A 70,585-nucleotide genomic window follows, 5' to 3' on the forward strand; every position below is an offset into this window, starting at 1 on the left:
TCTTGATAAATTGTGTAAGAATTTTTTTATTTGTTGCAGGAATGCGTCATGTCGCGTCCAGTCGATAAAAATATATGAAAAACATATGTAATTCCTGAAATAAAATACAAAACTCTTGATATTTTGTTTAAGAATTTTGTAAATTGTTGCAGGTATACGTCATGTCGCGTCTAGTCCATAAAAATACATGAAAACAAATACCTACATTTTGCCAAAGTATTTCGTTTGTATTTTTCTACGCATCGTGTACAGTCACATAGCGTGGAAACATTTCAATAATTACGTAGGTATTAGAGAAATGCAAAAAAAGAAAAATATGTTGTTGTCTTATTTGATAGTAAAAGTATTTTCTATGAAAGATATTTATTGTTGAAGGCATCGCATCGCGTCCAATCACAAAAAAGTAGAAAATAAACAGTACAGTCTCGCCCATACATATCGCATCGTACCTAGTAGCTGTAGTTAGAAAATAGGCGCAAAAATATATATTATTTATTTGTATTGATATTTCCTTTCTTTCTGCCCAATGAGAAATACATATGAATACAAATAAATTAAGTTTGCTTTTGAATACCTATTTCATAAAAAAACTATTTTCTGTAGAACAAAAAAAGGACGAAAATAAATGCAAAACTAAATACGTTTTCGGTTGTTCAGTCTCGCCCAGACAAATCGCATCGTGCCTAGCAGCTGTAGTAAGAAAATAGGCGCAAAAATATATTATTTATTTGTATTGATATTTCCTTTCTTTCTGCCCAATGAGAAAAACATATGAATACAAATAAATGAAGTTTGCATTTGCAATACCTATTTCATTAAAAAAAGTATTTTCTGTAGAACAAAAAAGCGCGAAAATAAATGCAAAACAAAATACGTTTCCGTTTGTTCAGTAGTGGTAGTCCCGTAGCGGCGACAGCGCGCGCCGGCCGCGCGGCGACGTCGCATCGCATCCAGCCACTTCACCACTTATCCCGTCGCCGTTGCTCCACCAGCCCATCGCATCTCAACGCTATCATCGAGATAGTCCAAAAATTCTCCCTCCTTTTTAATAAAAAATTAAAAAAAAAAAGTTTTTATATCTCATTTTAGTATATTTTTTGTAGCCCTGAAAAGGACTGTGGATTTTTGTTTTGATTTCAACTTTGTTTTTCATTGAAATGGAAATTTTACTTCTTTGCCTTTTTAACAGCGACTGCCTTTTTTGGCTTGGCTGCTGCTGTGGCTGATTTTGCTTTTGGCACTTTAGGTTTAGGCGCGGCTGCCTTTGCTTTTGTTGGCTTTGCCTTAACTGCACTCGTTTTTTTAACACTTTTCACTTTTGGTTTTTCCACCTTCTTTTTATCTGCACTGGCACTTTTTTTTGTTGTGGCGGCTACTTTTTTTACTTTCTTTTCACCAGACACTTTTTTTAATTTTTTGTCACCAGCAGCGGCAGCTTTTGGTTTGGCGGCAGATTTTTTCTTCTCAGCAGACTTGGCCTTTGGTTCCTTGTTGGCACTAGGCGATAATTTAAAAGAACCCGCAGCTCCTTTTCCTTTGGTTTGCACTAATTTACCACTTATTACAGCACCTTTTAAATATTTTTTTATAAACGGAGCAAGTTTTTGTACATCAACTTTGTAAGTAGCAGCAATATATTTTTTGATTGCCAAAAGGGAAGAACCACCGCGATCTTTCAATGTTTTAATTGCCGCATCCACCATTTGCTGAGTCGGAGGATGAGTTGGTGCCGATTTTGGTTTTTTTGACCCACTTGCGGCGGCAGCTTTTTTTGGTTTTTTTTCCGCAACGATTGCAGGAGACGTAGCTACAGTATCTGCCATTTTGAATTCACTATTATTAATCACTTTAGAGCACAATTTTAAGAAATAGAAACACGTTTTTGTTAAAATTGCGCCAAATCCGCACCTACAGAAACGGCTAAATGAGAATCAAAGAGAGCGAAGGTATACAAAAAATTCATTTTGTACATAATTTGTACACTTTTGCAACTTAGTTTCCTCTTAAAACTTCAAAAATTTACGTCTTTTCGACCTAAATATTATAAAACAATTGACAAAATTTATTCTTACAATAATAATAGATAATTTAATAAATAATTTGATTGAAAAAACACTATCTATCAATGCATTAATAACAATTAAAGTAAATGTTTGGTGGTATTTTTTTAATACTTACCAACAAGAATGTTTATATTTAATAAATTAAACATATTTTCAGCTTGAAATTATTTTTAACATAAAGCTGATAGTTTATTTAAACTAAATAACTAAAAATTTCATCAAATTCTTACTTAATTTCTTTTTAATAAAATTAAAACAATATGGGTAATGAAACGCGTAGCATTTTTTCCCTAGGCTGTGACTTTTTCTTAGAAAATTTGTTAAACATTATCCCAAGCAAGAAAACAAATGAAAAACTATATTTATATTATTTTGTTCATAAATATTAAATATTTAATCCATAACAAACATTAAAATACCAAAAATTTAAACAAATAATCAAGCAATCAAAACTCATAAACTATCGAATATTCGCTTGCCAAGGTTTACAAATTCACATTTGTATTACAAAAATCTGTACATTGAAAAAAAAACTTTCTTGCTTCAAAATTTGCCTTCAGATATATAAAAAAAAAACAAAGCATAGACTTATAAAATACATCATTGAAATATTAAAAATTAAAACACACAAAACTCAAACATTTTCGAGTATTGACTTGCTTAGTAGACAAATTCACATTTTTACGAGTATTACAAAAAACTGTACATAGAAAAAAATTCTTACTTGAAAATTTGCCTTCAGACATAAAAAAAAGAAGCAATGCCTTATAAAATAACTATAATTAAAAAAGAAAAACAAAATTCATAAATTTTCGAGCATTGGCTTGCGTAGGTATAAATATTTTCATTTGTATGATAAAAACTATGCATAGAAAGCAAGCAATAACATTTTCAAAATTTGCCTTCAAAGTAAATTATCACATTATCTTTCTACCTAAAATAAAAAAAAAATCGTGGAAATCGATAGGTACGTAATTACTAGATTGAATTAAAATTCATTTATATCTCTTTTAAATATTTTGTGGTCCTGAAAAGGACCGTTGAATATTTTTTTTAACCTCGATGATTTAAGCACGTTCGCCACGGATGCGTCTGGCCAATTGAATGTCTTTTGGCATAATTGTGACACGTTTGGCATGGATGGCGCACAAATTTGTGTCTTCAAACAGGCCAACCAAATAAGCTTCACTTGCTTCTTGAAGCGCCATAACAGCTGAGCTCTGGAAACGCAAATCTGTTTTGAAATCTTGAGCAATTTCACGAACTAAACGTTGGAAAGGCAATTTACGAATTAACAATTCGGTGCTTTTCTGATAACGACGAATCTCACGAAGAGCCACTGTTCCAGGACGATAACGATGTGGTTTCTTTACACCTCCTGTTGCTGGAGCACTTTTACGAGCTGCCTTTGTTGCCAGTTGCTTACGTGGGGCTTTTCCACCAGTCGATTTACGGGCAGTTTGCTTTGTACGAGCCATGATTTCACTTTTTTTCACTTCACTAATAAACACAACACTTTTGTTCACAATTTTTTTAGAAAAATCGAATGTAGATTTCTGTTTAAGTCATTAAATTGGCTATTCATGTTTCCGTTCGACTGTTTTTTTCATTTTCGTTGTCGATTTATTTGGCCAATCAAAATTAAGAATTGTTATGAAAAATAAGTATAAATACTTGTGGTATTTCGAGCGAAGAGCCACAGTTTAACAGTGACTCTTGTGCAGTGCAGTTCTCTAGTTCAGTTTAAGTGTTTTTTTAATTAAATAAATAAAAATGACTGGTCGTGGTAAAGGAGGAAAAGGTTTGGGCAAAGGCGGAGCTAAGCGGCATCGTAAGGTATTGCGTGATAACATTCAAGGAATCACGAAACCAGCAATTCGTCGATTGGCTCGTCGTGGAGGTGTAAAACGTATTTCTGGTTTGATTTACGAAGAAACACGTGGAGTGTTGAAAGTTTTTCTGGAAAATGTTATCCGAGATGCCGTTACTTACACCGAACACGCTAAGCGTAAGACAGTTACAGCTATGGATGTAGTTTACGCTTTGAAGAGACAAGGGCGTACTCTTTACGGTTTCGGAGGTTAAGAATTTTATTCGAAACAAACAATCGGTCCTTTTCAGGACCACAATTAAATATAAAAGAGATTGAAAATAGAAATCATACACCGTTGACGAACAAAATACCTAATTTTTTTTCATTTGCCAATGAATATATGTATGTATATACCTGATGATTATCAAAAAAAATTATTTTGCTAATTTACTTACTTTTTTGTACCAAAATATTTTTTTTGAAATGGAAACATAAAATAAAATTCCTTTTTGTGAAAAATTTTTTTTTTTGCTTTAGTCGCAAAAACATATTTTATTCCTTGTATTATTCTTTTTTCGAAATGGAAACAAAAATTAAATAAAATTCCTTTTTCTGAAATTTTTTTTGTTGCTTTGCATATTTTATTCTTTTTTCCGTAGAAAAATTTTTTTTTTTTGCTGCTTTACGGATTGGATACGAACAAATATTTCTTTTTCCAAAGGAAGAAAAAACATTTGTTTGTTGCTTTCTTTTTCTTCGTACGAGAATATTTTAGAATATATACAAAAAATTGAAAAATAAACACATCTCTTAATAGAAATTATTGGATACGAACAAATATTTCTTTTTGCAGAGGAAGAAAAAAACATTTTTTGTTTGTTGGTTTCTTTTTCTTTGAAAAAAAATAAAAAATATTTTTTCCGAACTGAAAAAAAAATGTTTTGTTGCTTTACGGATTGGATACGAACAAATATTTCTTTTTCTTCGTACCAGAATATTTTAAAATTGCTATATACCTACAAGAAATTGAAAAATAACCACATCTTTTAACAGAAATTAGAATTGCATACGAACAAATATTTCTTTTTCCAAAGAAAGAAAAAAACATGTTTGTTGGTTTCTATTTCTTTGAAAAAAAAAAAAATAAAAAATATTTTTTCCGAACTGAAAAAAAAATGTTTTGTTGCTTTACGGATTGGATACGAACAAATATTTCTTTTTGCAAAGGAAGAAAAAACATTTGTTTGGTTTCTTCTTCTTTGAAAAAAAAATGTGTTGCTTTACGGATTGGATACAAACAAATATTTCTTTTTGCAAAGAAAGAAAAAACATTTGTTTGTTGGTTTCTTCTTCTTCGTATTTTAAAATATATAAAAAAAATGAAAAATATACACATCTCTTAATAGAAATTATTTGTCGTCCTGAAAAGGACGGTTTTTTTTTTGTTTGCTGTCACTACATAGATTTAAGCACTTTTCTCTGTCTTCTTTGGCAACAAAACAGCTTGAATATTTGGAAGAACACCTCCTTGTGCGATTGTGACTCCAGAAAGTAATTTATTCAATTCCTCGTCGTTCCGAATAGCCAATTGCAAATGGCGGGGAATAATTCTAGTTTTTTTGTTGTCACGAGCAGCATTTCCCGCCAATTCCAAGACTTCTGCCGCCAAATATTCCATCACAGCTGCCAAATACACAGGGGCACCGGCTCCGACGCGCTCAGCATAGTTTCCCTTTCGCAGCAGACGATGAATACGACCAACAGGGAATTGTAATCCAGCACGATTAGAGCGGGACTTTGCCTTTCCCTTCACTTTTCCACCTTTACCACGACCAGACATTTTATATTATTGTTTTTTAAATATTTTTTACAAAAGAAAAAACACAAGAGAGCTCACTATTTCACTGTTCACTGTATCACTGCACACTGTAGAATGACAAAATTTTCGAACTGTGCGCTGTCTTTTATCTAAATTTTCGTATGCTCGCACACAGAAAAAAGAGGGTTGTGGCCTTAGAAAGCCGTTGTGGAAAGAGACAATATAATTCGTGAGTTTTTCAGAAAAATTCACAGTTCTCGTTCAGTCGTCATTGTGTGCAGTTCGTTAATAGTGAAAGTGAAGTGAATTATAAAAATAAAATGCCGCCAAAAACTAGTGGTAAAGCAGCTAAAAAAGCCGGAAAGGCACAAAAAAATATCACCAAGACCGATAAGAAGAAGAAGCGCAAGAGGAAGGAAAGCTACGCAATCTACATTTACAAAGTTTTGAAGCAAGTTCATCCTGACACTGGAATTTCATCGAAGGCCATGAGCATCATGAATAGTTTTGTGAACGACATCTTCGAAAGAATTGCTGCTGAAGCCTCTCGCTTAGCTCACTACAACAAGCGTTCAACAATCACAAGTCGGGAAATCCAGACTGCCGTGCGATTGTTGTTGCCTGGTGAACTAGCCAAGCATGCTGTTAGTGAAGGAACAAAGGCGGTTACCAAATACACAAGCTCGAAGTAATTTTTTTTTTATTGAATTTCTTCAAAAATGGCCCTTTTCAGGGCCGCAAAAATATCAATAAGAGATTAGAGAATTGAAAAAAAAATATTTTTTCTACCTGCGGAAAAATTCGTTAAATAAATATTTTTATTTGTGATTGAAGTAATTTTTTTTTATTTAATTTCTTCAAAAATGGCCCTTTTCAGGGCCGCAAAAATATCAATAAGAGATTAGAGAATTGACAAAAAAATATATTTTTTTTTCTACCTGCGGAAAAATTCGTTAAATAAATATTTTTATTTGTGATTGTAAGAGTATTTTCTATGAAAAAAATAAATTTTGTAAATTGTTCCAGACGCCACGTGAATCATGTCGCGTCCAATAGAAACACAAACATTTTTTTTATTGTTCTACGCATCGTGTACAGTCTCGAAGCGTCGCAAAAGTTTTAATAAGAAACTAGAGATTTGAGAAGAAAGGTATATACATATATTTTTTTTGCCTGTGGAATGATTTTATGAATCTATTTTGTTTTTCTTTGTGATTTTTGATTAGAAAATATATTTTCTATCAAAAGAAATACAAAAGTTAGTTCTGTTAATTGTTCCAGACACCACGTGTATCGTGCCGAGTCAAGTAGAAACGAAAAACATACAAAAAATACATTTTATTAAATAATTTTGTTTGTTTTGTTCTACCCATCGTGTCCAGTTATGTCGCTATGTGTACAGTGTACAGTCACGTAGCGTCACAAAAATATCTATAAAATATTAGAGAATTAAATTTGTTTGTGTTTTTTGATGTCAGATGTATGTAATTTCTATGAAAAGAAATACAAAATTCTTGTTATTTTGTTTAAGATTTTTTTTATTGTTCTACGCATCGAGTACAGTCTCGAAGCGTCACAAAATTTTTAATAAGAAACTAGAGAATTTAAAGAAATGTATGTTTTCTTTGCCTGTGGAATACATATTGTTTTTTGTTTTAATTTTTGATTACAAAATATATTTTCTATGAAAAGAAATACAAAACTTACTTTTGTTGATTGTTCCAGACACGACGTGTATCATGCCGAGTCAACTAAAAACAAAAAAATATAAATTTTGTTTGTATTGTTCTACCCATCGTGTCCAGTTATGTCGCTATGTGTACAGTCACGTAGCGTCGCAAAAACATCTAGGTATAAAATATTAGAGAATTAAATTTGTTTGTGTTTTTTGATGTCAGATGTACGTATGTAATTTCTATGAAAAGAAATACAACACTCTTGATATTTTGTTTAAGAATTTTCTTAATTGTTGCGGATATACTTCATGTCGCGTCCAGTCGATAAAAATATATGAAAATATATGTAATTTCTATGAAAAGAAATACAAAACTCTTGATAAATTGTGTAAGAATTTTTTTATTTGTTGCAGGAATGCGTCATGTCGCGTCCAGTCGATAAAAATATATGAAAAACATATGTAATTCCTGAAATAAAATACAAAACTCTTGATATTTTGTTTAAGAATTTTGTAAATTGTTGCAGGTATACGTCATGTCGCGTCTAGTCCATAAAAATACATGAAAACAAATACCTACATTTTGCCAAAGTATTTCGTTTGTATTTTTCTACGCATCGTGTACAGTCACATAGCGTGGAAACATTTCAATAATTACGTAGGTATTAGAGAAATGCAAAAAAAGAAAAATATGTTGTTGTCTTATTTGATAGTAAAAGTATTTTCTATGAAAGATATTTATTGTTGAAGGCATCGCATCGCGTCCAATCACAAAAAAGTAGAAAATAAACAGTACAGTCTCGCCCATACATATCGCATCGTACCTAGTAGCTGTAGTTAGAAAATAGGCGCCAAAATATATATTATTTATTTGTATTGATATTTCCTTTCTTTCTGCCCAATGAGAAATACATATGAATACAAATAAATTAAGTTTGCTTTTGAATACCTATTTCATAAAAAAACTATTTTCTGTAGAACAAAAAAAGGACGAAAATAAATGCAAAACTAAATACGTTTTCGGTTGTTCAGTCTCGCCCAGACAAATCGCATCGTGCCTAGCAGCTGTAGTAAGAAAATAGGCGCAAAAATATATTATTTATTTGTATTGATATTTCCTTTCTTTCTGCCCAATGAGAAAAACATATGAATACAAATAAATGAAGTTTGCATTTGCAATACCTATTTCATTAAAAAAAGTATTTTCTGTAGAACAAAAAAGCGCGAAAATAAATGCAAAACAAAATACGTTTCCGTTTGTTCAGTAGTGGTAGTCCCGTAGCGGCGACAGCGCGCGCCGGCCGCGCGGCGACGTCGCATCGCATCCAGCCACTTCACCACTTATCCCGTCGCCGTTGCTCCACCAGCCCATCGCATCTCAACGCTATCATCGAGATAGTCCAAAAATTCTCCCTCCTTTTTAATAAAAAATTAAAAAAAAAAAGTTTTTATATCTCATTTTAGTATATTTTTTGTAGCCCTGAAAAGGACTGTGGATTTTTGTTTTGATTTCAACTTTGTTTTTCATTGAAATGGAAATTTTACTTCTTTGCCTTTTTAACAGCGACTGCCTTTTTTGGCTTGGCTGCTGCTGTGGCTGATTTTGCTTTTGGCACTTTAGGTTTAGGCGCGGCTGCCTTTGCTTTTGTTGGCTTTGCCTTAACTGCACTCGTTTTTTTAACACTTTTCACTTTTGGTTTTTCCACCTTCTTTTTATCTGCACTGGCACTTTTTTTTGTTGTGGCGGCTACTTTTTTTACTTTCTTTTCACCAGACACTTTTTTTAATTTTTTGTCACCAGCAGCGGCAGCTTTTGGTTTGGCGGCAGATTTTTTCTTCTCAGCAGACTTGGCCTTTGGTTCCTTGTTGGCACTAGGCGATAATTTAAAAGAACCCGCAGCTCCTTTTCCTTTGGTTTGCACTAATTTACCACTTATTACAGCACCTTTTAAATATTTTTTTATAAACGGAGCAAGTTTTTGTACATCAACTTTGTAAGTAGCAGCAATATATTTTTTGATTGCCAAAAGGGAAGAACCACCGCGATCTTTCAATGTTTTAATTGCCGCATCCACCATTTGCTGAGTCGGAGGATGAGTTGGTGCCGATTTTGGTTTTTTTGACCCACTTGCGGCGGCAGCTTTTTTTGGTTTTTTTTCCGCAACGATTGCAGGAGACGTAGCTACAGTATCTGCCATTTTGAATTCACTATTATTAATCACTTTAGAGCACAATTTTAAGAAATAGAAACACGTTTTTGTTAAAATTGCGCCAAATCCGCACCTACAGAAACGGCTAAATGAGAATCAAAGAGAGCGAAGGTATACAAAAAATTCATTTTGTACATAATTTGTACACTTTTGCAACTTAGTTTCCTCTTAAAACTTCAAAAATTTACGTCTTTTCGACCTAAATATTATAAAACAATTGACAAAATTTATTCTTACAATAATAATAGATAATTTAATAAATAATTTGATTGAAAAAACACTATCTATCAATGCATTAATAACAATTAAAGTAAATGTTTGGTGGTATTTTTTTAATACTTACCAACAAGAATGTTTATATTTAATAAATTAAACATATTTTCAGCTTGAAATTATTTTTAACATAAAGCTGATAGTTTATTTAAACTAAATAACTAAAAATTTCATCAAATTCTTACTTAATTTCTTTTTAATAAAATTAAAACAATATGGGTAATGAAACGCGTAGCATTTTTTCCCTAGGCTGTGACTTTTTCTTAGAAAATTTGTTAAACATTATCCCAAGCAAGAAAACAAATGAAAAACTATATTTATATTATTTTGTTCATAAATATTAAATATTTAATCCATAACAAACATTAAAATACCAAAAATTTAAACTAATAATCAAGCAATCAAAACTCATAAACTATCGAATATTCGCTTGCCAAGGTTTACAAATTCACATTTGTATTACAAAAATCTGTACATTGAAAAAAAAACTTTCTTGCTTCAAAATTTGCCTTCAGATATATAAAAAAAAAACAAAGCATAGACTTATAAAATACATCATTGAAATATTAAAAACTAAAACACACAAAACTCAAACATTTTCGAGTATTGACTTGCTTAGTAGACAAATTCACATTTTTACGAGTATTACAAAAAACTGTACATAGAAAAAAATTCTTACTTGAAAATTTGCCTTCAGACATAAAAAAAAGAAGCAATGCCTTATAAAATAACTATAATTAAAAAAGAAAAACAAAATTCATAAATTTTCGAGCATTGGCTTGCGTAGGTATAAATATTTTCATTTGTATGATAAAAACTATGCATAGAAAGCAAGCAATAACATTTTCAAAATTTGCCTTCAAAGTAAATTATCACATTATCTTTCTACCTAAAATAAAAAAAAAATCGTGGAAATCGATAGGTACGTAATTACTAGATTGAATTAAAATTCATTTATATCTCTTTTAAATATTTTGTGGTCCTGAAAAGGACCGTTGAATATTTTTTTTAACCTCGATGATTTAAGCACGTTCGCCACGGATGCGTCTGGCCAATTGAATGTCTTTTGGCATAATTGTGACACGTTTGGCATGGATGGCGCACAAATTTGTGTCTTCAAACAGGCCAACCAAATAAGCTTCACTTGCTTCTTGAAGCGCCATAACAGCTGAGCTCTGGAAACGCAAATCTGTTTTGAAATCTTGAGCAATTTCACGAACTAAACGTTGGAAAGGCAATTTACGAATTAACAATTCGGTGCTTTTCTGATAACGACGAATCTCACGAAGAGCCACTGTTCCAGGACGATAACGATGTGGTTTCTTTACACCTCCTGTTGCTGGAGCACTTTTACGAGCTGCCTTTGTTGCCAGTTGCTTACGTGGGGCTTTTCCACCAGTCGATTTACGGGCAGTTTGCTTTGTACGAGCCATGATTTCACTTTTTTTCACTTCACTAATAAACACAACACTTTTGTTCACAATTTTTTTAGAAAAATCGAATGTAGATTTCTGTTTAAGTCATTAAATTGGCTATTCATGTTTCCGTTCGACTGTTTTTTTCATTTTCGTTGTCGATTTATTTGGCCAATCAAAATTAAGAATTGTTATGAAAAATAAGTATAAATACTTGTGGTATTTCGAGCGAAGAGCCACAGTTTAACAGTGACTCTTGTGCAGTGCAGTTCTCTAGTTCAGTTTAAGTGTTTTTTTAATTAAATAAATAAAAATGACTGGTCGTGGTAAAGGAGGAAAAGGTTTGGGCAAAGGCGGAGCTAAGCGGCATCGTAAGGTATTGCGTGATAACATTCAAGGAATCACGAAACCAGCAATTCGTCGATTGGCTCGTCGTGGAGGTGTAAAACGTATTTCTGGTTTGATTTACGAAGAAACACGTGGAGTGTTGAAAGTTTTTCTGGAAAATGTTATCCGAGATGCCGTTACTTACACCGAACACGCTAAGCGTAAGACAGTTACAGCTATGGATGTAGTTTACGCTTTGAAGAGACAAGGGCGTACTCTTTACGGTTTCGGAGGTTAAGAATTTTATTCGAAACAAACAATCGGTCCTTTTCAGGACCACAATTAAATATAAAAGAGATTGAAAATAGAAATCATACACCGTTGACGAACAAAATACCTAATTTTTTTTCATTTGCCAATGAATATATGTATGTATATACTAAATACCTGATGATTATCAAAAAAAATTATTTTGCTAATTTACTTACTTTTTTGTACCAAAATATTTTTTTTGAAATGGAAACATAAAATAAAATTCCTTTTTGTGAAAAATTTTTTTTTTTGCTTTAGTCGCAAAAACATATTTTATTCCTTGTATTATTCTTTTTTCGAAATGGAAACAAAAATTAAATAAAATTCCTTTTTCTGAAATTTTTTTTGTTGCTTTGCATATTTTATTCTTTTTTCCGTAGAAAAATTTTTTTTTTTTGCTGCTTTACGGATTGGATACGAACAAATATTTCTTTTTCCAAAGGAAGAAAAAACATTTGTTTGTTGCTTTCTTTTTCTTCGTACGAGAATATTTTAGAATATATACAAAAAATTGAAAAATAAACACATCTCTTAATAGAAATTATTGGATACGAACAAATATTTCTTTTTGCAGAGGAAGAAAAAAACATTTTTTGTTTGTTGGTTTCTTTTTCTTTGAAAAAAAATAAAAAATATTTTTTCCGAACTGAAAAAAAAATGTTTTGTTGCTTTACGGATTGGATACGAACAAATATTTCTTTTTCTTCGTACCAGAATATTTTAAAATTGCTATATACCTACAAGAAATTGAAAAATAACCACATCTTTTAACAGAAATTAGAATTGCATACGAACAAATATTTCTTTTTCCAAAGAAAGAAAAAAACATGTTTGTTGGTTTCTATTTCTTTGAAAAAAAAAAAAATAAAAAATATTTTTTCCGAACTGAAAAAAAAATGTTTTGTTGCTTTACGGATTGGATACGAACAAATATTTCTTTTTGCAAAGGAAGAAAAAACATTTGTTTGGTTTCTTCTTCTTTGAAAAAAAAATGTGTTGCTTTACGGATTGGATACAAACAAATATTTCTTTTTGCAAAGAAAGAAAAAACATTTGTTTGTTGGTTTCTTCTTCTTCGTATTTTAAAATATATAAAAAAAATGAAAAATATACACATCTCTTAATAGAAATTATTTGTCGTCCTGAAAAGGACGGTTTTTTTTTTGTTTGCTGTCACTACATAGATTTAAGCACTTTTCTCTGTCTTCTTTGGCAACAAAACAGCTTGAATATTTGGAAGAACACCTCCTTGTGCGATTGTGACTCCAGAAAGTAATTTATTCAATTCCTCGTCGTTCCGAATAGCCAATTGCAAATGGCGGGGAATAATTCTAGTTTTTTTGTTGTCACGAGCAGCATTTCCCGCCAATTCCAAGACTTCTGCCGCCAAATATTCCATCACAGCTGCCAAATACACAGGGGCACCGGCTCCGACGCGCTCAGCATAGTTTCCCTTTCGCAGCAGACGATGAATACGACCAACAGGGAATTGTAATCCAGCACGATTAGAGCGGGACTTTGCCTTTCCCTTCACTTTTCCACCTTTACCACGACCAGACATTTTATATTATTGTTTTTTAAATATTTTTTACAAAAGAAAAAACACAAGAGAGCTCACTATTTCACTGTTCACTGTATCACTGCACACTGTAGAATGACAAAATTTTCGAACTGTGCGCTGTCTTTTATCTAAATTTTCGTATGCTCGCACACAGAAAAAAGAGGGTTGTGGCCTTAGAAAGCCGTTGTGGAAAGAGACAATATAATTCGTGAGTTTTTCAGAAAAATTCACAGTTCTCGTTCAGTCGTCATTGTGTGCAGTTCGTTAATAGTGAAAGTGAAGTGAATTATAAAAATAAAATGCCGCCAAAAACTAGTGGTAAAGCAGCTAAAAAAGCCGGAAAGGCACAAAAAAATATCACCAAGACCGATAAGAAGAAGAAGCGCAAGAGGAAGGAAAGCTACGCAATCTACATTTACAAAGTTTTGAAGCAAGTTCATCCTGACACTGGAATTTCATCGAAGGCCATGAGCATCATGAATAGTTTTGTGAACGACATCTTCGAAAGAATTGCTGCTGAAGCCTCTCGCTTAGCTCACTACAACAAGCGTTCAACAATCACAAGTCGGGAAATCCAGACTGCCGTGCGATTGTTGTTGCCTGGTGAACTAGCCAAGCATGCTGTTAGTGAAGGAACAAAGGCGGTTACCAAATACACAAGCTCGAAGTAATTTTTTTTTTATTGAATTTCTTCAAAAATGGCCCTTTTCAGGGCCGCAAAAATATCAATAAGAGATTAGAGAATTGAAAAAAAAATATTTTTTCTACCTGCGGAAAAATTCGTTAAATAAATATTTTTATTTGTGATTGAAGTAATTTTTTTTTATTTAATTTCTTCAAAAATGGCCCTTTTCAGGGCCGCAAAAATATCAATAAGAGATTAGAGAATTGACAAAAAAATATATTTTTTTTTCTACCTGCGGAAAAATTCGTTAAATAAATATTTTTATTTGTGATTGTAAGAGTATTTTCTATGAAAAAAATAAATTTTGTAAATTGTTCCAGACGCCACGTGAATCATGTCGCGTCCAATAGAAACACAAACATTTTTTTTATTGTTCTACGCATCGTGTACAGTCTCGAAGCGTCGCAAAAGTTTTAATAAGAAACTAGAGATTTGAGAAGAAAGGTATATACATATATTTTTTTTGCCTGTGGAATGATTTTATGAATCTATTTTGTTTTTCTTTGTGATTTTTGATTAGAAAATATATTTTCTATCAAAAGAAATACAAAAGTTAGTTCTGTTAATTGTTCCAGACACCACGTGTATCGTGCCGAGTCAAGTAGAAACGAAAAACATACAAAAAATACATTTTATTAAATAATTTTGTTTGTTTTGTTCTACCCATCGTGTCCAGTTATGTCGCTATGTGTACAGTGTACAGTCACGTAGCGTCACAAAAATATCTATAAAATATTAGAGAATTAAATTTGTTTGTGTTTTTTGATGTCAGATGTATGTAATTTCTATGAAAAGAAATACAAAATTCTTGTTATTTTGTTTAAGATTTTTTTTATTGTTCTACGCATCGAGTACAGTCTCGAAGCGTCACAAAATTTTTAATAAGAAACTAGAGAATTTAAAGAAATGTATGTTTTCTTTGCCTGTGGAATACATATTGTTTTTTGTTTTAATTTTTGATTACAAAATATATTTTCTATGAAAAGAAATACAAAACTTACTTTTGTTGATTGTTCCAGACACGACGTGTATCATGCCGAGTCAACTAAAAACAAAAAAATATAAATTTTGTTTGTATTGTTCTACCCATCGTGTCCAGTTATGTCGCTATGTGTACAGTCACGTAGCGTCGCAAAAACATCTAGGTATAAAATATTAGAGAATTAAATTTGTTTGTGTTTTTTGATGTCAGATGTACGTATGTAATTTCTATGAAAAGAAATACAACACTCTTGATATTTTGTTTAAGAATTTTCTTAATTGTTGCGGATATACTTCATGTCGCGTCCAGTCGATAAAAATATATGAAAATATATGTAATTTCTATGAAAAGAAATACAAAACTCTTGATAAATTGTGTAAGAATTTTTTTATTTGTTGCAGGAATGCGTCATGTCGCGTCCAGTCGATAAAAATATATGAAAAACATATGTAATTCCTGAAATAAAATACAAAACTCTTGATATTTTGTTTAAGAATTTTGTAAATTGTTGCAGGTATACGTCATGTCGCGTCTAGTCCATAAAAATACATGAAAACAAATACCTACATTTTGCCAAAGTATTTCGTTTGTATTTTTCTACGCATCGTGTACAGTCACATAGCGTGGAAACATTTCAATAATTACGTAGGTATTAGAGAAATGCAAAAAAAGAAAAATATGTTGTTGTCTTATTTGATAGTAAAAGTATTTTCTATGAAAGATATTTATTGTTGAAGGCATCGCATCGCGTCCAATCACAAAAAAGTAGAAAATAAACAGTACAGTCTCGCCCATACATATCGCATCGTACCTAGTAGCTGTAGTTAGAAAATAGGCGCAAAAATATATATTATTTATTTGTATTGATATTTCCTTTCTTTCTGCCCAATGAGAAATACATATGAATACAAATAAATTAAGTTTGCTTTTGAATACCTATTTCATAAAAAACTATTTTCTGTAGAACAAAAAAAGGACGAAAATAAATGCAAAACTAAATACGTTTTCGGTTGTTCAGTCTCGCCCAGACAAATCGCATCGTGCCTAGTAGCTGTAGTAAGAAAATAGGCGCAAAAATATATTATTTATTTGTATTGATATTTCCTTTCTTTCTGCCCAATGAGAAAAACATATGAATACAAATAAATGAAGTTTGCATTTGCAATACCTATTTCATTAAAAAAAGTATTTTCTGTAGAACAAAAAAGCGCGAAAATAAATGCAAAACAAAATACGTTTCCGTTTGTTCAGTAGTGGTAGTCCCGTAGCGGCGACAGCGCGCGCCGGCCGCGCGGCGGCGTCGCATCGCATCCAGCCACTTCACCACTTATCCCGTCGCCGTTGCTCCACCAGCCCATCGCATCTCAACGCTATCATCGAGATAGTCCAAAAATTCTCCCTCCTTTTTAATAAAAAATTAAAAAAAAAAAGTTTTTATATCTCATTTTAGTATATTTTTTGTAGCCCTGAAAAGGACTGTGGATTTTTGTTTTGATTTCAACTTTGTTTTTCATTGAAATGGAAATTTTACTTCTTTGCCTTTTTAACAGCGACTGCCTTTTTTGGCTTGGCTGCTGCTGTGGCTGATTTTGCTTTTGGCACTTTAGGTTTAGGCGCGGCTGCCTTTGCTTTTGTTGGCTTTGCCTTAACTGCACTCGTTTTTTTAACACTTTTCACTTTTGGTTTTTCCACCTTCTTTTTATCTGCACTGGCACTTTTTTTTGTTGTGGCGGCTACTTTTTTTACTTTCTTTTCACCAGACACTTTTTTTAATTTTTTGTCACCAGCAGCGGCAGCTTTTGGTTTGGCGGCAGATTTTTTCTTCTCAGCAGACTTGGCCTTTGGTTCCTTGTTGGCACTAGGCGACAATTTAAAAGAACCCGCAGCTCCTTTTCCTTTGGTTTGCACTAATTTACCACTTATTACAGCACCTTTTAAATATTTTTTTATAAACGGAGCAAGTTTTTGTACATCAACTTTGTAAGTAGCAGCAATATATTTTTTGATTGCCAAAAGGGAAGAACCACCGCGATCTTTCAATGTTTTAATTGCCGCATCCACCATTTGCTGAGTCGGAGGATGAGTTGGTGCCGATTTTGGTTTTTTTGACCCACTTGCGGCGGCAGCTTTTTTTGGTTTTTTTTCCGCAACGATTGCAGGAGACGTAGCTACAGTATCTGCCATTTTGAATTCACTATCACTATTATTAATCACTTTAGAGCACAATTTTAAGAAATAGAAACACGTTTTTGTTAAAATTGCGCCAAATCCGCACCTACAGAAACGGCTAAATGAGAATCAAAGAGAGCGAAGGTATACAAAAAATTCATTTTGTACATAATTTGTACACTTTTGCAACTTAGTTTCCTCTTAAAACTTCAAAAATTTACGTCTTTTCGACCTAAATATTATAAAACAATTGACAAAATTTATTCTTACAATAATAATAGATAATTTAATAAATAATTTGATTGAAAAAACACTATCTATCAATGCATTAATAACAATTAAAGTAAATGTTTGGTGGTATTTTTTTAATACTTACCAACAAGAATGTTTATATTTAATAAATTAAACATATTTTCAGCTTGAAATTATTTTTAACATAAAGCTGATAGTTTATTTAAACTAAATAACTAAAAATTTCATCAAATTCTTACTTAATTTCTTTTTAATAAAATTAAAACAATATGGGTAATGAAACGCGTAGCATTTTTTCCCTAGGCTGTGACTTTTTCTTAGAAAATTTGTTAAACATTATCCCAAGCAAGAAAACAAATGAAAAACTATATTTATATTATTTTGTTCATAAATATTAAATATTTAATCCATAACAAACATTAAAATACCAAAAATTTAAACAAATAATCAAGCAATCAAAACTCATAAACTATCGAATATTCGCTTGCCAAGGTTTACAAATTCACATTTGTATTACAAAAATCTGTACATTGAAAAAAAAACTTTCTTGCTTCAAAATTTGCCTTCAGATATATAAAAAAAAACAAAGCATAGACTTATAAAATACATCATTGAAATATTAAAAATTAAAACACACAAAACTCAAACATTTTCGAGTATTGACTTGCTTAGTAGACAAATTCACATTTTTACGAGTATTACAAAAAACTGTACATAGAAAAAAATTCTTACTTGAAAATTTGCCTTCAGACATAAAAAAAAGAAGCAATGCCTTATAAAATAACTATAATTAAAAAAGAAAAACAAAATTCATAAATTTTCGAGCATTGGCTTGCGTAGGTATAAATATTTTCATTTGTATGATAAAAACTATGCATAGAAAGCAAGCAATAACATTTTCAAAATTTGCCTTCAAAGTAAATTATCACATTATCTTTCTACCTAAAATAAAAAAAAAATCGTGGAAATCGATAGGTACGTAATTACTAGATTGAATTAAAATTCATTTATATCTCTTTTAAATATTTTGTGGTCCTGAAAAGGACCGTTGAATATTTTTTTTAACCTCGATGATTTAAGCACGTTCGCCACGGATGCGTCTGGCCAATTGAATGTCTTTTGGCATAATTGTGACACGTTTGGCATGGATGGCGCACAAATTTGTGTCTTCAAACAGGCCAACCAAATAAGCTTCACTTGCTTCTTGAAGCGCCATAACAGCTGAGCTCTGGAAACGCAAATCTGTTTTGAAATCTTGAGCAATTTCACGAACTAAACGTTGGAAAGGCAATTTACGAATTAACAATTCGGTGCTTTTCTGATAACGACGAATCTCACGAAGAGCCACTGTTCCAGGACGATAACGATGTGGTTTCTTTACACCTCCTGTTGCTGGAGCACTTTTACGAGCTGCCTTTGTTGCCAGTTGCTTACGTGGGGCTTTTCCACCAGTCGATTTACGGGCAGTTTGCTTTGTACGAGCCATGATTTCACTTTTTTTCACTTCACTAATAAACACAACACTTTTGTTCACAATTTTTTTAGAAAAATCGAATGTAGATTTCTGTTTAAGTCATTAAATTGGCTATTCATGTTTCCGTTCGACTGTTTTTTTCATTTTCGTTGTCGATTTATTTGGCCAATCAAAATTAAGAATTGTTATGAAAAATAAGTATAAATACTTGTGGTATTTCGAGCGAAGAGCCACAGTTTAACAGTGACTCTTGTGCAGTGCAGTTCTCTAGTTCAGTTTAAGTGTTTTTTTAATTAAATAAATAAAAATGACTGGTCGTGGTAAAGGAGGAAAAGGTTTGGGCAAAGGCGGAGCTAAGCGGCATCGTAAGGTATTGCGTGATAACATTCAAGGAATCACGAAACCAGCAATTCGTCGATTGGCTCGTCGTGGAGGTGTAAAACGTATTTCTGGTTTGATTTACGAAGAAACACGTGGAGTGTTGAAAGTTTTTCTGGAAAATGTTATCCGAGATGCCGTTACTTACACCGAACACGCTAAGCGTAAGACAGTTACAGCTATGGATGTAGTTTACGCTTTGAAGAGACAAGGGCGTACTCTTTACGGTTTCGGAGGTTAAGAATTTTATTCGAAACAAACAATCGGTCCTTTTCAGGACCACAATTAAATATAAAAGAGATTGAAAATAGAAATCATACACCGTTGACGAACAAAATACCTAATTTTTTTTCATTTGCCAATGAATATATGTATGTATATACTAAATACCTGATGATTATCAAAAAAAATTATTTTGCTAATTTACTTACTTTTTTGTACCAAAATATTTTTTTTGAAATGGAAACATAAAATAAAATTCCTTTTTGTGAAAAATTTTTTTTTTTGCTTTAGTCGCAAAAACATATTTTATTCCTTGTATTATTCTTTTTTCGAAATGGAAACAAAAATTAAATAAAATTCCTTTTTCTGAAATTTTTTTTGTTGCTTTGCATATTTTATTCTTTTTTCCGTAGAAAAATTTTTTTTTTTGCTGCTTTACGGATTGGATACGAACAAATATTTCTTTTTCCAAAGGAAGAAAAAACATTTGTTTGTTGCTTTCTTTTTCTTCGTACGAGAATATTTTAGAATATATACAAAAAATTGAAAAATAAACACATCTCTTAATAGAAATTATTGGATACGAACAAATATTTCTTTTTGCAGAGGAAGAAAAAAACATTTTTTGTTTGTTGGTTTCTTTTTCTTTGAAAAAAAATAAAAAATATTTTTTCCGAACTGAAAAAAAAAAATGTTTTGTTGCTTTACGGATTGGATACGAACAAATATTTCTTTTTCTTCGTACCAGAATATTTTAAAATTGCTATATACCTACAAGAAATTGAAAAATAACCACATTTTTTAACAGAAATTAGAATTGCATACGAACAAATATTTCTTTTTCCAAAGAAAGAAAAAAACATGTTTGTTGGTTTCTATTTCTTTGAAAAAAAAAAAAATAAAAAATATTTTTTCCGAACTGAAAAAAAAATGTTTTGTTGCTTTACGGATTGGATACGAACAAATATTTCTTTTTGCAAAGGAAGAAAAAACATTTGTTTGGTTTCTTCTTCTTTGAAAAAAAAATGTGTTGCTTTACGGATTGGATACAAACAAATATTTCTTTTTGCAAAGAAAGAAAAAACATTTGTTTGTTGGTTTCTTCTTCTTCGTATTTTAAAATATATAAAAAAAATGAAAAATATACACATCTCTTAATAGAAATTATTTGTCGTCCTGAAAAGGACGGTTTTTTTTTTGTTTGCTGTCACTACATAGATTTAAGCACTTTTCTCTGTCTTCTTTGGCAACAAAACAGCTTGAATATTTGGAAGAACACCTCCTTGTGCGATTGTGACTCCAGAAAGTAATTTATTCAATTCCTCGTCGTTCCGAATAGCCAATTGCAAATGGCGGGGAATAATTCTAGTTTTTTTGTTGTCACGAGCAGCATTTCCCGCCAATTCCAAGACTTCTGCCGCCAAATATTCCATCACAGCTGCCAAATACACAGGGGCACCGGCTCCGACGCGCTCAGCATAGTTTCCCTTTCGCAGCAGACGATGAATACGACCAACAGGGAATTGTAATCCAGCACGATTAGAGCGGGACTTTGCCTTTCCCTTCACTTTTCCACCTTTACCACGACCAGACATTTTATATTATTGTTTTTTAAATATTTTTTACAAAAGAAAAAACACAAGAGAGCTCACTATTTCACTGTTCACTGTATCACTGCACACTGTAGAATGACAAAATTTTCGAACTGTGCGCTGTCTTTTATCTAAATTTTCGTATGCTCGCACACAGAAAAAAGAGGGTTGTGGCCTTAGAAAGCCGTTGTGGAAAGAGACAATATAATTCGTGAGTTTTTCAGAAAAATTCACAGTTCTCGTTCAGTCGTCATTGTGTGCAGTTCGTTAATAGTGAAAGTGAAGTGAATTATAAAAATAAAATGCCGCCAAAAACTAGTGGTAAAGCAGCTAAAAAAGCCGGAAAGGCACAAAAAAATATCACCAAGACCGATAAGAAGAAGAAGCGCAAGAGGAAGGAAAGCTACGCAATCTACATTTACAAAGTTTTGAAGCAAGTTCATCCTGACACTGGAATTTCATCGAAGGCCATGAGCATCATGAATAGTTTTGTGAACGACATCTTCGAAAGAATTGCTGCTGAAGCCTCTCGCTTAGCTCACTACAACAAGCGTTCAACAATCACAAGTCGGGAAATCCAGACTGCCGTGCGATTGTTGTTGCCTGGTGAACTAGCCAAGCATGCTGTTAGTGAAGGAACAAAGGCGGTTACCAAATACACAAGCTCGAAGTAATTTTTTTTTTATTGAATTTCTTCAAAAATGGCCCTTTTCAGGGCCGCAAAAATATCAATAAGAGATTAGAGAATTGAAAAAAAAATATTTTTTCTACCTGCGGAAAAATTCGTTAAATAAATATTTTTATTTGTGATTGAAGTAATTTTTTTTTATTTAATTTCTTCAAAAATGGCCCTTTTCAGGGCCGCAAAAATATCAATAAGAGATTAGAGAATTGACAAAAAAATATATTTTTTTTTCTACCTGCGGAAAAATTCGTTAAATAAATATTTTTATTTGTGATTGTAAGAGTATTTTCTATGAAAAAAATAAATTTTGTAAATTGTTCCAGACGCCACGTGAATCATGTCGCGTCCAATAGAAACACAAACATTTTTTTTATTGTTCTACGCATCGTGTACAGTCTCGAAGCGTCGCAAAAGTTTTAATAAGAAACTAGAGATTTGAGAAGAAAGGTATATACATATATTTTTTTTGCCTGTGGAATGATTTTATGAATCTATTTTGTTTTTCTTTGTGATTTTTGATTAGAAAATATATTTTCTATCAAAAGAAATACAAAAGTTAGTTCTGTTAATTGTTCCAGACACCACGTGTATCGTGCCGAGTCAAGTAGAAACGAAAAACATACAAAAAATACATTTTATTAAATAATTTTGTTTGTTTTGTTCTACCCATCGTGTCCAGTTATGTCGCTATGTGTACAGTGTACAGTCACGTAGCGTCACAAAAATATCTATAAAATATTAGAGAATTAAATTTGTTTGTGTTTTTTGATGTCAGATGTATGTAATTTCTATGAAAAGAAATACAAAATTCTTGTTATTTTGTTTAAGATTTTTTTTATTGTTCTACGCATCGAGTACAGTCTCGAAGCGTCACAAAATTTTTAATAAGAAACTAGAGAATTTAAAGAAATGTATGTTTTCTTTGCCTGTGGAATACATATTGTTTTTTGTTTTAATTTTTGATTACAAAATATATTTTCTATGAAAAGAAATACAAAACTTACTTTTGTTGATTGTTCCAGACACGACGTGTATCATGCCGAGTCAACTAAAAACAAAAAAATATAAATTTTGTTTGTATTGTTCTACCCATCGTGTCCAGTTATGTCGCTATGTGTACAGTCACGTAGCGTCGCAAAAACATCTAGGTATAAAATATTAGAGAATTAAATTTGTTTGTGTTTTTTGATGTCAGATGTACGTATGTAATTTCTATGAAAAGAAATACAACACTCTTGATATTTTGTTTAAGAATTTTCTTAATTGTTGCGGATATACTTCATGTCGCGTCCAGTCGATAAAAATATATGAAAATATATGTAATTTCTATGAAAAGAAATACAAAACTCTTGATAAATTGTGTAAGAATTTTTTTATTTGTTGCAGGAATGCGTCATGTCGCGTCCAGTCGATAAAAATATATGAAAAACATATGTAATTCCTGAAATAAAATACAAAACTCTTGATATTTTGTTTAAGAATTTTGTAAATTGTTGCAGGTATACGTCATGTCGCGTCTAGTCCATAAAAATACATGAAAACAAATACCTACATTTTGCCAAAGTATTTCGTTTGTATTTTTCTACGCATCGTGTACAGTCACATAGCGTGGAAACATTTCAATAATTACGTAGGTATTAGAGAAATGCAAAAAAAGAAAAATATGTTGTTGTCTTATTTGATAGTAAAAGTATTTTCTATGAAAGATATTTATTGTTGAAGGCATCGCATCGCGTCCAATCACAAAAAAGTAGAAAATAAACAGTACAGTCTCGCCCATACATATCGCATCGTACCTAGTAGCTGTAGTTAGAAAATAGGCGCAAAAATATATATTATTTATTTGTATTGATATTTCCTTTCTTTCTGCCCAATGAGAAATACATATGAATACAAATAAATTAAGTTTGCTTTTGAATACCTATTTCATAAAAAACTATTTTCTGTAGAACAAAAAAAGGACGAAAATAAATGCAAAACTAAATACGTTTTCGGTTGTTCAGTCTCGCCCAGACAAATCGCATCGTGCCTAGTAGCTGTAGTAAGAAAATAGGCGCAAAAATATATTATTTATTTGTATTGATATTTCCTTTCTTTCTGCCCAATGAGAAAAACATATGAATACAAATAAATGAAGTTTGCATTTGCAATACCTATTTCATTAAAAAAAGTATTTTCTGTAGAACAAAAAAGCGCGAAAATAAATGCAAAACAAAATACGTTTCCGTTTGTTCAGTAGTGGTAGTCCCGTAGCGGCGACAGCGCGCGCCGGCCGCGCGGCGGCGTCGCATCGCATCCAGCCACTTCACCACTTATCCCGTCGCCGTTGCTCCACCAGCCCATCGCATCTCAACGCTATCATCGAGATAGTCCAAAAATTCTCCCTCCTTTTTAATAAAAAATTAAAAAAAAAAAGTTTTTATATCTCATTTTAGTATATTTTTTGTAGCCCTGAAAAGGACTGTGGATTTTTGTTTTGATTTCAACTTTGTTTTTCATTGAAATGGAAATTTTACTTCTTTGCCTTTTTAACAGCGACTGCCTTTTTTGGCTTGGCTGCTGCTGTGGCTGATTTTGCTTTTGGCACTTTAGGTTTAGGCGCGGCTGCCTTTGATTTTGTTGGCTTTGCCTTAACTGCACTCGTTTTTTTAACACTTTTCACTTTTGGTTTTTCCACCTTCTTTTTATCTGCACTGGCACTTTTTTTTGTTGTGGCGGCTACTTTTTTTACTTTCTTTTCACCAGACACTTTTTTTAATTTTTTGTCACCAGCAGCGGCAGCTTTTGGTTTGGCGGCAGATTTTTTCTTCTCAGCAGACTTGGCCTTTGGTTCCTTGTTGGCACTAGGCGACAATTTAAAAGAACCCGCAGCTCCTTTTCCTTTGGTTTGCACTAATTTACCACTTATTACAGCACCTTTTAAATATTTTTTTATAAACGGAGCAAGTTTTTGTACATCAACTTTGTAAGTAGCAGCAATATATTTTTTGATTGCCAAAAGGGAAGAACCACCGCGATCTTTCAATGTTTTAATTGCCGCATCCACCATTTGCTGAGTCGGAGGATGAGTTGGTGCCGATTTTGGTTTTTTTGACCCACTTGCGGCGGCAGCTTTTTTTGGTTTTTTTTCCGCAACGATTGCAGGAGACGTAGCTACAGTATCTGCCATTTTGAATTCACTATCACTATTATTAATCACTTTAGAGCACAATTTTAAGAAATAGAAACACGTTTTTGTTAAAATTGCGCCAAATCCGCACCTACAGAAACGGCTAAATGAGAATCAAAGAGAGCGAAGGTATACAAAAAATTCATTTTGTACATAATTTGTACACTTTTGCAACTTAGTTTCCTCTTAAAACTTCAAAAATTTACGTCTTTTCGACCTAAATATTATAAAACAATTGACAAAATTTATTCTTACAATAATAATAGATAATTTAATAAATAATTTGATTGAAAAAACACTATCTATCAATGCATTAATAACAATTAAAGTAAATGTTTGGTGGTATTTTTTTAATACTTACCAACAAGAATGTTTATATTTAATAAATTAAACATATTTTCAGCTTGAAATTATTTTTAACATAAAGCTGATAGTTTATTTAAACTAAATAACTAAAAATTTCATCAAATTCTTACTTAATTTCTTTTTAATAAAATTAAAACAATATGGGTAATGAAACGCGTAGCATTTTTTCCCTAGGCTGTGACTTTTTCTTAGAAAATTTGTTAAACATTATCCCAAGCAAGAAAACAAATGAAAAACTATATTTATATTATTTTGTTCATAAATATTAAATATTTAATCCATAACAAACATTAAAATACCAAAAATTTAAACAAATAATCAAGCAATCAAAACTCATAAACTATCGAATATTCGCTTGCCAAGGTTTACAAATTCACATTTGTATTACAAAAATCTGTACATTGAAAAAAAAACTTTCTTGCTTCAAAATTTGCCTTCAGATATATAAAAAAAAACAAAGCATAGACTTATAAAATACATCATTGAAATATTAAAAATTAAAACACACAAAACTCAAACATTTTCGAGTATTGACTTGCTTAGTAGACAAATTCACATTTTTACGAGTATTACAAAAAACTGTACATAGAAAAAAATTCTTACTTGAAAATTTGCCTTCAGACATAAAAAAAAGAAGCAATGCCTTATAAAATAACTATAATTAAAAAAGAAAAACAAAATTCATAAATTTTCGAGCATTGGCTTGCGTAGGTATAAATATTTTCATTTGTATGATAAAAACTATGCATAGAAAGCAAGCAATAACATTTTCAAAATTTGCCTTCAAAGTAAATTATCACATTATCTTTCTACCTAAAATAAAAAAAAAATCGTGGAAATCGATAGGTACGTAATTACTAGATTGAATTAAAATTCATTTATATCTCTTTTAAATATTTTGTGGTCCTGAAAAGGACCGTTGAATATTTTTTTTAACCTCGATGATTTAAGCACGTTCGCCACGGATGCGTCTGGCCAATTGAATGTCTTTTGGCATAATTGTGACACGTTTGGCATGGATGGCGCACAAATTTGTGTCTTCAAACAGGCCAACCAAATAAGCTTCACTTGCTTCTTGAAGCGCCATAACAGCTGAGCTCTGGAAACGCAAATCTGTTTTGAAATCTTGAGCAATTTCACGAACTAAACGTTGGAAAGGCAATTTACGAATTAACAATTCGGTGCTTTTCTGATAACGACGAATCTCACGAAGAGCCACTGTTCCAGGACGATAACGATGTGGTTTCTTTACACCTCCTGTTGCTGGAGCACTTTTACGAGCTGCCTTTGTTGCCAGTTGCTTACGTGGGGCTTTTCCACCAGTCGATTTACGGGCAGTTTGCTTTGTACGAGCCATGATTTCACTTTTTTTCACTTCACTAATAAACACAACACTTTTGTTCACAATTTTTTTAGAAAAATCGAATGTAGATTTCTGTTTAAGTCATTAAATTGGCTATTCATGTTTCCGTTCGACTGTTTTTTTCATTTTCGTTGTCGATTTATTTGGCCAATCAAAATTAAGAATTGTTATGAAAAATAAGTATAAATACTTGTGGTATTTCGAGCGAAGAGCCACAGTTTAACAGTGACTCTTGTGCAGTGCAGTTCTCTAGTTCAGTTTAAGTGTTTTTTTAATTAAATAAATAAAAATGACTGGTCGTGGTAAAGGAGGAAAAGGTTTGGGCAAAGGCGGAGCTAAGCGGCATCGTAAGGTATTGCGTGATAACATTCAAGGAATCACGAAACCAGCAATTCGTCGATTGGCTCGTCGTGGAGGTGTAAAACGTATTTCTGGTTTGATTTACGAAGAAACACGTGGAGTGTTGAAAGTTTTTCTGGAAAATGTTATCCGAGATGCCGTTACTTACACCGAACACGCTAAGCGTAAGACAGTTACAGCTATGGATGTAGTTTACGCTTTGAAGAGACAAGGGCGTACTCTTTACGGTTTCGGAGGTTAAGAATTTTATTCGAAACAAACAATCGGTCCTTTTCAGGACCACAATTAAATATAAAAGAGATTGAAAATAGAAATCATACACCGTTGACGAACAAAATACCTAATTTTTTTTCATTTGCCAATGAATATATGTATGTATATACTAAATACCTGATGATTATCAAAAAAAATTATTTTGCTAATTTACTTACTTTTTTGTACCAAAATATTTTTTTTGAAATGGAAACATAAAATAAAATTCCTTTTTGTGAAAAATTTTTTTTTTTGCTTTAGTCGCAAAAACATATTTTATTCCTTGTATTATTCTTTTTTCGAAATGGAAACAAAAATTAAATAAAATTCCTTTTTCTGAAATTTTTTTTGTTGCTTTGCATATTTTATTCTTTTTTCCGTAGAAAAATTTTTTTTTTTTGCTGCTTTACGGATTGGATACGAACAAATATTTCTTTTTCCAAAGGAAGAAAAAACATTTGTTTGTTGCTTTCTTTTTCTTCGTACGAGAATATTTTAGAATATATACAAAAAATTGAAAAATAAACACATCTCTTAATAGAAATTATTGGATACGAACAAATATTTCTTTTTGCAGAGGAAGAAAAAAACATTTTTTGTTTGTTGGTTTCTTTTTCTTTGAAAAAAAATAAAAAATATTTTTTCCGAACTGAAAAAAAAAATGTTTTGTTGCTTTACGGATTGGATACGAACAAATATTTCTTTTTCTTCGTACCAGAATATTTTAAAATTGCTATATACCTACAAGAAATTGAAAAATAACCACATCTTTTAACAGAAATTAGAATTGCATACGAACAAATATTTCTTTTTCCAAAGAAAGAAAAAAACATGTTTGTTGGTTTCTATTTCTTTGAAAAAAAAAAAAATAAAAAATATTTTTTCCGAACTGAAAAAAAAATGTTTTGTTGCTTTACGGATTGGATACGAACAAATATTTCTTTTTGCAAAGGAAGAAAAAACATTTGTTTGGTTTCTTCTTCTTTGAAAAAAAAATGTGTTGCTTTACGGATTGGATACAAACAAATATTTCTTTTTGCAAAGAAAGAAAAAACATTTGTTTGTTGGTTTCTTCTTCTTCGTATTTTAAAATATATAAAAAAAATGAAAAATATACACATCTCTTAATAGAAATTATTTGTCGTCCTGAAAAGGACGGTTTTTTTTTTGTTTGCTGTCACTACATAGATTTAAGCACTTTTCTCTGTCTTCTTTGGCAACAAAACAGCTTGAATATTTGGAAGAACACCTCCTTGTGCGATTGTGACTCCAGAAAGTAATTTATTCAATTCCTCGTCGTTCCGAATAGCCAATTGCAAATGGCGGGGAATAATTCTAGTTTTTTTGTTGTCACGAGCAGCATTTCCCGCCAATTCCAAGACTTCTGCCGCCAAATATTCCATCACAGCTGCCAAATACACAGGGGCACCGGCTCCGACGCGCTCAGCATAGTTTCCCTTTCGCAGCAGACGATGAATACGACCAACAGGGAATTGTAATCCAGCACGATTAGAGCGGGACTTTGCCTTTCCCTTCACTTTTCCACCTTTACCACGACCAGACATTTTATATTATTGTTTTTTAAATATTTTTTACAAAAGAAAAAACACAAGAGAGCTCACTATTTCACTGTTCACTGTATCACTGCACACTGTAGAATGACAAAATTTTCGAACTGTGCGCTGTCTTTTATCTAAATTTTCGTATGCTCGCACACAGAAAAAAGAGGGTTGTGGCCTTAGAAAGCCGTTGTGGAAAGAGACAATATAATTCGTGAGTTTTTCAGAAAAATTCACAGTTCTCGTTCAGTCGTCATTGTGTGCAGTTCGTTAATAGTGAAAGTGAAGTGAATTATAAAAATAAAATGCCGCCAAAAACTAGTGGTAAAGCAGCTAAAAAAGCCGGAAAGGCACAAAAAAATATCACCAAGACCGATAAGAAGAAGAAGCGCAAGAGGAAGGAAAGCTACGCAATCTACATTTACAAAGTTTTGAAGCAAGTTCATCCTGACACTGGAATTTCATCGAAGGCCATGAGCATCATGAATAGTTTTGTGAACGACATCTTCGAAAGAATTGCTGCTGAAGCCTCTCGCTTAGCTCACTACAACAAGCGTTCAACAATCACAAGTCGGGAAATCCAGACTGCCGTGCGATTGTTGTTGCCTGGTGAACTAGCCAAGCATGCTGTTAGTGAAGGAACAAAGGCGGTTACCAAATACACAAGCTCGAAGTAATTTTTTTTTTATTGAATTTCTTCAAAAATGGCCCTTTTCAGGGCCGCAAAAATATCAATAAGAGATTAGAGAATTGAAAAAAAAATATTTTTTCTACCTGCGGAAAAATTCGTTAAATAAATATTTTTATTTGTGATTGAAGTAATTTTTTTTTATTTAATTTCTTCAAAAATGGCCCTTTTCAGGGCCGCAAAAATATCAATAAGAGATTAGAGAATTGACAAAAAAATATATTTTTTTTTCTACCTGCGGAAAAATTCGTTAAATAAATATTTTTATTTGTGATTGTAAGAGTATTTTCTATGAAAAAAATAAATTTTGTAAATTGTTCCAGACGCCACGTGAATCATGTCGCGTCCAATAGAAACACAAACATTTTTTTTATTGTTCTACGCATCGTGTACAGTCTCGAAGCGTCGCAAAAGTTTTAATAAGAAACTAGAGATTTGAGAAGAAAGGTATATACATATATTTTTTTTGCCTGTGGAATGATTTTATGAATCTATTTTGTTTTTCTTTGTGATTTTTGATTAGAAAATATATTTTCTATCAAAAGAAATACAAAAGTTAGTTCTGTTAATTGTTCCAGACACCACGTGTATCGTGCCGAGTCAAGTAGAAACGAAAAACATACAAAAAATACATTTTATTAAATAATTTTGTTTGTTTTGTTCTACCCATCGTGTCCAGTTATGTCGCTATGTGTACAGTGTACAGTCACGTAGCGTCACAAAAATATCTATAAAATATTAGAGAATTAAATTTGTTTGTGTTTTTTGATGTCAGATGTATGTAATTTCTATGAAAAGAAATACAAAATTCTTGTTATTTTGTTTAAGATTTTTTTTATTGTTCTACGCATCGAGTACAGTCTCGAAGCGTCACAAAATTTTTAATAAGAAACTAGAGAATTTAAAGAAATGTATGTTTTCTTTGCCTGTGGAATACATATTGTTTTTTGTTTTAATTTTTGATTACAAAATATATTTTCTATGAAAAGAAATACAAAACTTACTTTTGTTGATTGTTCCAGACACGACGTGTATCATGCCGAGTCAACTAAAAACAAAAAAATATAAATTTTGTTTGTATTGTTCTACCCATCGTGTCCAGTTATGTCGCTATGTGTACAGTCACGTAGCGTCGCAAAAACATCTAGGTATAAAATATTAGAGAATTAAATTTGTTTGTGTTTTTTGATGTCAGATGTACGTATGTAATTTCTATGAAAAGAAATACAACACTCTTGATATTTTGTTTAAGAATTTTCTTAATTGTTGCGGATATACTTCATGTCGCGTCCAGTCGATAAAAATATATGAAAATATATGTAATTTCTATGAAAAGAAATACAAAACTCTTGATAAATTGTGTAAGAATTTTTTTATTTGTTGCAGGAATGCGTCATGTCGCGTCCAGTCGATAAAAATATATGAAAAACATATGTAATTCCTGAAATAAAATACAAAACTCTTGATATTTTGTTTAAGAATTTTGTAAATTGTTGCAGGTATACGTCATGTCGCGTCTAGTCCATAAAAATACATGAAAACAAATACCTACATTTTGCCAAAGTATTTCGTTTGTATTTTTCTACGCATCGTGTACAGTCACATAGCGTGGAAACATTTCAATAATTACGTAGGTATTAGAGAAATGCAAAAAAAGAAAAATATGTTGTTGTCTTATTTGATAGTAAAAGTATTTTCTATGAAAGATATTTATTGTTGAAGGCATCGCATCGCGTCCAATCACAAAAAAGTAGAAAATAAACAGTACAGTCTCGCCCATACATATCGCATCGTACCTAGTAGCTGTAGTTAGAAAATAGGCGCAAAAATATATATTATTTATTTGTATTGATATTTCCTTTCTTTCTGCCCAATGAGAAATACATATGAATACAAATAAATTAAGTTTGCTTTTGAATACCTATTTCATAAAAAACTATTTTCTGTAGAACAAAAAAAGGACGAAAATAAATGCAAAACTAAATACGTTTTCGGTTGTTCAGTCTCGCCCAGACAAATCGCATCGTGCCTAGTAGCTGTAGTAAGAAAATAGGCGCAAAAATATATTATTTATTTGTATTGATATTTCCTTTCTTTCTGCCCAATGAGAAAAACATATGAATACAAATAAATGAAGTTTGCATTTGCAATACCTATTTCATTAAAAAAAGTATTTTCTGTAGAACAAAAAAGCGCGAAAATAAATGCAAAACAAAATACGTTTCCGTTTGTTCAGTAGTGGTAGTCCCGTAGCGGCGACAGCGCGCGCCGGCCGCGCGGCGGCGTCGCATCGCATCCAGCCACTTCACCACTTATCCCGTCGCCGTTGCTCCACCAGCCCATCGCATCTCAACGCTATCATCGAGATAGTCCAAAAATTCTCCCTCCTTTTTAATAAAAAATTAAAAAAAAAAAGTTTTTATATCTCATTTTAGTATATTTTTTGTAGCCCTGAAAAGGACTGTGGATTTTTGTTTTGATTTCAACTTTGTTTTTCATTGAAATGGAAATTTTACTTCTTTGCCTTTTTAACAGCGACTGCCTTTTTTGGCTTGGCTGCTGCTGTGGCTGATTTTGCTTTTGGCACTTTAGGTTTAGGCGCGGCTGCCTTTGATTTTGTTGGCTTTGCCTTAACTGCACTCGTTTTTTTAACACTTTTCACTTTTGGTTTTTCCACCTTCTTTTTATCTGCACTGGCACTTTTTTTTGTTGTGGCGGCTACTTTTTTTACTTTCTTTTCACCAGACACTTTTTTTAATTTTTTGTCACCAGCAGCGGCAGCTTTTGGTTTGGCGGCAGATTTTTTCTTCTCAGCAGACTTGGCCTTTGGTTCCTTGTTGGCACTAGGCGACAATTTAAAAGAACCCGCAGCTCCTTTTCCTTTGGTTTGCACTAATTTACCACTTATTACAGCACCTTTTAAATATTTTTTTATAAACGGAGCAAGTTTTTGTACATCAACTTTGTAAGTAGCAGCAATATATTTTTTGATTGCCAAAAGGGAAGAACCACCGCGATCTTTCAATGTTTTAATTGCCGCATCCACCATTTGCTGAGTCGGAGGATGAGTTGGTGCCGATTTTGGTTTTTTTGACCCACTTGCGGCGGCAGCTTTTTTTGGTTTTTTTTCCGCAACGATTGCAGGAGACGTAGCTACAGTATCTGCCATTTTGAATTCACTATCACTATTATTAATCACTTTAGAGCACAATTTTAAGAAATAGAAACACGTTTTTGTTAAAATTGCGCCAAATCCGCACCTACAGAAACGGCTAAATGAGAATCAAAGAGAGCGAAGGTATACAAAAAATTCATTTTGTACATAATTTGTACACTTTTGCAACTTAGTTTCCTCTTAAAACTTCAAAAATTTACGTCTTTTCGACCTAAATATTATAAAACAATTGACAAAATTTATTCTTACAATAATAATAGATAATTTAATAAATAATTTGATTGAAAAAACACTATCTATCAATGCATTAATAACAATTAAAGTAAATGTTTGGTGGTATTTTTTTAATACTTACCAACAAGAATGTTTATATTTAATAAATTAAACATATTTTCAGCTTGAAATTATTTTTAACATAAAGCTGATAGTTTATTTAAACTAAATAACTAAAAATTTCATCAAATTCTTACTTAATTTCTTTTTAATAAAATTAAAACAATATGGGTAATGAAACGCGTAGCATTTTTTCCCTAGGCTGTGACTTTTTCTTAGAAAATTTGTTAAACATTATCCCAAGCAAGAAAACAAATGAAAAACTATATTTATATTATTTTGTTCATAAATATTAAATATTTAATCCATAACAAACATTAAAATACCAAAAATTTAAACAAATAATCAAGCAATCAAAACTCATAAACTATCGAATATTCGCTTGCCAAGGTTTACAAATTCACATTTGTATTACAAAAATCTGTACATTGAAAAAAAAACTTTCTTGCTTCAAAATTTGCCTTCAGATATATAAAAAAAAACAAAGCATAGACTTATAAAATACATCATTGAAATATTAAAAATTAAAACACACAAAACTCAAACATTTTCGAGTATTGACTTGCTTAGTAGACAAATTCACATTTTTACGAGTATTACAAAAAACTGTACATAGAAAAAAATTCTTACTTGAAAATTTGCCTTCAGACATAAAAAAAAGAAGCAATGCCTTATAAAATAACTATAATTAAAAAAGAAAAACAAAATTCATAAATTTTCGAGCATTGGCTTGCGTAGGTATAAATATTTTCATTTGTATGATAAAAACTATGCATAGAAAGCAAGCAATAACATTTTCAAAATTTGCCTTCAAAGTAAATTATCACATTATCTTTCTACCTAAAATAAAAAAAAAATCGTGGAAATCGATAGGTACGTAATTACTAGATTGAATTAAAATTCATTTATATCTCTTTTAAATATTTTGTGGTCCTGAAAAGGACCGTTGAATATTTTTTTTAACCTCGATGATTTAAGCACGTTCGCCACGGATGCGTCTGGCCAATTGAATGTCTTTTGGCATAATTGTGACACGTTTGGCATGGATGGCGCACAAATTTGTGTCTTCAAACAGGCCAACCAAATAAGCTTCACTTGCTTCTTGAAGCGCCATAACAGCTGAGCTCTGGAAACGCAAATCTGTTTTGAAATCTTGAGCAATTTCACGAACTAAACGTTGGAAAGGCAATTTACGAATTAACAATTCGGTGCTTTTCTGATAACGACGAATCTCACGAAGAGCCACTGTTCCAGGACGATAACGATGTGGTTTCTTTACACCTCCTGTTGCTGGAGCACTTTTACGAGCTGCCTTTGTTGCCAGTTGCTTACGTGGGGCTTTTCCACCAGTCGATTTACGGGCAGTTTGCTTTGTACGAGCCATGATTTCACTTTTTTTCACTTCACTAATAAACACAACACTTTTGTTCACAATTTTTTTAGAAAAATCGAATGTAGATTTCTGTTTAAGTCATTAAATTGGCTATTCATGTTTCCGTTCGACTGTTTTTTTCATTTTCGTTGTCGATTTATTTGGCCAATCAAAATTAAGAATTGTTATGAAAAATAAGTATAAATACTTGTGGTATTTCGAGCGAAGAGCCACAGTTTAACAGTGACTCTTGTGCAGTGCAGTTCTCTAGTTCAGTTTAAGTGTTTTTTTAATTAAATAAATAAAAATGACATTTTATATTATTGTTTTTTAAATATTTTTTACAAAAGAAAAAACACAAGAGAGCTCACTATTTCACTGTTCACTGTATCACTGCACACTGTAGAATGACAAAATTTTCGAACTGTGCGCTGTCTTTTATCTAAATTTTCGTATGCTCGCACACAGAAAAAAGAGGGTTGTGGCCTTAGAAAGCCGTTGTGGAAAGAGACAATATAATTCGTGAGTTTTTCAGAAAAATTCACAGTTCTCGTTCAGTCGTCATTGTGTGCAGTTCGTTAATAGTGAAAGTGAAGTGAATTATAAAAATAAAATGCCGCCAAAAACTAGTGGTAAAGCAGCTAAAAAAGCCGGAAAGGCACAAAAAAATATCACCAAGACCGATAAGAAGAAGAAGCGCAAGAGGAAGGAAAGCTACGCAATCTACATTTACAAAGTTTTGAAGCAAGTTCATCCTGACACTGGAATTTCATCGAAGGCCATGAGCATCATGAATAGTTTTGTGAACGACATCTTCGAAAGAATTGCTGCTGAAGCCTCTCGCTTAGCTCACTACAACAAGCGTTCAACAATCACAAGTCGGGAAATCCAGACTGCCGTGCGATTGTTGTTGCCTGGTGAACTAGCCAAGCATGCTGTTAGTGAAGGAACAAAGGCGGTTACCAAATACACAAGCTCGAAGTAATTTTTTTTTTATTGAATTTCTTCAAAAATGGCCCTTTTCAGGGCCGCAAAAATATCAATAAGAGATTAGAGAATTGAAAAAAAAATATTTTTTCTACCTGCGGAAAAATTCGTTAAATAAATATTTTTATTTGTGATTGAAGTAATTTTTTTTTATTTAATTTCTTCAAAAATGGCCCTTTTCAGGGCCGCAAAAATATCAATAAGAGATTAGAGAATTGACAAAAAAATATATTTTTTTTTCTACCTGCGGAAAAATTCGTTAAATAAATATTTTTATTTGTGATTGTAAGAGTATTTTCTATGAAAAAAATAAATTTTGTAAATTGTTCCAGACGCCACGTGAATCATGTCGCGTCCAATAGAAACACAAACATTTTTTTTATTGTTCTACGCATCGTGTACAGTCTCGAAGCGTCGCAAAAGTTTTAATAAGAAACTAGAGATTTGAGAAGAAAGGTATATACATATATTTTTTTTGCCTGTGGAATGATTTTATGAATCTATTTTGTTTTTCTTTGTGATTTTTGATTAGAAAATATATTTTCTATCAAAAGAAATACAAAAGTTAGTTCTGTTAATTGTTCCAGACACCACGTGTATCGTGCCGAGTCAAGTAGAAACGAAAAACATACAAAAAATACATTTTATTAAATAATTTTGTTTGTTTTGTTCTACCCATCGTGTCCAGTTATGTCGCTATGTGTACAGTGTACAGTCACGTAGCGTCACAAAAATATCTATAAAATATTAGAGAATTAAATTTGTTTGTGTTTTTTGATGTCAGATGTATGTAATTTCTATGAAAAGAAATACAAAATTCTTGTTATTTTGTTTAAGATTTTTTTTATTGTTCTACGCATCGAGTACAGTCTCGAAGCGTCACAAAATTTTTAATAAGAAACTAGAGAATTTAAAGAAATGTATGTTTTCTTTGCCTGTGGAATACATATTGTTTTTTGTTTTAATTTTTGATTACAAAATATATTTTCTATGAAAAGAAATACAAAACTTACTTTTGTTGATTGTTCCAGACACGACGTGTATCATGCCGAGTCAACTAAAAACAAAAAAATATAAATTTTGTTTGTATTGTTCTACCCATCGTGTCCAGTTATGTCGCTATGTGTACAGTCACGTAGCGTCGCAAAAACATCTAGGTATAAAATATTAGAGAATTAAATTTGTTTGTGTTTTTTGATGTCAGATGTACGTATGTAATTTCTATGAAAAGAAATACAACACTCTTGATATTTTGTTTAAGAATTTTCTTAATTGTTGCGGATATACTTCATGTCGCGTCCAGTCGATAAAAATATATGAAAATATATGTAATTTCTATGAAAAGAAATACAAAACTCTTGATAAATTGTGTAAGAATTTTTTTATTTGTTGCAGGAATGCGTCATGTCGCGTCCAGTCGATAAAAATATATGAAAAACATATGTAATTCCTGAAATAAAATACAAAACTCTTGATATTTTGTTTAAGAATTTTGTAAATTGTTGCAGGTATACGTCATGTCGCGTCTAGTCCATAAAAATACATGAAAACAAATACCTACATTTTGCCAAAGTATTTCGTTTGTATTTTTCTACGCATCGTGTACAGTCACATAGCGTGGAAACATTTCAATAATTACGTAGGTATTAGAGAAATGCAAAAAAAGAAAAATATGTTGTTGTCTTATTTGATAGTAAAAGTATTTTCTATGAAAGATATTTATTGTTGAAGGCATCGCATCGCGTCCAATCACAAAAAAGTAGAAAATAAACAGTACAGTCTCGCCCATACATATCGCATCGTACCTAGTAGCTGTAGTTAGAAAATAGGCGCAAAAATATATATTATTTATTTGTATTGATATTTCCTTTCTTTCTGCCCAATGAGAAATACATATGAATACAAATAAATTAAGTTTGCTTTTGAATACCTATTTCATAAAAAACTATTTTCTGTAGAACAAAAAAAGGACGAAAATAAATGCAAAACTAAATACGTTTTCGGTTGTTCAGTCTCGCCCAGACAAATCGCATCGTGCCTAGTAGCTGTAGTAAGAAAATAGGCGCAAAAATATATTATTTATTTGTATTGATATTTCCTTTCTTTCTGCCCAATGAGAAAAACATATGAATACAAATAAATGAAGTTTGCATTTGCAATACCTATTTCATTAAAAAAAGTATTTTCTGTAGAACAAAAAAGCGCGAAAATAAATGCAAAACAAAATACGTTTCCGTTTGTTCAGTAGTGGTAGTCCCGTAGCGGCGACAGCGCGCGCCGGCCGCGCGGCGGCGTCGCATCGCATCCAGCCACTTCACCACTTATCCCGTCGCCGTTGCTCCACCAGCCCATCGCATCTCAACGCTATCATCGAGATAGTCCAAAAATTCTCCCTCCTTTTTAATAAAAAATTAAAAAAAAAAAGTTTTTATATCTCATTTTAGTATATTTTTTGTAGCCCTGAAAAGGACTGTGGATTTTTGTTTTGATTTCAACTTTGTTTTTCATTGAAATGGAAATTTTACTTCTTTGCCTTTTTAACAGCGACTGCCTTTTTTGGCTTGGCTGCTGCTGTGGCTGATTTTGCTTTTGGCACTTTAGGTTTAGGCGCGGCTGCCTTTGCTTTTGTTGGCTTTGCCTTAACTGCACTCGTTTTTTTAACACTTTTCACTTTTGGTTTTTCCACCTTCTTTTTATCTGCACTGGCACTTTTTTTTGTTGTGGCGGCTACTTTTTTTACTTTCTTTTCACCAGACACTTTTTTTAATTTTTTGTCACCAGCAGCGGCAGCTTTTGGTTTGGCGGCAGATTTTTTCTTCTCAGCAGACTTGGCCTTTGGTTCCTTGTTGGCACTAGGCGACAATTTAAAAGAACCCGCAGCTCCTTTTCCTTTGGTTTGCACTAATTTACCACTTATTACAGCACCTTTTAAATATTTTTTTATAAACGGAGCAAGTTTTTGTACATCAACTTTGTAAGTAGCAGCAATATATTTTTTGATTGCCAAAAGGGAAGAACCACCGCGATCTTTCAATGTTTTAATTGCCGCATCCACCATTTGCTGAGTCGGAGGATGAGTTGGTGCCGATTTTGGTTTTTTTGACCCACTTGCGGCGGCAGCTTTTTTTGGTTTTTTTTCCGCAACGATTGCAGGAGACGTAGCTACAGTATCTGCCATTTTGAATTCACTATCACTATTATTAATCACTTTAGAGCACAATTTTAAGAAATAGAAACACGTTTTTGTTAAAATTGCGCCAAATCCGCACCTACAGAAACGGCTAAATGAGAATCAAAGAGAGCGAAGGTATACAAAAAATTCATTTTGTACATAATTTGTACACTTTTGCAACTTAGTTTCCTCTTAAAACTTCAAAAATTTACGTCTTTTCGACCTAAATATTATAAAACAATTGACAAAATTTATTCTTACAATAATAATAGATAATTTAATAAATAATTTGATTGAAAAAACACTATCTATCAATGCATTAATAACAATTAAAGTAAATGTTTGGTGGTATTTTTTTAATACTTACCAACAAGAATGTTTATATTTAATAAATTAAACATATTTTCAGCTTGAAATTATTTTTAACATAAAGCTGATAGTTTATTTAAACTAAATAACTAAAAATTTCATCAAATTCTTACTTAATTTCTTTTTAATAAAATTAAAACAATATGGGTAATGAAACGCGTAGCATTTTTTCCCTAGGCTGTGACTTTTTCTTAGAAAATTTGTTAAACATTATCCCAAGCAAGAAAACAAATGAAAAACTATATTTATATTATTTTGTTCATAAATATTAAATATTTAATCCATAACAAACATTAAAATACCAAAAATTTAAACAAATAATCAAGCAATCAAAACTCATAAACTATCGAATATTCGCTTGCCAAGGTTTACAAATTCACATTTGTATTACAAAAATCTGTACATTGAAAAAAAAACTTTCTTGCTTCAAAATTTGCCTTCAGATATATAAAAAAAAACAAAGCATAGACTTATAAAATACATCATTGAAATATTAAAAATTAAAACACACAAAACTCAAACATTTTCGAGTATTGACTTGCTTAGTAGACAAATTCACATTTTTACGAGTATTACAAAAAACTGTACATAGAAAAAAATTCTTACTTGAAAATTTGCCTTCAGACATAAAAAAAAGAAGCAATGCCTTATAAAATAACTATAATTAAAAAAGAAAAACAAAATTCATACATTTTCGAGCATTGGCTTGCGTAGGTATAAATATTTTCATTTGTATGATAAAAACTATGCATAGAAAGCAAGCAATAACATTTTCAAAATTTGCCTTCAAAGTAAATTATCACATTATCTTTCTACCTAAAATAAAAAAAAAATCGTGGAAATCGATAGGTACGTAATTACTAGATTGAATTAAAATTCATTTATATCTCTTTTAAATATTTTGTGGTCCTGAAAAGGACCGTTGAATATTTTTTTTAACCTCGATGATTTAAGCACGTTCGCCACGGATGCGTCTGGCCAATTGAATGTCTTTTGGCATAATTGTGACACGTTTGGCATGGATGGCGCACAAATTTGTGTCTTCAAACAGGCCAACCAAATAAGCTTCACTTGCTTCTTGAAGCGCCATAACAGCTGAGCTCTGGAAACGCAAATCTGTTTTGAAATCTTGAGCAATTTCACGAACTAAACGTTGGAAAGGCAATTTACGAATTAACAATTCGGTGCTTTTCTGATAACGACGAATCTCACGAAGAGCCACTGTTCCAGGACGATAACGATGTGGTTTCTTTACACCTCCTGTTGCTGGAGCACTTTTACGAGCTGCCTTTGTTGCCAGTTGCTTACGTGGGGCTTTTCCACCAGTCGATTTACGGGCAGTTTGCTTTGTACGAGCCATGATTTCACTTTTTTTCACTTCACTAATAAACACAACACTTTTGTTCACAATTTTTTTAGAAAAATCGAATGTAGATTTCTGTTTAAGTCATTAAATTGGCTATTCATGTTTCCGTTCGACTGTTTTTTTCATTTTCGTTGTCGATTTATTTGGCCAATCAAAATTAAGAATTGTTATGAAAAATAAGTATAAATACTTGTGGTATTTCGAGCGAAGAGCCACAGTTTAACAGTGACTCTTGTGCAGTGCAGTTCTCTAGTTCAGTTTAAGTGTTTTTTTAATTAAATAAATAAAAATGACTGGTCGTGGTAAAGGAGGAAAAGGTTTGGGCAAAGGCGGAGCTAAGCGGCATCGTAAGGTATTGCGTGATAACATTCAAGGAATCACGAAACCAGCAATTCGTCGATTGGCTCGTCGTGGAGGTGTAAAACGTATTTCTGGTTTGATTTACGAAGAAACACGTGGAGTGTTGAAAGTTTTTCTGGAAAATGTTATCCGAGATGCCGTTACTTACACCGAACACGCTAAGCGTAAGACAGTTACAGCTATGGATGTAGTTTACGCTTTGAAGAGACAAGGGCGTACTCTTTACGGTTTCGGAGGTTAAGAATTTTATTCGAAACAAACAATCGGTCCTTTTCAGGACCACAATTAAATATAAAAGAGATTGAAAATAGAAATCATACACCGTTGACGAACAAAATACCTAATTTTTTTTCATTTGCCAATGAATATATGTATGTATATACTAAATACCTGATGATTATCAAAAAAAATTATTTTGCTAATTTACTTACTTTTTTGTACCAAAATATTTTTTTTGAAATGGAAACATAAAATAAAATTCCTTTTTGTGAAAAATTTTTTTTTTTGCTTTAGTCGCAAAAACATATTTTATTCCTTGTATTATTCTTTTTTCGAAATGGAAACAAAAATTAAATAAAATTCCTTTTTCTGAAATTTTTTTTGTTGCTTTGCATATTTTATTCTTTTTTCCGTAGAAAAATTTTTTTTTTTTGCTGCTTTACGGATTGGATACGAACAAATATTTCTTTTTCCAAAGGAAGAAAAAACATTTGTTTGTTGCTTTCTTTTTCTTCGTACGAGAATATTTTAGAATATATACAAAAAATTGAAAAATAAACACATCTCTTAATAGAAATTATTGGATACGAACAAATATTTCTTTTTGCAGAGGAAGAAAAAAACATTTTTTGTTTGTTGGTTTCTTTTTCTTTGAAAAAAAATAAAAAATATTTTTTCCGAACTGAAAAAAAAATGTTTTGTTGCTTTACGGATTGGATACGAACAAATATTTCTTTTTCTTCGTACCAGAATATTTTAAAATTGCTATATACCTACAAGAAATTGAAAAATAACCACATCTTTTAACAGAAATTAGAATTGCATACGAACAAATATTTCTTTTTCCAAAGAAAGAAAAAAACATGTTTGTTGGTTTCTATTTCTTTGAAAAAAAAAAAAATAAAAAATATTTTTTCCGAACTGAAAAAAAAATGTTTTGTTGCTTTACGGATTGGATACGAACAAATATTTCTTTTTGCAAAGGAAGAAAAAACATTTGTTTGGTTTCTTCTTCTTTGAAAAAAAAATGTGTTGCTTTACGGATTGGATACAAACAAATATTTCTTTTTGCAAAGAAAGAAAAAACATTTGTTTGTTGGTTTCTTCTTCTTCGTATTTTAAAATATATAAAAAAAATGAAAAATATACACATCTCTTAATAGAAATTATTTGTCGTCCTGAAAAGGACGGTTTTTTTTTTGTTTGCTGTCACTACATAGATTTAAGCACTTTTCTCTGTCTTCTTTGGCAACAAAACAGCTTGAATATTTGGAAGAACACCTCCTTGTGCGATTGTGACTCCAGAAAGTAATTTATTCAATTCCTCGTCGTTCCGAATAGCCAATTGCAAATGGCGGGGAATAATTCTAGTTTTTTTGTTGTCACGAGCAGCATTTCCCGCCAATTCCAAGACTTCTGCCGCCAAATATTCCATCACAGCTGCCAAATACACAGGGGCACCGGCTCCGACGCGCTCAGCATAGTTTCCCTTTCGCAGCAGACGATGAATACGACCAACAGGGAATTGTAATCCAGCACGATTAGAGCGGGACTTTGCCTTTCCCTTCACTTTTCCACCTTTACCACGACCAGACATTTTATATTATTGTTTTTTAAATATTTTTTACAAAAGAAAAAACACAAGAGAGCTCACTATTTCACTGTTCACTGTATCACTGCACACTGTAGAATGACAAAATTTTCGAACTGTGCGCTGTCTTTTATCTAAATTTTCGTATGCTCGCACACAGAAAAAAGAGGGTTGTGGCCTTAGAAAGCCGTTGTGGAAAGAGACAATATAATTCGTGAGTTTTTCAGAAAAATTCACAGTTCTCGTTCAGTCGTCATTGTGTGCAGTTCGTTAATAGTGAAAGTGAAGTGAATTATAAAAATAAAATGCCGCCAAAAACTAGTGGTAAAGCAGCTAAAAAAGCCGGAAAGGCACAAAAAAATATCACCAAGACCGATAAGAAGAAGAAGCGCAAGAGGAAGGAAAGCTACGCAATCTACATTTACAAAGTTTTGAAGCAAGTTCATCCTGACACTGGAATTTCATCGAAGGCCATGAGCATCATGAATAGTTTTGTGAACGACATCTTCGAAAGAATTGCTGCTGAAGCCTCTCGCTTAGCTCACTACAACAAGCGTTCAACAATCACAAGTCGGGAAATCCAGACTGCCGTGCGATTGTTGTTGCCTGGTGAACTAGCCAAGCATGCTGTTAGTGAAGGAACAAAGGCGGTTACCAAATACACAAGCTCGAAGTAATTTTTTTTTTATTGAATTTCTTCAAAAATGGCCCTTTTCAGGGCCGCAAAAATATCAATAAGAGATTAGAGAATTGAAAAAAAAATATTTTTTCTACCTGCGGAAAAATTCGTTAAATAAATATTTTTATTTGTGATTGAAGTAATTTTTTTTTATTTAATTTCTTCAAAAATGGCCCTTTTCAGGGCCGCAAAAATATCAATAAGAGATTAGAGAATTGACAAAAAAATATATTTTTTTTTCTACCTGCGGAAAAATTCGTTAAATAAATATTTTTATTTGTGATTGTAAGAGTATTTTCTATGAAAAAAATAAATTTTGTAAATTGTTCCAGACGCCACGTGAATCATGTCGCGTCCAATAGAAACACAAACATTTTTTTTATTGTTCTACGCATCGTGTACAGTCTCGAAGCGTCGCAAAAGTTTTAATAAGAAACTAGAGATTTGAGAAGAAAGGTATATACATATATTTTTTTTGCCTGTGGAATGATTTTATGAATCTATTTTGTTTTTCTTTGTGATTTTTGATTAGAAAATATATTTTCTATCAAAAGAAATACAAAAGTTAGTTCTGTTAATTGTTCCAGACACCACGTGTATCGTGCCGAGTCAAGTAGAAACGAAAAACATACAAAAAATACATTTTATTAAATAATTTTGTTTGTTTTGTTCTACCCATCGTGTCCAGTTATGTCGCTATGTGTACAGTGTACAGTCACGTAGCGTCACAAAAATATCTATAAAATATTAGAGAATTAAATTTGTTTGTGTTTTTTGATGTCAGATGTATGTAATTTCTATGAAAAGAAATACAAAATTCTTGTTATTTTGTTTAAGATTTTTTTTATTGTTCTACGCATCGAGTACAGTCTCGAAGCGTCACAAAATTTTTAATAAGAAACTAGAGAATTTAAAGAAATGTATGTTTTCTTTGCCTGTGGAATACATATTGTTTTTTGTTTTAATTTTTGATTACAAAATATATTTTCTATGAAAAGAAATACAAAACTTACTTTTGTTGATTGTTCCAGACACGACGTGTATCATGCCGAGTCAACTAAAAACAAAAAAATATAAATTTTGTTTGTATTGTTCTACCCATCGTGTCCAGTTATGTCGCTATGTGTACAGTCACGTAGCGTCGCAAAAACATCTAGGTATAAAATATTAGAGAATTAAATTTGTTTGTGTTTTTTGATGTCAGATGTACGTATGTAATTTCTATGAAAAGAAATACAACACTCTTGATATTTTGTTTAAGAATTTTCTTAATTGTTGCGGATATACTTCATGTCGCGTCCAGTCGATAAAAATATATGAAAATATATGTAATTTCTATGAAAAGAAATACAAAACTCTTGATAAATTGTGTAAGAATTTTTTTATTTGTTGCAGGAATGCGTCATGTCGCGTCCAGTCGATAAAAATATATGAAAAACATATGTAATTCCTGAAATAAAATACAAAACTCTTGATATTTTGTTTAAGAATTTTGTAAATTGTTGCAGGTATACGTCATGTCGCGTCTAGTCCATAAAAATACATGAAAACAAATACCTACATTTTGCCAAAGTATTTCGTTTGTATTTTTCTACGCATCGTGTACAGTCACATAGCGTGGAAACATTTCAATAATTACGTAGGTATTAGAGAAATGCAAAAAAAGAAAAATATGTTGTTGTCTTATTTGATAGTAAAAGTATTTTCTATGAAAGATATTTATTGTTGAAGGCATCGCATCGCGTCCAATCACAAAAAAGTAGAAAATAAACAGTACAGTCTCGCCCATACATATCGCATCGTACCTAGTAGCTGTAGTTAGAAAATAGGCGCAAAAATATATATTATTTATTTGTATTGATATTTCCTTTCTTTCTGCCCAATGAGAAATACATATGAATACAAATAAATTAAGTTTGCTTTTGAATACCTATTTCATAAAAAACTATTTTCTGTAGAACAAAAAAAGGACGAAAATAAATGCAAAACTAAATACGTTTTCGGTTGTTCAGTCTCGCCCAGACAAATCGCATCGTGCCTAGTAGCTGTAGTAAGAAAATAGGCGCAAAAATATATTATTTATTTGTATTGATATTTCCTTTCTTTCTGCCCAATGAGAAAAACATATGAATACAAATAAATGAAGTTTGCATTTGCAATACCTATTTCATTAAAAAAAGTATTTTCTGTAGAACAAAAAAGCGCGAAAATAAATGCAAAACAAAATACGTTTCCGTTTGTTCAGTAGTGGTAGTCCCGTAGCGGCGACAGCGCGCGCCGGCCGCGCGGCGGCGTCGCATCGCATCCAGCCACTTCACCACTTATCCCGTCGCCGTTGCTCCACCAGCCCATCGCATCTCAACGCTATCATCGAGATAGTCCAAAAATTCTCCCTCCTTTTTAATAAAAAATTAAAAAAAAAAAGTTTTTATATCTCATTTTAGTATATTTTTTGTAGCCCTGAAAAGGACTGTGGATTTTTGTTTTGATTTCAACTTTGTTTTTCATTGAAATGGAAATTTTACTTCTTTGCCTTTTTAACAGCGACTGCCTTTTTTGGCTTGGCTGCTGCTGTGGCTGATTTTGCTTTTGGCACTTTAGGTTTAGGCGCGGCTGCCTTTGCTTTTGTTGGCTTTGCCTTAACTGCACTCGTTTTTTTAACACTTTTCACTTTTGGTTTTTCCACCTTCTTTTTATCTGCACTGGCACTTTTTTTTGTTGTGGCGGCTACTTTTTTTACTTTCTTTTCACCAGACACTTTTTTTAATTTTTTGTCACCAGCAGCGGCAGCTTTTGGTTTGGCGGCAGATTTTTTCTTCTCAGCAGACTTGGCCTTTGGTTCCTTGTTGGCACTAGGCGACAATTTAAAAGAACCCGCAGCTCCTTTTCCTTTGGTTTGCACTAATTTACCACTTATTACAGCACCTTTTAAATATTTTTTTATAAACGGAGCAAGTTTTTGTACATCAACTTTGTAAGTAGCAGCAATATATTTTTTGATTGCCAAAAGGGAAGAACCACCGCGATCTTTCAATGTTTTAATTGCCGCATCCACCATTTGCTGAGTCGGAGGATGAGTTGGTGCCGATTTTGGTTTTTTTGACCCACTTGCGGCGGCAGCTTTTTTTGGTTTTTTTTCCGCAACGATTGCAGGAGACGTAGCTACAGTATCTGCCATTTTGAATTCACTATCACTATTATTAATCACTTTAGAGCACAATTTTAAGAAATAGAAACACGTTTTTGTTAAAATTGCGCCAAATCCGCACCTACAGAAACGGCTAAATGAGAATCAAAGAGAGCGAAGGTATACAAAAAATTCATTTTGTACATAATTTGTACACTTTTGCAACTTAGTTTCCTCTTAAAACTTCAAAAATTTACGTCTTTTCGACCTAAATATTATAAAACAATTGACAAAATTTATTCTTACAATAATAATAGATAATTTAATAAATAATTTGATTGAAAAAACACTATCTATCAATGCATTAATAACAATTAAAGTAAATGTTTGGTGGTATTTTTTTAATACTTACCAACAAGAATGTTTATATTTAATAAATTAAACATATTTTCAGCTTGAAATTATTTTTAACATAAAGCTGATAGTTTATTTAAACTAAATAACTAAAAATTTCATCAAATTCTTACTTAATTTCTTTTTAATAAAATTAAAACAATATGGGTAATGAAACGCGTAGCATTTTTTCCCTAGGCTGTGACTTTTTCTTAGAAAATTTGTTAAACATTATCCCAAGCAAGAAAACAAATGAAAAACTATATTTATATTATTTTGTTCATAAATATTAAATATTTAATCCATAACAAACATTAAAATACCAAAAATTTAAACAAATAATCAAGCAATCAAAACTCATAAACTATCGAATATTCGCTTGCCAAGGTTTACAAATTCACATTTGTATTACAAAAATCTGTACATTGAAAAAAAAACTTTCTTGCTTCAAAATTTGCCTTCAGATATATAAAAAAAAACAAAGCATAGACTTATAAAATACATCATTGAAATATTAAAAATTAAAACACACAAAACTCAAACATTTTCGAGTATTGACTTGCTTAGTAGACAAATTCACATTTTTACGAGTATTACAAAAAACTGTACATAGAAAAAAATTCTTACTTGAAAATTTGCCTTCAGACATAAAAAAAAGAAGCAATGCCTTATAAAATAACTATAATTAAAAAAGAAAAACAAAATTCATAAATTTTCGAGCATTGGCTTGCGTAGGTATAAATATTTTCATTTGTATGATAAAAACTATGCATAGAAAGCAAGCAATAACATTTTCAAAATTTGCCTTCAAAGTAAATTATCACATTATCTTTCTACCTAAAATAAAAAAAAAATCGTGGAAATCGATAGGTACGTAATTACTAGATTGAATTAAAATTCATTTATATCTCTTTTAAATATTTTGTGGTCCTGAAAAGGACCGTTGAATATTTTTTTTAACCTCGATGATTTAAGCACGTTCGCCACGGATGCGTCTGGCCAATTGAATGTCTTTTGGCATAATTGTGACACGTTTGGCATGGATGGCGCACAAATTTGTGTCTTCAAACAGGCCAACCAAATAAGCTTCACTTGCTTCTTGAAGCGCCATAACAGCTGAGCTCTGGAAACGCAAATCTGTTTTGAAATCTTGAGCAATTTCACGAACTAAACGTTGGAAAGGCAATTTACGAATTAACAATTCGGTGCTTTTCTGATAACGACGAATCTCACGAAGAGCCACTGTTCCAGGACGATAACGATGTGGTTTCTTTACACCTCCTGTTGCTGGAGCACTTTTACGAGCTGCCTTTGTTGCCAGTTGCTTACGTGGGGCTTTTCCACCAGTCGATTTACGGGCAGTTTGCTTTGTACGAGCCATGATTTCACTTTTTTTCACTTCACTAATAAACACAACACTTTTGTTCACAATTTTTTTAGAAAAATCGAATGTAGATTTCTGTTTAAGTCATTAAATTGGCTATTCATGTTTCCGTTCGACTGTTTTTTTCATTTTCGTTGTCGATTTATTTGGCCAATCAAAATTAAGAATTGTTATGAAAAATAAGTATAAATACTTGTGGTATTTCGAGCGAAGAGCCACAGTTTAACAGTGACTCTTGTGCAGTGCAGTTCTCTAGTTCAGTTTAAGTGTTTTTTTAATTAAATAAATAAAAATGACTGGTCGTGGTAAAGGAGGAAAAGGTTTGGGCAAAGGCGGAGCTAAGCGGCATCGTAAGGTATTGCGTGATAACATTCAAGGAATCACGAAACCAGCAATTCGTCGATTGGCTCGTCGTGGAGGTGTAAAACGTATTTCTGGTTTGATTTACGAAGAAACACGTGGAGTGTTGAAAGTTTTTCTGGAAAATGTTATCCGAGATGCCGTTACTTACACCGAACACGCTAAGCGTAAGACAGTTACAGCTATGGATGTAGTTTACGCTTTGAAGAGACAAGGGCGTACTCTTTACGGTTTCGGAGGTTAAGAATTTTATTCGAAACAAACAATCGGTCCTTTTCAGGACCACAATTAAATATAAAAGAGATTGAAAATAGAAATCATACACCGTTGACGAACAAAATACCTAATTTTTTTTCATTTGCCAATGAATATATGTATGTATATACTAAATACCTGATGATTATCAAAAAAAATTATTTTGCTAATTTACTTACTTTTTTGTACCAAAATATTTTTTTTGAAATGGAAACATAAAATAAAATTCCTTTTTGTGAAAAATTTTTTTTTTTGCTTTAGTCGCAAAAACATATTTTATTCCTTGTATTATTCTTTTTTCGAAATGGAAACAAAAATTAAATAAAATTCCTTTTTCTGAAATTTTTTTTGTTGCTTTGCATATTTTATTCTTTTTTCCGTAGAAAAATTTTTTTTTTTTGCTGCTTTACGGATTGGATACGAACAAATATTTCTTTTTCCAAAGGAAGAAAAAACATTTGTTTGTTGCTTTCTTTTTCTTCGTACGAGAATATTTTAGAATATATACAAAAAATTGAAAAATAAACACATCTCTTAATAGAAATTATTGGATACGAACAAATATTTCTTTTTGCAGAGGAAGAAAAAAACATTTTTTGTTTGTTGGTTTCTTTTTCTTTGAAAAAAAATAAAAAATATTTTTTCCGAACTGAAAAAAAAATGTTTTGTTGCTTTACGGATTGGATACGAACAAATATTTCTTTTTCTTCGTACCAGAATATTTTAAAATTGCTATATACCTACAAGAAATTGAAAAATAACCACATCTTTTAACAGAAATTAGAATTGCATACGAACAAATATTTCTTTTTCCAAAGAAAGAAAAAAACATGTTTGTTGGTTTCTATTTCTTTGAAAAAAAAAAAAATAAAAAATATTTTTTCCGAACTGAAAAAAAAATGTTTTGTTGCTTTACGGATTGGATACGAACAAATATTTCTTTTTGCAAAGGAAGAAAAAACATTTGTTTGGTTTCTTCTTCTTTGAAAAAAAAATGTGTTGCTTTACGGATTGGATACAAACAAATATTTCTTTTTGCAAAGAAAGAAAAAACATTTGTTTGTTGGTTTCTTCTTCTTCGTATTTTAAAATATATAAAAAAAATGAAAAATATACACATCTCTTAATAGAAATTATTTGTCGTCCTGAAAAGGACGGTTTTTTTTTTGTTTGCTGTCACTACATAGATTTAAGCACTTTTCTCTGTCTTCTTTGGCAACAAAACAGCTTGAATATTTGGAAGAACACCTCCTTGTGCGATTGTGACTCCAGAAAGTAATTTATTCAATTCCTCGTCGTTCCGAATAGCCAATTGCAAATGGCGGGGAATAATTCTAGTTTTTTTGTTGTCACGAGCAGCATTTCCCGCCAATTCCAAGACTTCTGCCGCCAAATATTCCATCACAGCTGCCAAATACACAGGGGCACCGGCTCCGACGCGCTCAGCATAGTTTCCCTTTCGCAGCAGACGATGAATACGACCAACAGGGAATTGTAATCCAGCACGATTAGAGCGGGACTTTGCCTTTCCCTTCACTTTTCCACCTTTACCACGACCAGACATTTTATATTATTGTTTTTTAAATATTTTTTACAAAAGAAAAAACACAAGAGAGCTCACTATTTCACTGTTCACTGTATCACTGCACACTGTAGAATGACAAAATTTTCGAACTGTGCGCTGTCTTTTATCTAAATTTTCGTATGCTCGCACACAGAAAAAAGAGGGTTGTGGCCTTAGAAAGCCGTTGTGGAAAGAGACAATATAATTCGTGAGTTTTTCAGAAAAATTCACAGTTCTCGTTCAGTCGTCATTGTGTGCAGTTCGTTAATAGTGAAAGTGAAGTGAATTATAAAAATAAAATGCCGCCAAAAACTAGTGGTAAAGCAGCTAAAAAAGCCGGAAAGGCACAAAAAAATATCACCAAGACCGATAAGAAGAAGAAGCGCAAGAGGAAGGAAAGCTACGCAATCTACATTTACAAAGTTTTGAAGCAAGTTCATCCTGACACTGGAATTTCATCGAAGGCCATGAGCATCATGAATAGTTTTGTGAACGACATCTTCGAAAGAATTGCTGCTGAAGCCTCTCGCTTAGCTCACTACAACAAGCGTTCAACAATCACAAGTCGGGAAATCCAGACTGCCGTGCGATTGTTGTTGCCTGGTGAACTAGCCAAGCATGCTGTTAGTGAAGGAACAAAGGCGGTTACCAAATACACAAGCTCGAAGTAATTTTTTTTTTATTGAATTTCTTCAAAAATGGCCCTTTTCAGGGCCGCAAAAATATCAATAAGAGATTAGAGAATTGAAAAAAAAATATTTTTTCTACCTGCGGAAAAATTCGTTAAATAAATATTTTTATTTGTGATTGAAGTAATTTTTTTTTATTTAATTTCTTCAAAAATGGCCCTTTTCAGGGCCGCAAAAATATCAATAAGAGATTAGAGAATTGACAAAAAAATATATTTTTTTTTCTACCTGCGGAAAAATTCGTTAAATAAATATTTTTATTTGTGATTGTAAGAGTATTTTCTATGAAAAAAATAAATTTTGTAAATTGTTCCAGACGCCACGTGAATCATGTCGCGTCCAATAGAAACACAAACATTTTTTTTATTGTTCTACGCATCGTGTACAGTCTCGAAGCGTCGCAAAAGTTTTAATAAGAAACTAGAGATTTGAGAAGAAAGGTATATACATATATTTTTTTTGCCTGTGGAATGATTTTATGAATCTATTTTGTTTTTCTTTGTGATTTTTGATTAGAAAATATATTTTCTATCAAAAGAAATACAAAAGTTAGTTCTGTTAATTGTTCCAGACACCACGTGTATCGTGCCGAGTCAAGTAGAAACGAAAAACATACAAAAAATACATTTTATTAAATAATTTTGTTTGTTTTGTTCTACCCATCGTGTCCAGTTATGTCGCTATGTGTACAGTGTACAGTCACGTAGCGTCACAAAAATATCTATAAAATATTAGAGAATTAAATTTGTTTGTGTTTTTTGATGTCAGATGTATGTAATTTCTATGAAAAGAAATACAAAATTCTTGTTATTTTGTTTAAGATTTTTTTTATTGTTCTACGCATCGAGTACAGTCTCGAAGCGTCACAAAATTTTTAATAAGAAACTAGAGAATTTAAAGAAATGTATGTTTTCTTTGCCTGTGGAATACATATTGTTTTTTGTTTTAATTTTTGATTACAAAATATATTTTCTATGAAAAGAAATACAAAACTTACTTTTGTTGATTGTTCCAGACACGACGTGTATCATGCCGAGTCAACTAAAAACAAAAAAATATAAATTTTGTTTGTATTGTTCTACCCATCGTGTCCAGTTATGTCGCTATGTGTACAGTCACGTAGCGTCGCAAAAACATCTAGGTATAAAATATTAGAGAATTAAATTTGTTTGTGTTTTTTGATGTCAGATGTACGTATGTAATTTCTATGAAAAGAAATACAACACTCTTGATATTTTGTTTAAGAATTTTCTTAATTGTTGCGGATATACTTCATGTCGCGTCCAGTCGATAAAAATATATGAAAATATATGTAATTTCTATGAAAAGAAATACAAAACTCTTGATAAATTGTGTAAGAATTTTTTTATTTGTTGCAGGAATGCGTCATGTCGCGTCCAGTCGATAAAAATATATGAAAAACATATGTAATTCCTGAAATAAAATACAAAACTCTTGATATTTTGTTTAAGAATTTTGTAAATTGTTGCAGGTATACGTCATGTCGCGTCTAGTCCATAAAAATACATGAAAACAAATACCTACATTTTGCCAAAGTATTTCGTTTGTATTTTTCTACGCATCGTGTACAGTCACATAGCGTGGAAACATTTCAATAATTACGTAGGTATTAGAGAAATGCAAAAAAAGAAAAATATGTTGTTGTCTTATTTGATAGTAAAAGTATTTTCTATGAAAGATATTTATTGTTGAAGGCATCGCATCGCGTCCAATCACAAAAAAGTAGAAAATAAACAGTACAGTCTCGCCCATACATATCGCATCGTACCTAGTAGCTGTAGTTAGAAAATAGGCGCAAAAATATATATTATTTATTTGTATTGATATTTCCTTTCTTTCTGCCCAATGAGAAATACATATGAATACAAATAAATTAAGTTTGCTTTTGAATACCTATTTCATAAAAAACTATTTTCTGTAGAACAAAAAAAGGACGAAAATAAATGCAAAACTAAATACGTTTTCGGTTGTTCAGTCTCGCCCAGACAAATCGCATCGTGCCTAGTAGCTGTAGTAAGAAAATAGGCGCAAAAATATATTATTTATTTGTATTGATATTTCCTTTCTTTCTGCCCAATGAGAAAAACATATGAATACAAATAAATGAAGTTTGCATTTGCAATACCTATTTCATTAAAAAAAGTATTTTCTGTAGAACAAAAAAGCGCGAAAATAAATGCAAAACAAAATACGTTTCCGTTTGTTCAGTAGTGGTAGTCCCGTAGCGGCGACAGCGCGCGCCGGCCGCGCGGCGGCGTCGCATCGCATCCAGCCACTTCACCACTTATCCCGTCGCCGTTGCTCCACCAGCCCATCGCATCTCAACGCTATCATCGAGATAGTCCAAAAATTCTCCCTCCTTTTTAATAAAAAATTAAAAAAAAAAAGTTTTTATATCTCATTTTAGTATATTTTTTGTAGCCCTGAAAAGGACTGTGGATTTTTGTTTTGATTTCAACTTTGTTTTTCATTGAAATGGAAATTTTACTTCTTTGCCTTTTTAACAGCGACTGCCTTTTTTGGCTTGGCTGCTGCTGTGGCTGATTTTGCTTTTGGCACTTTAGGTTTAGGCGCGGCTGCCTTTGATTTTGTTGGCTTTGCCTTAACTGCACTCGTTTTTTTAACACTTTTCACTTTTGGTTTTTCCACCTTCTTTTTATCTGCACTGGCACTTTTTTTTGTTGTGGCGGCTACTTTTTTTACTTTCTTTTCACCAGACACTTTTTTTAATTTTTTGTCACCAGCAGCGGCAGCTTTTGGTTTGGCGGCAGATTTTTTCTTCTCAGCAGACTTGGCCTTTGGTTCCTTGTTGGCACTAGGCGACAATTTAAAAGAACCCGCAGCTCCTTTTCCTTTGGTTTGCACTAATTTACCACTTATTACAGCACCTTTTAAATATTTTTTTATAAACGGAGCAAGTTTTTGTACATCAACTTTGTAAGTAGCAGCAATATATTTTTTGATTGCCAAAAGGGAAGAACCACCGCGATCTTTCAATGTTTTAATTGCCGCATCCACCATTTGCTGAGTCGGAGGATGAGTTGGTGCCGATTTTGGTTTTTTTGACCCACTTGCGGCGGCAGCTTTTTTTGGTTTTTTTTCCGCAACGATTGCAGGAGACGTAGCTACAGTATCTGCCATTTTGAATTCACTATCACTATTATTAATCACTTTAGAGCACAATTTTAAGAAATAGAAACACGTTTTTGTTAAAATTGCGCCAAATCCGCACCTACAGAAACGGCTAAATGAGAATCAAAGAGAGCGAAGGTATACAAAAAATTCATTTTGTACATAATTTGTACACTTTTGCAACTTAGTTTCCTCTTAAAACTTCAAAAATTTACGTCTTTTCGACCTAAATATTATAAAACAATTGACAAAATTTATTCTTACAATAATAATAGATAATTTAATAAATAATTTGATTGAAAAAACACTATCTATCAATGCATTAATAACAATTAAAGTAAATGTTTGGTGGTATTTTTTTAATACTTACCAACAAGAATGTTTATATTTAATAAATTAAACATATTTTCAGCTTGAAATTATTTTTAACATAAAGCTGATAGTTTATTTAAACTAAATAACTAAAAATTTCATCAAATTCTTACTTAATTTCTTTTTAATAAAATTAAAACAATATGGGTAATGAAACGCGTAGCATTTTTTCCCTAGGCTGTGACTTTTTCTTAGAAAATTTGTTAAACATTATCCCAAGCAAGAAAACAAATGAAAAACTATATTTATATTATTTTGTTCATAAATATTAAATATTTAATCCATAACAAACATTAAAATACCAAAAATTTAAACAAATAATCAAGCAATCAAAACTCATAAACTATCGAATATTCGCTTGCCAAGGTTTACAAATTCACATTTGTATTACAAAAATCTGTACATTGAAAAAAAAACTTTCTTGCTTCAAAATTTGCCTTCAGATATATAAAAAAAAACAAAGCATAGACTTATAAAATACATCATTGAAATATTAAAAATTAAAACACACAAAACTCAAACATTTTCGAGTATTGACTTGCTTAGTAGACAAATTCACATTTTTACGAGTATTACAAAAAACTGTACATAGAAAAAAATTCTTACTTGAAAATTTGCCTTCAGACATAAAAAAAAGAAGCAATGCCTTATAAAATAACTATAATTAAAAAAGAAAAACAAAATTCATAAATTTTCGAGCATTGGCTTGCGTAGGTATAAATATTTTCATTTGTATGATAAAAACTATGCATAGAAAGCAAGCAATAACATTTTCAAAATTTGCCTTCAAAGTAAATTATCACATTATCTTTCTACCTAAAATAAAAAAAAAATCGTGGAAATCGATAGGTACGTAATTACTAGATTGAATTAAAATTCATTTATATCTCTTTTAAATATTTTGTGGTCCTGAAAAGGACCGTTGAATATTTTTTTTAACCTCGATGATTTAAGCACGTTCGCCACGGATGCGTCTGGCCAATTGAATGTCTTTTGGCATAATTGTGACACGTTTGGCATGGATGGCGCACAAATTTGTGTCTTCAAACAGGCCAACCAAATAAGCTTCACTTGCTTCTTGAAGCGCCATAACAGCTGAGCTCTGGAAACGCAAATCTGTTTTGAAATCTTGAGCAATTTCACGAACTAAACGTTGGAAAGGCAATTTACGAATTAACAATTCGGTGCTTTTCTGATAACGACGAATCTCACGAAGAGCCACTGTTCCAGGACGATAACGATGTGGTTTCTTTACACCTCCTGTTGCTGGAGCACTTTTACGAGCTGCCTTTGTTGCCAGTTGCTTACGTGGGGCTTTTCCACCAGTCGATTTACGGGCAGTTTGCTTTGTACGAGCCATGATTTCACTTTTTTTCACTTCACTAATAAACACAACACTTTTGTTCACAATTTTTTTAGAAAAATCGAATGTAGATTTCTGTTTAAGTCATTAAATTGGCTATTCATGTTTCCGTTCGACTGTTTTTTTCATTTTCGTTGTCGATTTATTTGGCCAATCAAAATTAAGAATTGTTATGAAAAATAAGTATAAATACTTGTGGTATTTCGAGCGAAGAGCCACAGTTTAACAGTGACTCTTGTGCAGTGCAGTTCTCTAGTTCAGTTTAAGTGTTTTTTTAATTAAATAAATAAAAATGACTGGTCGTGGTAAAGGAGGAAAAGGTTTGGGCAAAGGCGGAGCTAAGCGGCATCGTAAGGTATTGCGTGATAACATTCAAGGAATCACGAAACCAGCAATTCGTCGATTGGCTCGTCGTGGAGGTGTAAAACGTATTTCTGGTTTGATTTACGAAGAAACACGTGGAGTGTTGAAAGTTTTTCTGGAAAATGTTATCCGAGATGCCGTTACTTACACCGAACACGCTAAGCGTAAGACAGTTACAGCTATGGATGTAGTTTACGCTTTGAAGAGACAAGGGCGTACTCTTTACGGTTTCGGAGGTTAAGAATTTTATTCGAAACAAACAATCGGTCCTTTTCAGGACCACAATTAAATATAAAAGAGATTGAAAATAGAAATCATACACCGTTGACGAACAAAATACCTAATTTTTTTTCATTTGCCAATGAATATATGTATGTATATACTAAATACCTGATGATTATCAAAAAAAATTATTTTGCTAATTTACTTACTTTTTTGTACCAAAATATTTTTTTTGAAATGGAAACATAAAATAAAATTCCTTTTTGTGAAAAATTTTTTTTTTTGCTTTAGTCGCAAAAACATATTTTATTCCTTGTATTATTCTTTTTTCGAAATGGAAACAAAAATTAAATAAAATTCCTTTTTCTGAAATTTTTTTTGTTGCTTTGCATATTTTATTCTTTTTTCCGTAGAAAAATTTTTTTTTTTTGCTGCTTTACGGATTGGATACGAACAAATATTTCTTTTTCCAAAGGAAGAAAAAACATTTGTTTGTTGCTTTCTTTTTCTTCGTACGAGAATATTTTAGAATATATACAAAAAATTGAAAAATAAACACATCTCTTAATAGAAATTATTGGATACGAACAAATATTTCTTTTTGCAGAGGAAGAAAAAAACATTTTTTGTTTGTTGGTTTCTTTTTCTTTGAAAAAAAATAAAAAATATTTTTTCCGAACTGAAAAAAAAAATGTTTTGTTGCTTTACGGATTGGATACGAACAAATATTTCTTTTTCTTCGTACCAGAATATTTTAAAATTGCTATATACCTACAAGAAATTGAAAAATAACCACATCTTTTAACAGAAATTAGAATTGCATACGAACAAATATTTCTTTTTCCAAAGAAAGAAAAAAACATGTTTGTTGGTTTCTATTTCTTTGAAAAAAAAAAAAATAAAAAATATTTTTTCCGAACTGAAAAAAAAATGTTTTGTTGCTTTACGGATTGGATACGAACAAATATTTCTTTTTGCAAAGGAAGAAAAAACATTTGTTTGGTTTCTTCTTCTTTGAAAAAAAAATGTGTTGCTTTACGGATTGGATACAAACAAATATTTCTTTTTGCAAAGAAAGAAAAAACATTTGTTTGTTGGTTTCTTCTTCTTCGTATTTTAAAATATATAAAAAAAATGAAAAATATACACATCTCTTAATAGAAATTATTTGTCGTCCTGAAAAGGACGGTTTTTTTTTTGTTTGCTGTCACTACATAGATTTAAGCACTTTTCTCTGTCTTCTTTGGCAACAAAACAGCTTGAATATTTGGAAGAACACCTCCTTGTGCGATTGTGACTCCAGAAAGTAATTTATTCAATTCCTCGTCGTTCCGAATAGCCAATTGCAAATGGCGGGGAATAATTCTAGTTTTTTTGTTGTCACGAGCAGCATTTCCCGCCAATTCCAAGACTTCTGCCGCCAAATATTCCATCACAGCTGCCAAATACACAGGGGCACCGGCTCCGACGCGCTCAGCATAGTTTCCCTTTCGCAGCAGACGATGAATACGACCAACAGGGAATTGTAATCCAGCACGATTAGAGCGGGACTTTGCCTTTCCCTTCACTTTTCCACCTTTACCACGACCAGACATTTTATATTATTGTTTTTTAAATATTTTTTACAAAAGAAAAAACACAAGAGAGCTCACTATTTCACTGTTCACTGTATCACTGCACACTGTAGAATGACAAAATTTTCGAACTGTGCGCTGTCTTTTATCTAAATTTTCGTATGCTCGCACACAGAAAAAAGAGGGTTGTGGCCTTAGAAAGCCGTTGTGGAAAGAGACAATATAATTCGTGAGTTTTTCAGAAAAATTCACAGTTCTCGTTCAGTCGTCATTGTGTGCAGTTCGTTAATAGTGAAAGTGAAGTGAATTATAAAAATAAAATGCCGCCAAAAACTAGTGGTAAAGCAGCTAAAAAAGCCGGAAAGGCACAAAAAAATATCACCAAGACCGATAAGAAGAAGAAGCGCAAGAGGAAGGAAAGCTACGCAATCTACATTTACAAAGTTTTGAAGCAAGTTCATCCTGACACTGGAATTTCATCGAAGGCCATGAGCATCATGAATAGTTTTGTGAACGACATCTTCGAAAGAATTGCTGCTGAAGCCTCTCGCTTAGCTCACTACAACAAGCGTTCAACAATCACAAGTCGGGAAATCCAGACTGCCGTGCGATTGTTGTTGCCTGGTGAACTAGCCAAGCATGCTGTTAGTGAAGGAACAAAGGCGGTTACCAAATACACAAGCTCGAAGTAATTTTTTTTTTATTGAATTTCTTCAAAAATGGCCCTTTTCAGGGCCGCAAAAATATCAATAAGAGATTAGAGAATTGAAAAAAAAATATTTTTTCTACCTGCGGAAAAATTCGTTAAATAAATATTTTTATTTGTGATTGAAGTAATTTTTTTTTATTTAATTTCTTCAAAAATGGCCCTTTTCAGGGCCGCAAAAATATCAATAAGAGATTAGAGAATTGACAAAAAAATATATTTTTTTTTCTACCTGCGGAAAAATTCGTTAAATAAATATTTTTATTTGTGATTGTAAGAGTATTTTCTATGAAAAAAATAAATTTTGTAAATTGTTCCAGACGCCACGTGAATCATGTCGCGTCCAATAGAAACACAAACATTTTTTTTATTGTTCTACGCATCGTGTACAGTCTCGAAGCGTCGCAAAAGTTTTAATAAGAAACTAGAGATTTGAGAAGAAAGGTATATACATATATTTTTTTTGCCTGTGGAATGATTTTATGAATCTATTTTGTTTTTCTTTGTGATTTTTGATTAGAAAATATATTTTCTATCAAAAGAAATACAAAAGTTAGTTCTGTTAATTGTTCCAGACACCACGTGTATCGTGCCGAGTCAAGTAGAAACGAAAAACATACAAAAAATACATTTTATTAAATAATTTTGTTTGTTTTGTTCTACCCATCGTGTCCAGTTATGTCGCTATGTGTACAGTGTACAGTCACGTAGCGTCACAAAAATATCTATAAAATATTAGAGAATTAAATTTGTTTGTGTTTTTTGATGTCAGATGTATGTAATTTCTATGAAAAGAAATACAAAATTCTTGTTATTTTGTTTAAGATTTTTTTTATTGTTCTACGCATCGAGTACAGTCTCGAAGCGTCACAAAATTTTTAATAAGAAACTAGAGAATTTAAAGAAATGTATGTTTTCTTTGCCTGTGGAATACATATTGTTTTTTGTTTTAATTTTTGATTACAAAATATATTTTCTATGAAAAGAAATACAAAACTTACTTTTGTTGATTGTTCCAGACACGACGTGTATCATGCCGAGTCAACTAAAAACAAAAAAATATAAATTTTGTTTGTATTGTTCTACCCATCGTGTCCAGTTATGTCGCTATGTGTACAGTCACGTAGCGTCGCAAAAACATCTAGGTATAAAATATTAGAGAATTAAATTTGTTTGTGTTTTTTGATGTCAGATGTACGTATGTAATTTCTATGAAAAGAAATACAACACTCTTGATATTTTGTTTAAGAATTTTCTTAATTGTTGCGGATATACTTCATGTCGCGTCCAGTCGATAAAAATATATGAAAATATATGTAATTTCTATGAAAAGAAATACAAAACTCTTGATAAATTGTGTAAGAATTTTTTTATTTGTTGCAGGAATGCGTCATGTCGCGTCCAGTCGATAAAAATATATGAAAAACATATGTAATTCCTGAAATAAAATACAAAACTCTTGATATTTTGTTTAAGAATTTTGTAAATTGTTGCAGGTATACGTCATGTCGCGTCTAGTCCATAAAAATACATGAAAACAAATACCTACATTTTGCCAAAGTATTTCGTTTGTATTTTTCTACGCATCGTGTACAGTCACATAGCGTGGAAACATTTCAATAATTACGTAGGTATTAGAGAAATGCAAAAAAAGAAAAATATGTTGTTGTCTTATTTGATAGTAAAAGTATTTTCTATGAAAGATATTTATTGTTGAAGGCATCGCATCGCGTCCAATCACAAAAAAGTAGAAAATAAACAGTACAGTCTCGCCCATACATATCGCATCGTACCTAGTAGCTGTAGTTAGAAAATAGGCGCAAAAATATATATTATTTATTTGTATTGATATTTCCTTTCTTTCTGCCCAATGAGAAATACATATGAATACAAATAAATTAAGTTTGCTTTTGAATACCTATTTCATAAAAAACTATTTTCTGTAGAACAAAACGAAAATAAATGCAAAACTAAATACGTTTTCGGTTGTTCAGTCTCGCCCAGACAAATCGCATCGTGCCTAGTAGCTGTAGTAAGAAAATAGGCGCAAAAATATATTATTTATTTGTATTGATATTTCCTTTCTTTCTGCCCAATGAGAAAAACATATGAATACAAATAAATGAAGTTTGCATTTGCAATACCTATTTCATTAAAAAAAGTATTTTCTGTAGAACAAAAAAGCGCGAAAATAAATGCAAAACAAAATACGTTTCCGTTTGTTCAGTAGTGGTAGTCCCGTAGCGGCGACAGCGCGCGCCGGCCGCGCGGCGGCGTCGCATCGCATCCAGCCACTTCACCACTTATCCCGTCGCCGTTGCTCCACCAGCCCATCGCATCTCAACGCTATCATCGAGATAGTCCAAAAATTCTCCCTCCTTTTTAATAAAAAATTAAAAAAAAAAAGTTTTTATATCTCATTTTAGTATATTTTTTGTAGCCCTGAAAAGGACTGTGGATTTTTGTTTTGATTTCAACTTTGTTTTTCATTGAAATGGAAATTTTACTTCTTTGCCTTTTTAACAGCGACTGCCTTTTTTGGCTTGGCTGCTGCTGTGGCTGATTTTGCTTTTGGCACTTTAGGTTTAGGCGCGGCTGCCTTTGCTTTTGTTGGCTTTGCCTTAACTGCACTCGTTTTTTTAACACTTTTCACTTTTGGTTTTTCCACCTTCTTTTTATCTGCACTGGCACTTTTTTTTGTTGTGGCGGCTACTTTTTTTACTTTCTTTTCACCAGACACTTTTTTTAATTTTTTGTCACCAGCAGCGGCAGCTTTTGGTTTGGCGGCAGATTTTTTCTTCTCAGCAGACTTGGCCTTTGGTTCCTTGTTGGCACTAGGCGACAATTTAAAAGAACCCGCAGCTCCTTTTCCTTTGGTTTGCACTAATTTACCACTTATTACAGCACCTTTTAAATATTTTTTTATAAACGGAGCAAGTTTTTGTACATCAACTTTGTAAGTAGCAGCAATATATTTTTTGATTGCCAAAAGGGAAGAACCACCGCGATCTTTCAATGTTTTAATTGCCGCATCCACCATTTGCTGAGTCGGAGGATGAGTTGGTGCCGATTTTGGTTTTTTTGACCCACTTGCGGCGGCAGCTTTTTTTGGTTTTTTTTCCGCAACGATTGCAGGAGACGTAGCTACAGTATCTGCCATTTTGAATTCACTATCACTATTATTAATCACTTTAGAGCACAATTTTAAGAAATAGAAACACGTTTTTGTTAAAATTGCGCCAAATCCGCACCTACAGAAACGGCTAAATGAGAATCAAAGAGAGCGAAGGTATACAAAAAATTCATTTTGTACATAATTTGTACACTTTTGCAACTTAGTTTCCTCTTAAAACTTCAAAAATTTACGTCTTTTCGACCTAAATATTATAAAACAATTGACAAAATTTATTCTTACAATAATAATAGATAATTTAATAAATAATTTGATTGAAAAAACACTATCTATCAATGCATTAATAACAATTAAAGTAAATGTTTGGTGGTATTTTTTTAATACTTACCAACAAGAATGTTTATATTTAATAAATTAAACATATTTTCAGCTTGAAATTATTTTTAACATAAAGCTGATAGTTTATTTAAACTAAATAACTAAAAATTTCATCAAATTCTTACTTAATTTCTTTTTAATAAAATTAAAACAATATGGGTAATGAAACGCGTAGCATTTTTTCCCTAGGCTGTGACTTTTTCTTAGAAAATTTGTTAAACATTATCCCAAGCAAGAAAACAAATGAAAAACTATATTTATATTATTTTGTTCATAAATATTAAATATTTAATCCATAACAAACATTAAAATACCAAAAATTTAAACAAATAATCAAGCAATCAAAACTCATAAACTATCGAATATTCGCTTGCCAAGGTTTACAAATTCACATTTGTATTACAAAAATCTGTACATTGAAAAAAAAACTTTCTTGCTTCAAAATTTGCCTTCAGATATATAAAAAAAAACAAAGCATAGACTTATAAAATACATCATTGAAATATTAAAAATTAAAACACACAAAACTCAAACATTTTCGAGTATTGACTTGCTTAGTAGACAAATTCACATTTTTACGAGTATTACAAAAAACTGTACATAGAAAAAAATTCTTACTTGAAAATTTGCCTTCAGACATAAAAAAAAGAAGCAATGCCTTATAAAATAACTATAATTAAAAAAGAAAAACAAAATTCATAAATTTTCGAGCATTGGCTTGCGTAGGTATAAATATTTTCATTTGTATGATAAAAACTATGCATAGAAAGCAAGCAATAACATTTTCAAAATTTGCCTTCAAAGTAAATTATCACATTATCTTTCTACCTAAAATAAAAAAAAAATCGTGGAAATCGATAGGTACGTAATTACTAGATTGAATTAAAATTCATTTATATCTCTTTTAAATATTTTGTGGTCCTGAAAAGGACCGTTGAATATTTTTTTTAACCTCGATGATTTAAGCACGTTCGCCACGGATGCGTCTGGCCAATTGAATGTCTTTTGGCATAATTGTGACACGTTTGGCATGGATGGCGCACAAATTTGTGTCTTCAAACAGGCCAACCAAATAAGCTTCACTTGCTTCTTGAAGCGCCATAACAGCTGAGCTCTGGAAACGCAAATCTGTTTTGAAATCTTGAGCAATTTCACGAACTAAACGTTGGAAAGGCAATTTACGAATTAACAATTCGGTGCTTTTCTGATAACGACGAATCTCACGAAGAGCCACTGTTCCAGGACGATAACGATGTGGTTTCTTTACACCTCCTGTTGCTGGAGCACTTTTACGAGCTGCCTTTGTTGCCAGTTGCTTACGTGGGGCTTTTCCACCAGTCGATTTACGGGCAGTTTGCTTTGTACGAGCCATGATTTCACTTTTTTTCACTTCACTAATAAACACAACACTTTTGTTCACAATTTTTTTAGAAAAATCGAATGTAGATTTCTGTTTAAGTCATTAAATTGGCTATTCATGTTTCCGTTCGACTGTTTTTTTCATTTTCGTTGTCGATTTATTTGGCCAATCAAAATTAAGAATTGTTATGAAAAATAAGTATAAATACTTGTGGTATTTCGAGCGAAGAGCCACAGTTTAACAGTGACTCTTGTGCAGTGCAGTTCTCTAGTTCAGTTTAAGTGTTTTTTTAATTAAATAAATAAAAATGACTGGTCGTGGTAAAGGAGGAAAAGGTTTGGGCAAAGGCGGAGCTAAGCGGCATCGTAAGGTATTGCGTGATAACATTCAAGGAATCACGAAACCAGCAATTCGTCGATTGGCTCGTCGTGGAGGTGTAAAACGTATTTCTGGTTTGATTTACGAAGAAACACGTGGAGTGTTGAAAGTTTTTCTGGAAAATGTTATCCGAGATGCCGTTACTTACACCGAACACGCTAAGCGTAAGACAGTTACAGCTATGGATGTAGTTTACGCTTTGAAGAGACAAGGGCGTACTCTTTACGGTTTCGGAGGTTAAGAATTTTATTCGAAACAAACAATCGGTCCTTTTCAGGACCACAATTAAATATAAAAGAGATTGAAAATAGAAATCATACACCGTTGACGAACAAAATACCTAATTTTTTTTCATTTGCCAATGAATATATGTATGTATATACTAAATACCTGATGATTATCAAAAAAAATTATTTTGCTAATTTACTTACTTTTTTGTACCAAAATATTTTTTTTGAAATGGAAACATAAAATAAAATTCCTTTTTGTGAAAAATTTTTTTTTTTGCTTTAGTCGCAAAAACATATTTTATTCCTTGTATTATTCTTTTTTCGAAATGGAAACAAAAATTAAATAAAATTCCTTTTTCTGAAATTTTTTTTGTTGCTTTGCATATTTTATTCTTTTTTCCGTAGAAAAATTTTTTTTTTTTGCTGCTTTACGGATTGGATACGAACAAATATTTCTTTTTCCAAAGGAAGAAAAAACATTTGTTTGTTGCTTTCTTTTTCTTCGTACGAGAATATTTTAGAATATATACAAAAAATTGAAAAATAAACACATCTCTTAATAGAAATTATTGGATACGAACAAATATTTCTTTTTGCAGAGGAAGAAAAAAACATTTTTTGTTTGTTGGTTTCTTTTTCTTTGAAAAAAAATAAAAAATATTTTTTCCGAACTGAAAAAAAAATGTTTTGTTGCTTTACGGATTGGATACGAACAAATATTTCTTTTTCTTCGTACCAGAATATTTTAAAATTGCTATATACCTACAAGAAATTGAAAAATAACCACATCTTTTAACAGAAATTAGAATTGCATACGAACAAATATTTCTTTTTCCAAAGAAAGAAAAAAACATGTTTGTTGGTTTCTATTTCTTTGAAAAAAAAAAAAATAAAAAATATTTTTTCCGAACTGAAAAAAAAATGTTTTGTTGCTTTACGGATTGGATACGAACAAATATTTCTTTTTGCAAAGGAAGAAAAAACATTTGTTTGGTTTCTTCTTCTTTGAAAAAAAAATGTGTTGCTTTACGGATTGGATACAAACAAATATTTCTTTTTGCAAAGAAAGAAAAAACATTTGTTTGTTGGTTTCTTCTTCTTCGTATTTTAAAATATATAAAAAAAATGAAAAATATACACATCTCTTAATAGAAATTATTTGTCGTCCTGAAAAGGACGGTTTTTTTTTTGTTTGCTGTCACTACATAGATTTAAGCACTTTTCTCTGTCTTCTTTGGCAACAAAACAGCTTGAATATTTGGAAGAACACCTCCTTGTGCGATTGTGACTCCAGAAAGTAATTTATTCAATTCCTCGTCGTTCCGAATAGCCAATTGCAAATGGCGGGGAATAATTCTAGTTTTTTTGTTGTCACGAGCAGCATTTCCCGCCAATTCCAAGACTTCTGCCGCCAAATATTCCATCACAGCTGCCAAATACACAGGGGCACCGGCTCCGACGCGCTCAGCATAGTTTCCCTTTCGCAGCAGACGATGAATACGACCAACAGGGAATTGTAATCCAGCACGATTAGAGCGGGACTTTGCCTTTCCCTTCACTTTTCCACCTTTACCACGACCAGACATTTTATATTATTGTTTTTTAAATATTTTTTACAAAAGAAAAAACACAAGAGAGCTCACTATTTCACTGTTCACTGTATCACTGCACACTGTAGAATGACAAAATTTTCGAACTGTGCGCTGTCTTTTATCTAAATTTTCGTATGCTCGCACACAGAAAAAAGAGGGTTGTGGCCTTAGAAAGCCGTTGTGGAAAGAGACAATATAATTCGTGAGTTTTTCAGAAAAATTCACAGTTCTCGTTCAGTCGTCATTGTGTGCAGTTCGTTAATAGTGAAAGTGAAGTGAATTATAAAAATAAAATGCCGCCAAAAACTAGTGGTAAAGCAGCTAAAAAAGCCGGAAAGGCACAAAAAAATATCACCAAGACCGATAAGAAGAAGAAGCGCAAGAGGAAGGAAAGCTACGCAATCTACATTTACAAAGTTTTGAAGCAAGTTCATCCTGACACTGGAATTTCATCGAAGGCCATGAGCATCATGAATAGTTTTGTGAACGACATCTTCGAAAGAATTGCTGCTGAAGCCTCTCGCTTAGCTCACTACAACAAGCGTTCAACAATCACAAGTCGGGAAATCCAGACTGCCGTGCGATTGTTGTTGCCTGGTGAACTAGCCAAGCATGCTGTTAGTGAAGGAACAAAGGCGGTTACCAAATACACAAGCTCGAAGTAATTTTTTTTTTATTGAATTTCTTCAAAAATGGCCCTTTTCAGGGCCGCAAAAATATCAATAAGAGATTAGAGAATTGAAAAAAAAATATTTTTTCTACCTGCGGAAAAATTCGTTAAATAAATATTTTTATTTGTGATTGAAGTAATTTTTTTTTATTTAATTTCTTCAAAAATGGCCCTTTTCAGGGCCGCAAAAATATCAATAAGAGATTAGAGAATTGACAAAAAAATATATTTTTTTTTCTACCTGCGGAAAAATTCGTTAAATAAATATTTTTATTTGTGATTGTAAGAGTATTTTCTATGAAAAAAATAAATTTTGTAAATTGTTCCAGACGCCACGTGAATCATGTCGCGTCCAATAGAAACACAAACATTTTTTTTATTGTTCTACGCATCGTGTACAGTCTCGAAGCGTCGCAAAAGTTTTAATAAGAAACTAGAGATTTGAGAAGAAAGGTATATACATATATTTTTTTTGCCTGTGGAATGATTTTATGAATCTATTTTGTTTTTCTTTGTGATTTTTGATTAGAAAATATATTTTCTATCAAAAGAAATACAAAAGTTAGTTCTGTTAATTGTTCCAGACACCACGTGTATCGTGCCGAGTCAAGTAGAAACGAAAAACATACAAAAAATACATTTTATTAAATAATTTTGTTTGTTTTGTTCTACCCATCGTGTCCAGTTATGTCGCTATGTGTACAGTGTACAGTCACGTAGCGTCACAAAAATATCTATAAAATATTAGAGAATTAAATTTGTTTGTGTTTTTTGATGTCAGATGTATGTAATTTCTATGAAAAGAAATACAAAATTCTTGTTATTTTGTTTAAGATTTTTTTTATTGTTCTACGCATCGAGTACAGTCTCGAAGCGTCACAAAATTTTTAATAAGAAACTAGAGAATTTAAAGAAATGTATGTTTTCTTTGCCTGTGGAATACATATTGTTTTTTGTTTTAATTTTTGATTACAAAATATATTTTCTATGAAAAGAAATACAAAACTTACTTTTGTTGATTGTTCCAGACACGACGTGTATCATGCCGAGTCAACTAAAAACAAAAAAATATAAATTTTGTTTGTATTGTTCTACCCATCGTGTCCAGTTATGTCGCTATGTGTACAGTCACGTAGCGTCGCAAAAACATCTAGGTATAAAATATTAGAGAATTAAATTTGTTTGTGTTTTTTGATGTCAGATGTACGTATGTAATTTCTATGAAAAGAAATACAACACTCTTGATATTTTGTTTAAGAATTTTCTTAATTGTTGCGGATATACTTCATGTCGCGTCCAGTCGATAAAAATATATGAAAATATATGTAATTTCTATGAAAAGAAATACAAAACTCTTGATAAATTGTGTAAGAATTTTTTTATTTGTTGCAGGAATGCGTCATGTCGCGTCCAGTCGATAAAAATATATGAAAAACATATGTAATTCCTGAAATAAAATACAAAACTCTTGATATTTTGTTTAAGAATTTTGTAAATTGTTGCAGGTATACGTCATGTCGCGTCTAGTCCATAAAAATACATGAAAACAAATACCTACATTTTGCCAAAGTATTTCGTTTGTATTTTTCTACGCATCGTGTACAGTCACATAGCGTGGAAACATTTCAATAATTACGTAGGTATTAGAGAAATGCAAAAAAAGAAAAATATGTTGTTGTCTTATTTGATAGTAAAAGTATTTTCTATGAAAGATATTTATTGTTGAAGGCATCGCATCGCGTCCAATCACAAAAAAGTAGAAAATAAACAGTACAGTCTCGCCCATACATATCGCATCGTACCTAGTAGCTGTAGTTAGAAAATAGGCGCAAAAATATATATTATTTATTTGTATTGATATTTCCTTTCTTTCTGCCCAATGAGAAATACATATGAATACAAATAAATTAAGTTTGCTTTTGAATACCTATTTCATAAAAAACTATTTTCTGTAGAACAAAAAAAGGACGAAAATAAATGCAAAACTAAATACGTTTTCGGTTGTTCAGTCTCGCCCAGACAAATCGCATCGTGCCTAGTAGCTGTAGTAAGAAAATAGGCGCAAAAATATATTATTTATTTGTATTGATATTTCCTTTCTTTCTGCCCAATGAGAAAAACATATGAATACAAATAAATGAAGTTTGCATTTGCAATACCTATTTCATTAAAAAAAGTATTTTCTGTAGAACAAAAAAGCGCGAAAATAAATGCAAAACAAAATACGTTTCCGTTTGTTCAGTAGTGGTAGTCCCGTAGCGGCGACAGCGCGCGCCGGCCGCGCGGCGGCGTCGCATCGCATCCAGCCACTTCACCACTTATCCCGTCGCCGTTGCTCCACCAGCCCATCGCATCTCAACGCTATCATCGAGATAGTCCAAAAATTCTCCCTCCTTTTTAATAAAAAATTAAAAAAAAAAAGTTTTTATATCTCATTTTAGTATATTTTTTGTAGCCCTGAAAAGGACTGTGGATTTTTGTTTTGATTTCAACTTTGTTTTTCATTGAAATGGAAATTTTACTTCTTTGCCTTTTTAACAGCGACTGCCTTTTTTGGCTTGGCTGCTGCTGTGGCTGATTTTGCTTTTGGCACTTTAGGTTTAGGCGCGGCTGCCTTTGCTTTTGTTGGCTTTGCCTTAACTGCACTCGTTTTTTTAACACTTTTCACTTTTGGTTTTTCCACCTTCTTTTTATCTGCACTGGCACTTTTTTTTGTTGTGGCGGCTACTTTTTTTACTTTCTTTTCACCAGACACTTTTTTTAATTTTTTGTCACCAGCAGCGGCAGCTTTTGGTTTGGCGGCAGATTTTTTCTTCTCAGCAGACTTGGCCTTTGGTTCCTTGTTGGCACTAGGCGACAATTTAAAAGAACCCGCAGCTCCTTTTCCTTTGGTTTGCACTAATTTACCACTTATTACAGCACCTTTTAAATATTTTTTTATAAACGGAGCAAGTTTTTGTACATCAACTTTGTAAGTAGCAGCAATATATTTTTTGATTGCCAAAAGGGAAGAACCACCGCGATCTTTCAATGTTTTAATTGCCGCATCCACCATTTGCTGAGTCGGAGGATGAGTTGGTGCCGATTTTGGTTTTTTTGACCCACTTGCGGCGGCAGCTTTTTTTGGTTTTTTTTCCGCAACGATTGCAGGAGACGTAGCTACAGTATCTGCCATTTTGAATTCACTATCACTATTATTAATCACTTTAGAGCACAATTTTAAGAAATAGAAACACGTTTTTGTTAAAATTGCGCCAAATCCGCACCTACAGAAACGGCTAAATGAGAATCAAAGAGAGCGAAGGTATACAAAAAATTCATTTTGTACATAATTTGTACACTTTTGCAACTTAGTTTCCTCTTAAAACTTCAAAAATTTACGTCTTTTCGACCTAAATATTATAAAACAATTGACAAAATTTATTCTTACAATAATAATAGATAATTTAATAAATAATTTGATTGAAAAAACACTATCTATCAATGCATTAATAACAATTAAAGTAAATGTTTGGTGGTATTTTTTTAATACTTACCAACAAGAATGTTTATATTTAATAAATTAAACATATTTTCAGCTTGAAATTATTTTTAACATAAAGCTGATAGTTTATTTAAACTAAATAACTAAAAATTTCATCAAATTCTTACTTAATTTCTTTTTAATAAAATTAAAACAATATGGGTAATGAAACGCGTAGCATTTTTTCCCTAGGCTGTGACTTTTTCTTAGAAAATTTGTTAAACATTATCCCAAGCAAGAAAACAAATGAAAAACTATATTTATATTATTTTGTTCATAAATATTAAATATTTAATCCATAACAAACATTAAAATACCAAAAATTTAAACAAATAATCAAGCAATCAAAACTCATAAACTATCGAATATTCGCTTGCCAAGGTTTACAAATTCACATTTGTATTACAAAAATCTGTACATTGAAAAAAAAACTTTCTTGCTTCAAAATTTGCCTTCAGATATATAAAAAAAAACAAAGCATAGACTTATAAAATACATCATTGAAATAT

General features: G+C 31.8%; 12 protein-coding genes across 12 annotated transcripts; all 12 read right to left on the bottom strand.

The window, feature by feature from the left end:
• Positions 1-3,130: 3,130 nt before the first annotated feature.
• Positions 3,131-11,286, bottom strand: LOC129950582 (histone H3-like). The gene is made up of 2 exons (XM_056062512.1): positions 10,888-11,286; positions 3,131-3,541 (listed from the first exon to the last, which is right to left on the bottom strand). Exons 1-2 carry the CDS (start codon positions 11,284-11,286, stop codon positions 3,131-3,133), a joined length of 810 nt encoding a protein of 269 aa, XP_055918487.1.
• On the bottom strand, positions 5,342-5,716 carry LOC129952375 (histone H2A). Its single transcript, XM_056064930.1, has one exon. It carries the CDS (start codon positions 5,714-5,716, stop codon positions 5,342-5,344), a length of 375 nt encoding a protein of 124 aa, XP_055920905.1.
• Positions 11,287-13,093: 1,807 nt separating the features above from the next.
• On the bottom strand, positions 13,094-13,468 carry LOC129952376 (histone H2A). The gene has a single exon (XM_056064931.1). It carries the CDS (start codon positions 13,466-13,468, stop codon positions 13,094-13,096), a length of 375 nt encoding a protein of 124 aa, XP_055920906.1.
• Positions 13,469-18,631: 5,163 nt separating this feature from the next.
• Positions 18,632-26,799, bottom strand: LOC129950584 (histone H3-like). The gene is made up of 2 exons (XM_056062513.1): positions 26,401-26,799; positions 18,632-19,042 (listed from the first exon to the last, which is right to left on the bottom strand). The coding sequence occupies exons 1-2, from the start codon at positions 26,797-26,799 to the stop codon at positions 18,632-18,634; spliced, it is 810 nt and encodes a 269-aa protein (XP_055918488.1).
• LOC129952359 (histone H2A) lies at positions 20,851-21,225 on the bottom strand. Its single transcript, XM_056064909.1, has one exon. The coding sequence runs from the start codon at positions 21,223-21,225 to the stop codon at positions 20,851-20,853; it is 375 nt and encodes a 124-aa protein (XP_055920884.1).
• A 1,803-nt stretch (positions 26,800-28,602) lies between the features above and the next one.
• On the bottom strand, positions 28,603-28,982 carry LOC129952358 (histone H2A). The gene has a single exon (XM_056064908.1). It carries the CDS (start codon positions 28,980-28,982, stop codon positions 28,608-28,610), a length of 375 nt encoding a protein of 124 aa, XP_055920883.1. The 3' UTR covers positions 28,603-28,607.
• A 5,163-nt stretch (positions 28,983-34,145) lies between these two features.
• On the bottom strand, positions 34,146-40,432 carry LOC129950585 (histone H3-like). Its single transcript, XM_056062514.1, has 2 exons — positions 40,034-40,432; positions 34,146-34,556 (listed from the first exon to the last, which is right to left on the bottom strand). The coding sequence occupies exons 1-2, from the start codon at positions 40,430-40,432 to the stop codon at positions 34,146-34,148; spliced, it is 810 nt and encodes a 269-aa protein (XP_055918489.1).
• Positions 40,433-42,234: 1,802 nt separating this feature from the next.
• Positions 42,235-42,614, bottom strand: LOC129950345 (histone H2A). Its single transcript, XM_056062254.1, has one exon. It carries the CDS (start codon positions 42,612-42,614, stop codon positions 42,240-42,242), a length of 375 nt encoding a protein of 124 aa, XP_055918229.1. The 3' UTR covers positions 42,235-42,239.
• Positions 42,615-49,990: 7,376 nt separating this feature from the next.
• LOC129950367 (histone H2A) lies at positions 49,991-50,370 on the bottom strand. The gene has a single exon (XM_056062310.1). The coding sequence runs from the start codon at positions 50,368-50,370 to the stop codon at positions 49,996-49,998; it is 375 nt and encodes a 124-aa protein (XP_055918285.1). The 3' UTR covers positions 49,991-49,995.
• A 5,163-nt stretch (positions 50,371-55,533) lies between these two features.
• LOC129950586 (histone H3-like) lies at positions 55,534-63,695 on the bottom strand. Its single transcript, XM_056062515.1, has 2 exons — positions 63,297-63,695; positions 55,534-55,944 (listed from the first exon to the last, which is right to left on the bottom strand). Exons 1-2 carry the CDS (start codon positions 63,693-63,695, stop codon positions 55,534-55,536), a joined length of 810 nt encoding a protein of 269 aa, XP_055918490.1.
• On the bottom strand, positions 57,748-58,127 carry LOC129952360 (histone H2A). The gene has a single exon (XM_056064910.1). The coding sequence runs from the start codon at positions 58,125-58,127 to the stop codon at positions 57,753-57,755; it is 375 nt and encodes a 124-aa protein (XP_055920885.1). The 3' UTR covers positions 57,748-57,752.
• A 1,802-nt stretch (positions 63,696-65,497) lies between the features above and the next one.
• LOC129952361 (histone H2A) lies at positions 65,498-65,877 on the bottom strand. Its single transcript, XM_056064911.1, has one exon. It carries the CDS (start codon positions 65,875-65,877, stop codon positions 65,503-65,505), a length of 375 nt encoding a protein of 124 aa, XP_055920886.1. The 3' UTR covers positions 65,498-65,502.
• Positions 65,878-70,585: the final 4,708 nt, after the last annotated feature.

The sequence above is a fragment of the Eupeodes corollae genome, chromosome 3 (genome assembly GCF_945859685.1).
Source record: "Eupeodes corollae chromosome 3, idEupCoro1.1, whole genome shotgun sequence".
In the NCBI taxonomy this organism is placed as follows: domain Eukaryota; kingdom Metazoa; phylum Arthropoda; class Insecta; order Diptera; family Syrphidae; genus Eupeodes; species Eupeodes corollae.

Excerpts from the sequence above, each read along its gene's own strand:
- LOC129952375 (XM_056064930.1), bottom strand. The coding sequence starts at position 5,716 with ATGTCTGGTCGTGGTAAAGGTGGAAAAGTGAAGGGAAAGGCAAAGTCC.
- LOC129950582 (XM_056062512.1), bottom strand. The coding sequence starts at position 11,286 with ATGGCTCGTACAAAGCAAACTGCCCGTAAATCGACTGGTGGAAAAGCC. Across the intron at positions 3,542-10,887 it reads TGGCCAGACGCATCCGTGGC|ATGGCTCGTACAAAGCAAAC; the intron begins GAACGTGCTTAA and ends AAAAGTGAAATC.
- LOC129952376 (XM_056064931.1), bottom strand. The coding sequence starts at position 13,468 with ATGTCTGGTCGTGGTAAAGGTGGAAAAGTGAAGGGAAAGGCAAAGTCC.
- LOC129952359 (XM_056064909.1), bottom strand. The coding sequence starts at position 21,225 with ATGTCTGGTCGTGGTAAAGGTGGAAAAGTGAAGGGAAAGGCAAAGTCC.
- LOC129950584 (XM_056062513.1), bottom strand. The coding sequence starts at position 26,799 with ATGGCTCGTACAAAGCAAACTGCCCGTAAATCGACTGGTGGAAAAGCC. Across the intron at positions 19,043-26,400 it reads TGGCCAGACGCATCCGTGGC|ATGGCTCGTACAAAGCAAAC; the intron begins GAACGTGCTTAA and ends AAAAGTGAAATC.
- LOC129952358 (XM_056064908.1), bottom strand. The coding sequence starts at position 28,982 with ATGTCTGGTCGTGGTAAAGGTGGAAAAGTGAAGGGAAAGGCAAAGTCC.
- LOC129950585 (XM_056062514.1), bottom strand. The coding sequence starts at position 40,432 with ATGGCTCGTACAAAGCAAACTGCCCGTAAATCGACTGGTGGAAAAGCC. Across the intron at positions 34,557-40,033 it reads TGGCCAGACGCATCCGTGGC|ATGGCTCGTACAAAGCAAAC; the intron begins GAACGTGCTTAA and ends AAAAGTGAAATC.
- LOC129950345 (XM_056062254.1), bottom strand. The coding sequence starts at position 42,614 with ATGTCTGGTCGTGGTAAAGGTGGAAAAGTGAAGGGAAAGGCAAAGTCC.
- LOC129950367 (XM_056062310.1), bottom strand. The coding sequence starts at position 50,370 with ATGTCTGGTCGTGGTAAAGGTGGAAAAGTGAAGGGAAAGGCAAAGTCC.
- LOC129952360 (XM_056064910.1), bottom strand. The coding sequence starts at position 58,127 with ATGTCTGGTCGTGGTAAAGGTGGAAAAGTGAAGGGAAAGGCAAAGTCC.
- LOC129950586 (XM_056062515.1), bottom strand. The coding sequence starts at position 63,695 with ATGGCTCGTACAAAGCAAACTGCCCGTAAATCGACTGGTGGAAAAGCC. Across the intron at positions 55,945-63,296 it reads TGGCCAGACGCATCCGTGGC|ATGGCTCGTACAAAGCAAAC; the intron begins GAACGTGCTTAA and ends AAAAGTGAAATC.
- LOC129952361 (XM_056064911.1), bottom strand. The coding sequence starts at position 65,877 with ATGTCTGGTCGTGGTAAAGGTGGAAAAGTGAAGGGAAAGGCAAAGTCC.